Consider the following 71070-nt stretch of genomic DNA (forward strand, 5'->3'; position numbering starts at 1 on the left):
ATATGGTTTTTCCCCTTTTGTAATGGCTTGGCAGGCGAAGAACGATGGTCTGGAGGGTTGCCCAGAGCAATGCCAGAGGTCAAGATTTATTCTAAACCTTCCAGCCATCAACTCTTTTGTTTTGCTATTGTCACCCCGAGTGGGAAGGGTATGCCCAGACGTGGGTCCCTTGCCTGCTGGGCCTAGAGACCCAAGCTACTCCTCACTGATGACGCCCAACAAGGCTGAAACATGTCTGGGGATGCTTGTGGTCTCGTGCAAAAGGGATGTGACCTAGCAGTTCCGGTTGGACTACCCCTTTGGGGGTGGGACCAAGCCTGATTTGCATATGGTTTTTCCCCTTTTGTAATGGCTTGGCAGGCGAAGAACGATGGTCTGGAGGGTTGCCCAGAGCAATGCCAGAGGTCAAGATTTATTCTAAACCTTCCAGCCATCAACTCTTTTGTTTTGCTATTGTCACCCCGAGTGGGAAGGGTATGCCCAGACGTGGGTCCCTTGCCTGCTGGGCCTAGAGACCCAAGCTACTCCTCACTGATGATGCCCAACAAGGCTGAAACATGTCTGGGGATGCTTGTGGTCTCGTGCAAAAGGGATGTGACCTAGCAGTTCGGGTTGGACTACCCCTTTGGGGGTGGAACCAAGCCTGATTTTCATATGGTTTTTCCCCTTTTGTAATGGCTTGGCAGGCGAAGAACGATGGTCTGGAGGGTTGCCCAGAGCAATGCCAGAGGTCAAGATTTATTCTAAACCTTCCAGCCATCAACTCTTTTGTTTTGCTATTGTCACCCCGAGTGGGAGGGTATGCCCAGACGTGGGTCCCTTGCCTGCTGGGCCTAGAGACCGAAGCTACTCCTCACTGATGACGCCCAACAAGGCTGAAACATGTCTGGGGTTGCTTGTGGTCTTGTGCAAAAGGGATGTGGCCTAGCAGTTCGGGCTGGACTACCCCTTTGGGGGTGGGACCAAGCCTGATTTGCATATCGTTTTTCCCCTTTTGTAATGGCTTGGCAGGCGAAGAACGATGGTCTGGAGGGTTGCCCAGAGCAATGCCAGAGGTCAAGATTTATTCTAAACCTTCCAGCCATCAACTCTTTTGTTTTGCTATTGTCACCCCGAGTGGGAAGGGTATGCCCAGACGTGGGTCCCATGCCTGCTGGGCCTAGAGACCCAAGCTACTCCTCACTGATGACGCCCAACAAGGCTGAAACATGTCTGGGGATGCTTGTGGTCTCGTGCAAAAGGGATGTGACCTAGCACTTCGGGCTGGACTACCCGTTTGGGGGTGGGACCAAGCCTGATTTGCATATGGTTTTTCCCCTTTTGTAATGGCTTGGCAGGTGAAGAACGATGGTCTGGAGGGTTGCCCAGAGCAATGCCAGAGGTCAAGATTTATTCTAAACCTTCCAGCCATCAACTCTTTTGTTTTGCTATTGTCACCCCGAGTGGGAAGGGTATTCCCAGACGTGGGTCCCTTGCCTGCTGGGCCTAGAGACCCAAGCTACTCCTCACTGATGACGCCCAACAAGGCTGAAACATGTCTGGGGATGCTTGTGGTCTCGTGCAAAAGGGATGTGACCTAGCAGTTCGGGTTGGACTACCCTTTTGGGGGTGGAACCAAGCCTGATTTGCATATGGTTTTCCCCTTTTGTAATGGCTTGGCAGGCGAAGAACGATGGTCTGGAGGGTTGCCCAGAGCAATGCCAGAGGTCAAGATTTATTCTAAACCTTCCAGCCATCAACTCTTTTGTTTTGCTATTGTCACCCCGAGTGGGAAGGGTATGCCCAGACGTGGGTCCCTTGCCTGCTGGGCCTAGAGACCCAAGCTACTCCTCACTGATGACGCCCAACAAGGCTGAAACATGTCTGGGGATGCTTGTGGTCTCGTGCAAAAGGGATGTGACCTAGCACTTCGGGCTGGACTACCCCTTTGGGGGTGGGACCAAGCCTGATTTGCATATGGTTTTTCCCCTTTTGTAATGGCTTGGCAGGCGAAGAACGATGGGCTGGAGGGTTGCCCAGAGCAATGCCAGAGGTCAAGATTTATTCTAAACCTTCCAGCCATCAACTCTTTTGTTTTGCTATTGTCACCCCGAGTGGGAAGGGTGTGCCCAGACGTGGGTCCCTTGCCTGCTGGGCCTAGAGACCCAAGCTACTCCTCACTGATGAGGCCCAACAAGGCTGAAACATGTCTGGAGATGCTTGTGGTCTCGTCCAAAAGGGATGTGACCTAGCAGTTCTGGCTGGACTACCCCTTTGGGGGTGGGACCAAGCCTGATTTGCATATGGTTTTTCCCCTTTTGTAATGGCTTGGCAGGCGAAGAACGATGGTCTGGAGGGTTGCCCAGAGCAATGCCAGAGGTCAAGATTTATTCTAAACCTTCCAGCCATCAACTCTTTTGTTTTGCTATTGTCACCCCGAGTGGGAAGAGTATGCCCAGACGTGGGTCCCTTGCCTGCTGGGCCTAGAGACCCAAGCTACTCCTCACTGATGACGCCCAACAAGGCTGAAACATTTCTGGGGATGCTTGTGGTCTCGTGCAAAAGGGATGTGACCTAGCAGTTCGGGCTGGACTACCCCTTTGGGGGTGGGACCAAGCCTGATTTGCATATGGATTTTCTCCTTTTGTAATGGTTTGGCAGGCGAAGAACGATGGTCTGGAGGGTTGCCCAGAGCAATGCCAAAGGTCAAGATTTATTCTAAACCTTCCAGCCATCAACTCTTTTGTTTTGCTATTGTAACCCTGAGTGGGAAGGGTATGCCCAGACGTGGGTCCCTTGCCTGCTGGGCCTAGAGACCCAAGCTACTCCTCACTGATGACGCCCAACAAGGCTAAAACATGTCTGGGGATGCTTGTGGTCTCGTGCAAAAGGGATGTGACCTAGCAGTTCGGGCTGGACTACCCCTTTGGGGGTGGGACCAAGCCTGATTTGCCTATGGTTTTTCCCCTTTTGTAATGGCTTGGCAGGCGAAGAACGATGGTCTGGAGGGTTGCCCAGAGCAATGCCAGAGGTCAAGATTTATTCTAAACCTTCCAGCCATCAACTCTTTTGTTTTGCTATTGTCACCCCGAGTGGGAAGGGTATGCCCAGACGTGGGTCCCTTGCCTGCTGGGCCTAGAGACCCAAGCTACTCCTCACTGATGATGCCCAACAAGGCTGAAACATGTCTGGGGATGCTTGTGATCTCGTGCAAAAGGGATGTGACCTAGCAGTTCGGGCTGGACTACCCCTTTGGGGGTGGGACCAAGCCTGATTTGCATATGGTTTTTCCCCTTTTGTAATGGCTTGGTAGGCGAAGAACGATGGTCTGGAGGGTTGCCCAGAGCAATGCCAGAGGTCAAGATTTATTCTAAACCTTCCAGCCATCAACGCTTTTGTTTTGCTATTGTCACCCCGAGTGGGAAGGGTATGCCCAGACGTGGGTCCCTTGCCTGCTGGGCCTAGAGATCCAAGCTACTCCTCACTGATGACGCCCAACAAGGCTGAAACATGTCTGGGGATGCTTGTGGTCTCGTGCAAAAAGGATGTGACCTAGCAGTTCGGGCTGGACTACCCCTTTGGGGGTGGGACCAAGCCTGATTTGCATATGGGTTTTCCCCTTTTGTAATGGCTTGGCAGGCGAAGAACGATGGTCTGGAGGGTTGCCCAGAGCAATGCCAGAGGTCAAGATGTATTCTAAACCTTCCAGCCATCAACTCTTTTGTTTTGCTATTGTCACCCCAGTGTGAAGGGCATGCCCAGACGTGGGTTCCTTGCCTGCTGGGCCTAGAGACCCAAGCTACTCCTCACTGATGACGCCCAACAAGGCTGAAACATGTCTGGGGATGCTTGTGGTCTCGTCCAAAAGGGATGTGACCTAGCAGTTCTGGCTGGACTACCCCTTTGGGGGTGGGACCAAGCCTGATTTGCATATGGTTTTTCCCCTTTTGTAATGGCTTGGCAGGCGAAGACCGATGGTCTTGAGGGTTGCTCAGGGCAATGCCAGAGGTCAAGATTTATTCTAAACCTTCCAGCCATCAACTCTTTTGTTTTGCTATTGTCACCAAGAGTGGGAAGGGTATGCCCAGACGTGGGCCCCTTGCCTGCTGGGCCTAGAGACCCAAGCTACTCCTCACTGATGACGCCCAACAAGGCTGAAACATGTCTGGGGATGCTTGTGGTCTCGTGCAAAAGGGATGTGACCTAGCAGTTCGGGTTGGACTACCCTTTTGGGGGTGGAACCAAGCCTGATTTGCATATGGTTTTTCCCTTTTGTAATGGCTTGGCAGGCGAAGAACGATGGTCTGGAGGGTTGCCCAGAGCAATGCCAGAGGTCAAGATTTATTCTAAACCTTCCAGCCATCAACTCTTTTGTTTTGCTATTGTCACCCCGAGTGGGAAGGGTATGCCCAGACGTGAGTCCCTTGCCTGCTGGGCCTAGAGATCCAAGCTACTCCTCACTGATGACGCACAACAAGGCTGAAACATCTCTGGGGATGCTTGTGGTCTCGTGCAAAAAGGATGTGACCTAGCAGTTCGGGCTGGACTACCCCTTTGGGGGTGGGACCAAGCCTGATTTGCATATGGGTTTTCCCCTTTTGTAATGGCTTGGCAGGCGAAGAACGATGGTCTGGAGGGTTGCCCAGAGCAATGCCAGAGGTCAAGATGTATTCTAAACCTTCCAGCCATCAACTCTTTTGTTTTGCTATTGTCACCCCAGTGTGAAGGGCATGCCCAGACGTGGGTCCCTTGCCTGCTGGGCCTAGAGACCCAAGCTACTCCTCACTGATGACGCCCAACAAGGCTGAAACATGTCTGGGGATGCTTATGGTCTCGTGCAAAAGGGATGTGACCTAGCAGTTCGGGCTGGACTACCCCTTTGGGAGTGGAACCAAGCCTGATTTGCATATGGTTTTTCCCCTTTTGTAATGGCTTGGCAGGCGAAGACCGATGGTCTGGAGGGTTGCTCAGGGCAATGCCAGAGGTCAAGATTTATTCTAAACCTTCCAGCCATCAACTCTTTTGTTTTGCTATTCTCACCAAGAGTGGGAAGGGTATGCCCAGACGTGGGCCCCTTGCCTGCTGGGCCTAGAGACCCAAGCTACTCCTCACTGATGACGCCCAACAAGGCTGAAACATGTCTGGGGATGCTTGTGGTCTCGTCCAAAAGGGATGTGACCTAGCAGTTCTGGCTGGACTACCCCTTTGGGGGTGGGACCAAGCCTGATTTGCATATGGTTTTTCCCCTTTTGTAATGGCTTGGCAGGCGAAGAACGATGGTCTGGAGGGTTGCCCAGAGCAATGCCAGAGGTCAAGATTTATTCTAAACCTTCCAGCCATCAACTCTTTTGTTTTGCTATTGTCACCCCGAGTGGGAAGAGTATGCCCAGACGTGGGTCCCTTGCCTGCTGGGCCTAGAGACCCAAGCTACTCCTCACTGATGACGCCCAACAAGGCTGAAACATTTCTGGGGATGCTTGTGGTCTCGTGCAAAAGGGATGTGACCTAGCAGTTCGGGCTGGACTACCCCTTTGGGGGTGGGACCAAGCCTGATTTGCATATGGATTTTCTCCTTTTGTAATGGTTTGGCAGGCGAAGAACGATGGTCTGGAGGGTTGCCCAGAGCAATGCCAAAGGTCAAGATTTATTCTAAACCTTCCAGCCATCAACTCTTTTGTTTTGCTATTGTCACCGTGAGTGGGAAGGGTATGCCCAGACGTGGGTCCCTTGCCTGCTGGGCCTAGAGACCCAAGCTACTCCTCACTGATGACGCCCAACAAGGCTAAAACATGTCTGGGGATGCTTGTGGTCTCGTGCAAAAGGGATGTGACCTAGCAGTTCGGGCTGGACTACCCCTTTGGGGGTGGGACCAAGCCTGATTTGCCTATGGTTTTTCCCCTTTTGTAATGGCTTGGCAGGCGAAGAACGATGGTCTGGAGGGTTGCCCAGAGCAATGCCAGAGGTCAAGATTTATTCTAAACCTTCCAGCCATCAACTCTTTTGTTTTGCTATTGTCACCCCGAGTGGGAAGGGTATGCCCAGACGTGGGTCCCTTGCCTGCTGGGCCTAGAGACCCAAGCTACTCCTCACTGATGATGCCCAACAAGGCTGAAACATGTCTGGGGATGCTTGTGATCTCGTGCAAAAGGGATGTGACCTAGCAGTTCGGGCTGGACTACCCCTTTGGGGGTGGGACCAAGCCTGATTTGCATATGGTTTTTCCCCTTTTGTAATGGCTTGGTAGGCGAAGAACGATGGTCTGGAGGGTTGCCCAGAGCAATGCCAGAGGTCAAGATTTATTCTAAACCTTCCAGCCATCAACGCTTTTGTTTTGCTATTGTCACCCCGAGTGGGAAGGGTATGCCCAGACGTGGGTCCCTTGCCTGCTGGGCCTAGAGATCCAAGCTACTCCTCACTGATGACGCCCAACAAGGCTGAAACATGTCTGGGGATGCTTGTGGTCTCGTGCAAAAAGGATGTGACCTAGCAGTTTGGGCTGGACTACCCCTTTGGGGGTGGGACCAAGCCTGATTTGCATATGGGTTTTCCCCTTTTGTAATGGCTTGGCAGGCGAAGAACGATGGTCTGGAGGGTTGCCCAGAGCAATGCCAGAGGTCAAGATGTATTCTAAACCTTCCAGCCATCAACTCTTTTGTTTTGCTATTGTCACCCCAGTGTGAAGGGCATGCCCAGACGTGGGTCCCTTGCCTGCTGGGCCTAGAGACCCAAGCTACTCCTCACTGATGACGCCCAACAAGGCTGAAACATGTCTGGGGATGCTTGTGGTCTCGTCCAAAAGGGATGTGACCTAGCAGTTCTGGCTGGACTACCCCTTTGGGGGTGGGACCAAGCCTGATTTGCATATGGTTTTTCCCCTTTTGTAATGGCTTGGCAGGCGAAGACCGATGGTCTTGAGGGTTGCTCAGGGCAATGCCAGAGGTCAAGATTTATTCTAAACCTTCCAGCCATCAACTCTTTTGTTTTGCTATTGTCACCAAGAGTGGGAAGGGTATGCCCAGACGTGGGCCCCTTGCCTGCTGGGCCTAGAGACCCAAGCTACTCCTCACTGATGACGCCCAACAAGGCTGAAACATGTCTGGGGATGCTTGTGGTCTCGTCCAAAAGGGATGTGACCTAGCAGTTCTGGCTGGACTACCCCTTTGGGGGTGGGACCAAGCCTGATTTGCATATGGTTTTTCCCCTTTTGTAATGGCTTGGCAGGCGAAGAACGATGGTCTGGAGGGTTGCCCAGAGCAATGCCAGAGGTCAAGATTTATTCTAAACCTTCCAGCCATCAACTCTTTTGTTTTGCTATTGTCACCCCGAGTGGGAAGGGTATGCCCAGACGTGGGTCCCTTGCCTGCTGGGCCTAGAGACCCAAGCTACTCCTCACTGATGACGCCCAACAAGGCTGAAACATGTCTGGGGATGCTTGTGGTCTCGTGCAAAAGGGATGTGACCTAGCAGTTCGGACTGGACTACCCCTTTGGGGGTGGGACCAAGCCTGATTTGCATATGGTTTTTCCCCTTTTGTAATGGCTTGGTAGGCGAAGAACGATGGTCTGGAGGGTTGCCCAGAGCAATGCCAGAGGTCAAGATTTATTCTAAACCTTCCAGCCATCAACGCTTTTGTTTTGCTATTGTCACCCCGAGTGGGAAGGGTATGCCCAGACGTGGGTCCCTTGCCTGCTGGGCCTAGAGACCCAAGCTACTCCTCACTGATGACGCCCAACAAGGCTGAAACATGTCTGGGGATGCTTGTGGGTGCAAAAGGGATGTGACCTAGCAGTTCGAGCTGGACTACCCCTTTGGGGGTGGGACCAAGCCTGATTTGCATATGGTTTTTCCCCTTTTGTAATGGCTTGGCAGGCGAAGAACGATGGTCTGGAGGGTTGCCCAGAGCAATGCCAGAGGTCAAGATTTATTCTAAACCTTCCAGCCATCAACTCTATTGTTTTGCTATTGTCACCCCGAGTGTGAATGGTATGCCCAGACGTGCGTCCTTTGCCTGCTGGGCCTAGAGACCCAAGCTACTCCTCACTGATGACGCCCAACAAGGCTGAAACATGTCTGGGGATGCTTGTGGTCTCGTGCAAAAGGGATGTGACCTAGCAATTCGGGCTGAACTACCCCTTTGGGGGTGGGACCAAGCCTGATTTGCATATGGTTTTTCCCCTTTTGTAATGGCTTGGCAGGCGAAGAACGATGGTCTGGAGGGTTGCCCAGAGCAATGCCAGAGGTCAAGATTTATTCTAAACCTTCCAGCCATCAACTCTTTTGTTTTGCTATTGTCACCCCGAGTGGGAAGGGTATGCCCAGACGTGGGTCCCTTGCCTGCTGGGCCTAGAGACCCAAGCTACTCCTCACTGATGACGCCCAACAAGGCTGAAACATGTCTGGGGATGCTTGTGGTCTCGTGCAAAAGGGATGTGACCTAGCAGTTCGGGTTGGACTACCCCTTTGGGGGTGGAACCAAGCCTGATTTGCATATGTTTTTTCCCCTTTTGTAATGGCTTGGCAGGCGAAGAACGATGGTCTGGAGGGTTGCCCAGAGAAATGCCAGAGGTCAAGATTTATTCTAAACCTTCCAGCCATCAACTCTTTTGTTTTGCTATTGTCACCCCGAGTGGGAAGGGTATGGCCAGACGTGGGTCCCTTGCCTGCTGGGCCTAGAGACCCAAGCTACTCCTCACTGATGACGCCCAACAAGGCTGAAACATGTCTGGGGATGCTTGTGGTCTCGTGCAAAAGGGATGTGACCTAGCACTTCGGGCTGGACTACCCCTTTGGGGGTGGGACCAAGCCTGATTTGCATATGGTTTTTCCCCTTTTGTAATGGCTTGGCAGGCGAAGAACGATGGGCTGGAGGGTTGCCCAGAGCAATGCCAGAGGTCAAGATTTATTCTAAACCTTCCAGCCATCAACTCTTTTGTTTTGCTATTGTAACCCCGAGTGGGAAGGGTGTGCCCAGACGTGGGTCCCTTGCCTGCTGGGCCTAGAGACCCAAGCTACTCCTCACTGATGAGGCCCAACAAGGCTGAAACATGTCTGGAGATGCTTGTGGTCTCGTGCAAAAGGGATGTGACCTAGCAGTTCCGGTTGGACTACCCCTTTGGGGGTGGGACCAAGCCTGATTTGCATATGGTTTTTCCCCTTTTGTAATGGCTTGGCAGGCGAAGAACGATGGTCTGGAGGGTTGCCCAGAGCAATGCCAGAGGTCAAGATTTATTCTAAACCTTCCAGCCATCAACTCTTTTGTTTTGCTATTGTCACCCCGAGTGGGAAGGGTATGCCCAGATGTGAGTCCCTTGCCTGCTGGGCCTAGAGATCCAAGCTACTCCTCACTGATGACGCCCAACAAGGCTGAAACATGTCTGGGGATGCTTGTGGTCTCGTGCAAAAAGGATGTGACCTAGCAGTTCGGGCTGGACTACCCCTTTGGGGGTGGGACCAAGCCTGATTTGCATATGGGTTTTCCCCTTTTGTAATGGCTTGGCAGGCGAAGAACGATGGTCTGGAGGGTTGCCCAGAGCAATGCCAGAGGTCAAGATGTATTCTAAACCTTCCAGCCATCAACTCTTTTGTTTTGCTATTGTCACCCCAGTGTGAAGGGCATGCCCAGACGTGGGTCCCTTGCCTGCTGGGCCTAGAGACCCAAGCTACTCCTCACTGATGACGCCCAACAAGGCTGAAACATGTCTGGGGATGCTTGTGGTCTCGTGCAAAAGGGATGTGACCTAGCAGTTCGGGCTGGACTACCCCTTTGGGAGTGGAACCAAGCCTGATTTGCATATGGTTTTTCCCCTTTTGTAATGGCTTGGCAGGCGAAGACCGATGGTCTGGAGGGTTGCTCAGGGCAATGCCAGAGGTCAAGATTTATTCTAAACCTTCCAGCCATCAACTCTTTTGTTTTGCTATTCTCACCAAGAGTGGGAAGGGTATGCCCAGACGTGGGCCCCTTGCCTGCTGGGCCTAGAGACCCAAGCTACTCCTCACTGATGACGCCCAACAAGGCTGAAACATGTCTGGGGATGCTTGTGGTCTCGTCCAAAAGGGATGTGACCTAGCAGTTCTGGCTGGACTACCCCTTTGGGGGTGGGACCAAGCCTGATTTGCATATGGTTTTTCCCCTTTTGTAATGGCTTGGCAGGCGAAAAACGATGGTCTGGAGGGTTGCCCAGAGCAATGCCAGAGGTCAAGATTTATTCTAAACCTTCCAGCCATCAACTCTTTTGTTTTGCTATTGTCACCCCGAGTGGGAAGAGTATGCCCAGACGTGGGTCCCTTGCCTGCTGGGCCTAGAGACCCAAGCTACTCCTCACTGATGACGCCCAACAAGGCTGAAACATTTCTGGGGATGCTTGTGGTCTCGTGCAAAAGGGATGTGACCTAGCAGTTCGGGCTGGACTACCCCTTTGGGGGTGGGACCAAGCCTGATTTGCATATGGATTTTCTCCTTTTGTAATGGTTTGGCAGGCGAAGAACGATGGTCTGGAGGGTTGCCCAGAGCAATGCCAGAGGTCAAGATTTATTCTAAACCTTCCAGCCATCAACTCTTTTGTTTTGCTATTGTCACCCCGAGTGGGAAGGGTATGCCCAGACGTGGGTCCCTTGCCTGCTGGGCCTAGAGACCCAAGCTACTCCTCACTGATGACGCCCAACAAGGCTGAAACATGTCTGGGGATGCTTGTGGTCTCGTGCAAAAGGGATGTGACCTAGCAGTTCGGGCTGGACTACCCCTTTGGGGGTGCGACCAAGCCTGATTTGCCTATGGTTTTTCCCCTTTTGTAATGGCTTGGCAGGCGAAGAACGATGGTCTGGAGGGTTGCCCAGAGCAATGCCAGAGGTCAAGATTTATTCTAAACCTTCCAGCCATCAACTCTTTTGTTTTGCTATTGTCACCCCGAGTGGGAAGAGTATGCCCAGACGTGGGTCCCTTGCCTGCTGGGCCTAGAGACCCAAGCTACTCCTCACTGATGACGCCCAACAAGGCTGAAACATGTCTGGGGATGCTTGTGGTCTCGTGCAAAAGGGATGTGACCTAGCAGTTCGGGCTGGACTACCCCTTTGGGGGTGGGACCAAGCCTGATTTGCCTATGGTTTTTCCCCTTTTGTAATGGCTTGGCAGGCGAAGAACGATGGTCTGGAGGGTTGCCCAGAGCAATGCCAGAGGTCAAGATTTATTCTAAACCTTCCAGCCATCAACTCTTTTGTTTTGCTATTGTCACCCCGAGTGGGAAGGGTATGCCCAGACGTGAGTCCCTTGCCTGCTGGGCCTAGAGATCCAAGCTACTCCTCACTGATGACGCCCAACAAGGCTGAAACATGTCTGGGGATGCTTGTGGTCTCGTGCAAAAGGGATGTGACCTAGCAGTTCGGGTTGGACTACCCCTTTGGGGGTGGAACCAAGCCTGATTTGCATATGTTTTTTCCCCTTTTGTAATGGCTTGGCAGGCGAAGAACGATGGTCTGGAGGGTTGCCCAGAGCAATGCCAGAGGTCAAGATTTATTCTAAACCTTCCAGCCATCAACTCTTTTGTTTTGCTATTGTCACCCCGAGTGGGAAGGGTATGCCCAGACGTGGGTCCCTTGCCTGCTGGGCCTAGAGACCCAAGCTACTCCTCACTGATGATGCCCAACAAGGCTGAAACATGTCTGGGGATGCTTGTGGTCTCGTGCAAAAGGGATGTGACCTAGCACTTCGGGCTGGACTACCCCTTTGGGGGTGGGACCAAGCCTGATTTGCATATGGTTTTTCCCCTTTTGTAATGGCTTGGCAGGCGAAGAACGATGGGCTGGAGGGTTGCCCAGAGCAATGCCAGAGGTCAAGATTTATTCTAAACCTTCCAGCCATCAACTCTTTTGTTTTGCTATTGTAACCCCGAGTGGGAAGGGTGTGCCCAGACGTGGGTCCCTTGCCTGCTGGGCCTAGAGACCCAAGCTACTCCTCACTGATGAGGCCCAACAAGGCTGAAACATGTCTGGAGATGCTTGTGGTCTCGTGCAAAAGGGATGTGACCTAGCAGTTCCGGTTGGACTACCCCTTTGGGGGTGGGACCAAGCCTGATTTGCATATGGTTTTTCCCCTTTTGTAATGGCTTGGCAGGCGAAGAACGATGGTCTGGAGGGTTGCCCAGAGCAATGCCAGAGGTCAAGATTTATTCTAAACCTTCCAGCCATCAACTCTTTTGTTTTGCTATTGTCACCCCGAGTGGGAAGGGTATGCCCAGACGTGAGTCCCTTGCCTGCTGGGCCTAGAGATCCAAGCTACTCCTCACTGATGACGCCCAACAAGGCTGAAACATGTCTGGGGATGCTTGTGGTCTCGTGCAAAAAGGATGTGACCTAGCAGTTCGGGCTGGACTACCCCTTTGGGGGTGGGACCAAGCCTGATTTGCATATGGGTTTTCCCCTTTTGTAATGGCTTGGCAGGCGAAGAACGATGGTCTGGAGGGTTGCCCAGAGCAATGCCAGAGGTCAAGATGTATTCTAAACCTTCCAGCCATCAACTCTTTTGTTTTGCTATTGTCACCCCAGTGTGAAGGGCATGCCCAGACGTGGGTCCCTTGCCTGCTGGGCCTAGAGACCCAAGCTACTCCTCACTGATGACGCCCAACAAGGCTGAAACATGTCTGGGGATGCTTGTGGTCTCGTGCAAAAGGGATGTGACCTAGCAGTTCGGGCTGGACTACCCCTTTGGGAGTGGAACCAAGCCTGATTTGCATATGGTTTTTCCCCTTTTGTAATGGCTTGGCAGGCGAAGACCGATGGTCTGGAGGGTTGCTCAGGGCAATGCCAGAGGTCAAGATTTATTCTAAACCTTCCAGCCATCAACTCTTTTGTTTTGCTATTCTCACCAAGAGTGGGAAGGGTATGCCCAGACGTGGGCCCCTTGCCTGCTGGGCCTAGAGACCCAAGCTACTCCTCACTGATGACGCCCAACAAGGCTGAAACATGTGTGGGGATGCTTGTGGTCTCGTCCAAAAGGGATGTGACCTAGCAGTTCTGGCTGGACTACCCCTTTGGGGGTGGGACCAAGCCTGATTTGCATATGGTTTTTCCCCTTTTGTAATGGCTTGGCAGGCGAAGAACGATGGTCTGGAGGGTTGCCCAGAGCAATGCCAGAGGTCAAGATTTATTCTAAACCTTCCAGCCATCAACTCTTTTGTTTTGCTATTGTCACCCCGAGTGGGAAGAGTATGCCCAGACGTGGGTCCCTTGCCTGCTGGGCCTAGAGACCCAAGCTACTCCTCACTGATGACGCCCAACAAGGCTGAAACATGTCTGGGGATGCTTGTGGTCTCGTGCAAAAGGGATGTGACCTAGCAGTTCGGGCTGGACTACCCCTTTGGGGGTGGGACCAAGCCTGATTTGCCTATGGTTTTTCCCCTTTTGTAATGGCTTGGCAGGCGAAGAACGATGGTCTGGAGGGTTGCCCAGAGCAATGCCAGAGGTCAAGATTTATTCTAAACCTTCCAGCCATCAACTCTTTTGTTTTGCTATTGTCACCCCGAGTGGGAAGGGTATGCCCAGACGTGAGTCCCTTGCCTGCTGGGCCTAGAGATCCAAGCTACTCCTCACTGATGACGCCCAACAAGGCTGAAACATGTCTGGGGATGCTTGTGGTCTCGTGCAAAAAGGATGTGACCTAGCAGTTCGGGCTGGACTACCCCTTTGGGGGTGGGACCAAGCCTGATTTGCATATGGGTTTTCCCCTTTTGTAATGGCTTGGCAGGCGAAGAACGATGGTCTGGAGGGTTGCCCAGAGCAATGCCAGAGGTCAAGATGTATTCTAAACCTTCCAGCCATCAACTCTTTTGTTTTGCTATTGTCACCCCAGTGTGAAGGGCATGCCCAGACGTGGGTCCCTTGCCTGCTGGGCCTAGAGACCCAAGCTACTCCTCACTGATGACGCCCAACAAGGCTGAAACATGTCTGGGGATGCTTGTGGTCTCGTGCAAAAGGGATGTGACCTAGCAGTTCGGGCTGGACTACCCCTTTGGGAGTGGAACCAAGCCTGATTTGCATATGGTTTTTCCCCTTTTGTAATGGCTTGGCAGACGAAGACCGATGGTCTGGAGGGTTGCTCAGGGCAATGCCAGAGGTCAAGATTTATTCTAAACCTTCCAGCCATCAACTCTTTTGTTTTGCTATTCTCACCAAGAGTGGGAAGGGTATGCCCAGACGTGGGCCCCTTGCCTGCTGGGCCTAGAGACCCAAGCTACTCCTCACTGATGACGCCCAACAAGGCTGAAACATGTCTGGGGATGCTTGTGGTCTCGTCCAAAAGGGATGTGACCTAGCAGTTCTGGCTGGACTACCCCTTTGGGGGTGGGACCAAGCCTGATTTGCATATGGTTTTTCCCCTTTTGTAATGGCTTGGCAGGCGAAGAACGATGGTCTGGAGGGTTGCCCAGAGCAATGCCAGAGGTCAAGATTTATTCTAAACCTTCCAGCCATCAACTCTTTTGTTTTGCTATTGTCACCCCGAGTGGGAAGAGTATGCCCAGACGTGGGTCCCTTGCCTGCTGGGCCTAGAGACCCAAGCTACTCCTCACTGATGACGCCCAACAAGGCTGAAACATTTCTGGGGATGCTTGTGGTCTCGTGCAAAAGGGATGTGACCTAGCAGTTCGGGCTGGACTACCCCTTTGGGGGTGGGACCAAGCCTGATTTGCATATGGATTTTCTCCTTTTGTAATGGTTTGGCAGGCGAAGAACGATGGTCTGGAGGGTTGCCCAGAGCAATGCCAGAGGTCAAGATTTATTCTAAACCTTCCAGCCATCAACTCTTTTGTTTTGCTATTGTTACCCCGAGTGAGAAGGGTATGCCCAGACGTGGGTCCCTTGCCTGCTGGGCCTAGAGACCCAAGCTACTCCTCACTGATGACGCCCAACAAGGCTGAAACATGTCTGCGGATGCTTGTGGTCTCGTGCAAAAGGGATGTGACCTAGCAGTTCGGGCTGGACTACCCCTTTGGGGGTGGGACCAAGCCTGATTTGCCTATGGTTTTTCCCCTTTTGTAATGGCTTGGCAGGCGAAGAACGATGGTCTGGAGGGTTGCCCAAAGCAATGCCAGAGGTCAAGATTTATTCTAAACCTTCCAGCCATCAACTCTTTTGTTTTGCTATTGTCACCCCGAGTGGGAAGGGTATGCCCAGACGTGGGTCCCTTGCCTGCTGGGCCTAGAGACCCAAGCTACTCCTCACTGATGATGCCCAACAAGGCTGAAACATGTCTGGGGATGCTTGTGATCTCGTGCAAAAGGGATGTGACCTAGCAGTTCGGGCTGGACTACCCCTTTGGGGGTGGGACCAAGCCTGATTTGCATATGGTTTTTCCCCTTTTGTAATGGCTTGGTAGGCGAAGAACGATGGTCTGGAGGGTTGCCCAGAGCAATGCCAGAGGTCAAGATTTATTCTAAACCTTCCAGCCATCAACGCTTTTGTTTTGCTATTGTCACCCCGAGTGGGAAGGTTATGCCCAGACGTGGGTCCGTTGCCTGCTGGGCCTAGAGATCCAAGCTACTCCTCACTGATGACGCCCAACAAGGCTGAAGCATGTCTGGGGATGCTTGTGGTCTCGTCCAAAAGGGATGTGACCTAGCAGTTCTGGCTGGACTACCCCTTTGGGGGTGGGACCAAGCCTGATTTGCATATGGTTTTTCCCCTTTTGTAATGGCTTGGCAGGCGAAAAACGATGGTCTGGAGGGTTGCCCAGAGCAATGCCAGAGGTCAAGATTTATTCTAAACCTTCCAGCCATCAACTCTTTTGTTTTGCTATTGTCACCCCGAGTGGGAAGAGTATGCCCAGACGTGGGTCCCTTGCCTGCTGGGCCTAGAGACCCAAGCTACTCCTCACTGATGACGCCCAACAAGGCTGAAACATTTCTGGGGATGCTTGTGGTCTCGTGCAAAAGGGATGTGACCTAGCAGTTCGGGCTGGACTACCCCTTTGGGGGTGGGACCAAGCCTGATTTGCATATGGATTTTCTCCTTTTGTAATGGTTTGGCAGGCGAAGAACGATGGTCTGGAGGGTTGCCCAGAGCAATGCCAGAGGTCAAGATTTATTCTAAACCTTCCAGCCATCAACTCTTTTGTTTTGCTATTGTCACCCCGAGTGGGAAGGGTATGCCCAGACGTGGGTCCCTTGCCTGCTGGGCCTAGAGACCCAAGCTACTCCTCACTGATGACGCCCAACAAGGCTGAAACATGTCTGGGGATGCTTGTGGTCTCGTGCAAAAGGGATGTGACCTAGCAGTTCGGGCTGGACTACCCCTTTGGGGGTGGGACCAAGCCTGATTTGCCTATGGTTTTTCCCCTTTTGTAATGGCTTGGCAGGCGAAGAACGATGGTCTGGAGGGTTGCCCAGAGCAATGCCAGAGGTCAAGATTTATTCTAAACCTTCCAGCCATCAACTCTTTTGTTTTGCTATTGTCACCCCGAGTGGGAAGGGTATGCCCAGACGTGAGTCCCTTGCCTGCTGGGCCTAGAGATCCAAGCTACTCCTCACTGATGACGCCCAACAAGGCTGAAACATGTCTGGGGATGCTTGTGGTCTCGTGCAAAAGGGATGTGACCTAGCAGTTCGGGTTGGACTACCCCTTTGGGGGTGGAACCAAGCCTGATTTGCATATGTTTTTTCCCCTTTTGTAATGGCTTGGCAGGCGAAGAACGATGGTCTGGAGGGTTGCCCAGAGCAATGCCAGAGGTCAAGATTTATTCTAAACCTTCCAGCCATCAACTCTTTTGTTTTGCTATTGTCACCCCGAGTGGGAAGGGTATGCCCAGACGTGGGTCCCTTGCCTGCTGGGCCTAGAGACCCAAGCTACTCCTCACTGATGACGCCCAACAAGGCTGAAACATGTCTGGGGATGCTTGTGGTCTCGTGCAAAAGGGATGTGACCTAGCACTTCGGGCTGGACTACCCCTTTGGGGGTGGGACCAAGCCTGATTTGCATATGGTTTTTCCCCTTTTGTAATGGCTTGGCAGGCGAAGAACGATGGGCTGGAGGGTTGCCCAGAGCAATGCCAGAGGTCAAGATTTATTCTAAACCTTCCAGCCATCAACTCTTTTGTTTTGCTATTGTAACCCCGAGTGGGAAGGGTGTGCCCAGACGTGGGTCCCTTGCCTGCTGGGCCTAGAGACCCAAGCTACTCCTCACTGATGAGGCCCAACAAGGCTGAAACATGTCTGGAGATGCTTGTGGTCTCGTGCAAAAGGGATGTGACCTAGCAGTTCCGGTTGGACTACCCCTTTGGGGGTGGGACCAAGCCTGATTTGCATATGGTTTTTCCCCTTTTGTAATGGCTTGGCAGGCGAAGAACGATGGTCTGGAGGGTTGCCCAGAGCAATGCCAGAGGTCAAGATTTATTCTAAACCTTCCAGCCATCAACTCTTTTGTTTTGCTATTGTCACCCCGAGTGGGAAGGGTATGCCCAGACGTGAGTCCCTTGCCTGCTGGGCCTAGAGATCCAAGCTACTCCTCACTGATGACGCCCAACAAGGCTGAAACATGTCTGGGGATGCTTGTGGTCTCGTGCAAAAAGGATGTGACCTAGCAGTTCGGGCTGGACTACCCCTTTGGGGGTGGGACCAAGCCTGATTTGCATATGTTTTTTCCCCTTTTGTAATGGCTTGGCAGGCGAAGAACGATGGTCTGGAGGGTTGCCCAGAGCAATGCCAGAGGTCAAGATTTATTCTAAACCTTCCAGCCATCAACTCTTTTGTTTTGCTATTGTCACCCCGAGTGGGAAGGGTATGCCCAGACGTGGGTCCCTTGCCTGCTGGGCCTAGAGACCCAAGCTACTCCTCACTGATGACGCCCAACAAGGCTGAAACATGTCTGGGGATGCTTGTGGTCTCGTGCAAAAGGGATGTGACCTAGCACTTCGGGCTGGACTACCCCTTTGGGGGTGGGACCAAGCCTGATTTGCATATGGTTTTTCCCCTTTTGTAATGGCTTGGCAGGCGAAGAACGATGGGCTGGAGGGTTGCCCAGAGCAATGCCAGAGGTCAAGATTTATTCTAAACCTTCCAGCCATCAACTCTTTTGTTTTGCTATTGTCACCCCGAGTGGGAAGGGTATGCCCAGACGTGGGTCCCTTGCCTGCTGGGCCTAGAGACCCAAGCTACTACTCACTGATGACGCCCAACAAGGCTGAAACATGTCTGGGGATGCTTGTGGTCTCGTGCAAAAGGGATGTGACCTAGCACTTCTGGCTGGACTACCCCTTTGGGGGTGGGACCAAGCCTGATTTGCATATGGTTTTTCCCCTTTTGTAATGGCTTGGCAGGCGAAGAATGATGGGCTGGAGGGTTGCCCAGAGCAATGCCAGAGGTCAAGATTTATTCTAAACCTTCCAGCCATCAACTCTTTTGTTTTGCTATTGTCATCCCGAGTGGGAAGGGTATGCCCAGATGTGGGTCCCTTGCCTGCTGGGCCTAGAGACCCAAGCTACTCCTCACTGATGACGCCCAACAAGGCTGAAACATGTCTGGAGATGCTTGTGGTATCGTGCAAAAGGGATGTGACCTAGCAGTTCCGGTTGGACTACCCCTTTGGGGGTGGGACCAAGCCTGATTTGCATATGGTTTTTCCCCTTTTGTAATGGCTTGGCAGGCGAAGAACGATGGTCTGCAGGGTTGCCCAGAGCAATGCCAGAGGTCAAGATTTATTCTAAACCTTCCAGCCATCAACTCTTTTGTTTTGCTATTGTCACCCCGAGTGGGAAGGGTATGCCCAGACGTGGGTCCCTTGCCTGCTGGGCCTAGAGACCCAAGCTACTCCTCACTGATGACGCCCAACAAGGCTGAAACATGTCTGGGGATGCTTGTGGTCTCGTGCAAAAGGGATGTGACCTAGCAGTTCGGGTTGGACAACCCCTTTGGGGGTGGAACCAAGCCTGATTTGCATATGGTTTTTCCCCTTTTGTAATGGCTTGGCAGGCGAAGAACGATGGTCTGGAGGGTTGCCCAGAGCAATGCCAGAGGTCAAGATTTATTCTAAACCTTCCAGCCATCAACTCTTTTATTTTGCTATTGTCACCCTGAGTGGGAAGAGTATGCCCAGACGTGGGTCCCTTGCCTGCTGGGCCTAGAGACCCAAGCTACTCCTCACTGATGACGCCCAACAAGGCTGAAACATGTCTGGGGATGCTTGTGGTCTCGTGCAAAAGGGATGTGACCTAGCAGTTCGGGCTGGACAACCCCTTTGGGGGTGGGACCTAGCCTGATTTGCATATGGTTTTTCCCCTTTTGTAATGGCTTGGCAGGCGAAGAACGATAGTCTGGAGGGTTGCCCAGAGCAATGCCAGAGGTCAAGATTTATTCTAAACCTTCCAGCCATCAACTCTTTTGTTTTGCTATTGTCACCCCGAGTGGGAAGGGTATGCCCAGACGTGGGTCCCTTGCCTGCTGGGCCTAGAGACCCAAGCTACTCCTCACTGATGACGCCCAACAAGGCTGAAACATGTCTGGGGATGCTTGTGGTCTCGTGCAAAAGGGATGTGACCTAGCAGTTTGGGCTGGACTACCCCTTTGGGGGTGGGACCAAGCCTGATTTGCATATGGTTTTTCCCCTTTTGTAATGGCTTGGCAGGCGAAGAACGATGGTCTGGAGGGTTGCCCAGAGCAATGCCAGAGGTCAAGATTTATTCTAAACCTTCCAGCCATCAACTCTTTTGTTTTGCTATTGTCACCCCGAGTGGGAAGGGTATGCCCAGACGTGGGTCCCTTGCCTGCTGGGCCTAGAGACCCAAGCTACTCCTCACTGATGACGCCCAACAAGGCTGAAACATGTCTGGGGATGCTTGTGGTCTCGTGCAAAAGGGATGTGACCTAGCATTCGGGTTGGACTACCCCTTTGGGGGTGGAATCAAGCCTGATTTGCATATGGTTTTTCCCCTTTTGTAATGGCTTGGCAGGCGAAGAACGATGGTCTGGAGGGTTGCCCAGAGCAATGCCAGAGGTCAAGATTTATTCTAAACCTTCCAGCCATCAACTCTTTTGTTTTGCTATTGTCACCCCGAGTGGGAAGGGTATGCCCAGACGTGGGTCCCTTGCCTGCTGGGCCTAGAGACCCAAGCTACTCCTCACTGATGACGCCCAACAAGGCTGAAACATGTCTGGGGATGCTTGTGGTCTCGTGCAAAAGGGATGTGACCTAGCAGTTCGGGTTGGACTACCCCTTTGGGGGTGGAACCAAGCCTGATTTTCATATGGTTTTTCCCCTTTTGTAATGGCTTGGCAGGCGAAGAACGATGGTCTGGAGGGTTGCCCAGAGCAATGCCAGAGGTCAAGATTTATTCTAAACCTTCCAGCCATCAACTCTTTTGTTTTGCTATTGTCACCCCGAGTGGGAGGGTATGCCCAGACGTGGGTCCCTTGCCTGCTGGGCCTAGAGACCGAAGCTACTCCTCACTGATGACGCCCAACAAGGCTGAAACATGTCTGGGGTTGCTTGTGGTCTTGTGCAAAAGGGATGTGACCTAGCAGTTCGGGCTGGACTACCCCTTTGGGGGTGGGACCAAGCCTGATTTGCATATCGTTTTTCCCCCTTTGTAATGGCTTGGCAGGCGAAGAACGATGGTCTGGAGGGTTGCCCAGAGCAATGCCAGAGGTCAAGATTTATTCTAAACCTTCCAGCCATCAACTCTTTTGTTTTGCTATTGTCAACCCGAGTGGGAAGGGTATGCCCAGACGTGGGTCCCATGCCTGCTGGGCCTAGAGACCCAAGCTACTCCTCACTGATGACGCCCAACAAGGCTGAAACATGTCTGGGGATGCTTGTGGTCTCGTGCAAAAGGGATGTGACCTAGCACTTCGGGCTGGACTACCCGTTTGGGGGTGGGACCAAGCCTGATTTGCATATGGTTTTTCCCCTTTTGTAATGGCTTGGCAGGCGAAGAATGATGGTCTGGAGGGTTGCCCAGAGCAATGCCAGAGGTCAAGATTTATTCTAAACCTTCCAGCCATCAACTCTTTTGTTTTGCTATTGTCACCCCGAGTGGGAAGGGTATTCCCAGACGTGGGTCCCTTGCCTGCTGGGCCTAGAGACCCAAGCTACTCCTCACTGATGACGCCCAACAAGGCTGAAACATGTCTGGGGATGCTTGTGGTCTCGTGCAAAAGGGATGTGACCTAGCAGTTCGGGTTGGACTACCCTTTTGGGGGTGGAACCAAGCCTGATTTGCATATGGTTTTCCCCTTTTGTAATGGCTTGGCAGGTGAAGAACGATGGTCTGGAGGGTTGCCCAGAGCAATGCCAGAGGTCAAGATTTATTCTAAACCTTCCAGCCATCAACTCTTTTGTTTTGCTATTGTCACCCCGAGTGGGAAGGGTATGCCCAGACGTGGGTCCCTTGCCTGCTGGGCCTAGAGACCCAAGCTACTCCTCACTGATGACGCCCAACAAGGCTGAAACATGTCTGGGGATGCTTGTGGTCTCGTGCAAAAGGGATGTGACCTAGCACTTCGGGCTGGACTACCCCTTTGGGGGTGGGACCAAGCCTGATTTGCATATGGTTTTTCCCCTTTTGTAATGGCTTGGCAGGCGAAGAACGATGGGCTGGAGGGTTGCCCAGAGCAATGCCAGAGGTCAAGATTTATTCTAAACCTTCCAGCCATCAACTCTTTTGTTTTGCTATTGTCACCCCGAGTGGGAAGGGTGTGCCCAGACGTGGGTCCCTTGCCTGCTGGGCCTAGAGACCCAAGCTACTCCTCACTGATGAGGCCCAACAAGGCTGAAACATGTCTGGAGATGCTTGTGGTCTCGTGCAAAAGGGATGTGACCTAGCAGTTCCGGTTGGACTACCCCTTTGGGGGTGGGACCAAGCCTGATTTGCATATGGTTTTTCCCCTTTTGTGATGGCTTGGCAGGCGAAGAACGATGGTCTGGAGGGTTGCCCAGAGCAATGCCAGAGGTCAAGATTTATTCTAAACCTTCCAGCCATAAACTCTTTTGTTTTGCTATTGTCACCCCGAGTGGGAAGGGTATGCCCAGACGTGAGTCCCTTGCCTGCTGGGCCTAGAGATCCAAGCTACTCCTCACTGATGACGCACAACAAGGCTGAAACATCTCTGGGGATGCTTGTGGTCTCGTGCAAAAAGGATGTGACCTAGCAGTTCGGGCTGGACTACCCCTTTGGGGGTGGGACCAAGCCTGATTTGCATATGGGTTTTCCCCTTTTGTAATGGCTTGGCAGGCGAAGAACGATGGTCTGGAGGGTTGCCCAGAGCAATGCCAGAGGTCAAGATGTATTCTAAACCTTCCAGCCATCAACTCTTTTGTTTTGCTATTGTCACCCCAGTGTGAAGGGCATGCCCAGACGTGGGTCCCTTGCCTGCTGGGCCTAGAGACCCAAGCTACTCCTCACTGATGACGCCCAACAAGGCTGAAACATGTCTGGGGATGCTTGTGTTCTCGTGCAAAAGGGATGTGATCTAGCAGTTCGGGCTGGACTACCCCTTTGGGAGTGGAACCAAGCCTGATTTGCATATGGTTTTTCCCCTTTTGTAATGGCTTGGCAGGCGAAGACCGATGGTCTGGAGGGTTGCTCAGGGCAATGCCAGAGGTCAAGATTTATTCTAAACCTTCCAGCCATCAACTCTTTTGTTTTGCTATTCTCACCAAGAGTGGGAAGGGTATGCCCAGACGTGGGCCCCTTGCCTGCTGGGCCTAGAGACCCAAGCTACTCCTCACTGATGACGCCCAACAAGGCTGAAACATGTCTGGGGATGCTTGTGGTCTCGTCCAAAAGGGATGTGACCTAGCAGTTCTGGCTGGACTACCCCTTTGGCGGTGGGACCAAGCCTGATTTGCATATGGTTTTTCCCCTTTTGTAATGGCTTGGCAGGCGAAGAACGATGGTCTGGAGGGTTGCCCAGAGCAATGCCAGAGGTCAAGATTTATTCTAAACCTTCCAGCCATCAACTCTTTTGTTTTGCTATTGTCACCCCGAGTGGGAAGAGTATGCCCAGACGTGGGTCCCTTGCCTGCTGGGCCTAGAGACCCAAGCTACTCCTCACTGATGACGCCCAACAAGGCTGAAACATTTCTGGGGATGCTTGTGGTCTCGTGCAAAAGGGATGTGACCTAGCAGTTCGGGCTGGACTACCCCTTTGGGGGTGGGACCAAGCCTGATTTGCATATGGATTTTCTCCTTTTGTAATGGTTTGGCAGGCGAAGAACGATGGTCTGGAGGGTTGCCCAGAGCAATGCCAAAGGTCAAGATTTATTCTAAACCTTCCAGCCATCAACTCTTTTGTTTTGCTATTGTCACCCTGAGTGGGAAGGGTATGCCCAGACGTGGGTCCCTTGCCTACTGGGCCTAGAGACCCAAGCTACTCCTCACTGATGACGCCCAACAAGGCTAAAACATGTCTGGGGATGCTTGTGGTCTCGTGCAAAAGGGATGTGACCTAGCAGTTCGGGCTGGACTACCCCTTTGGGGGTGGGACCAAGCCTGATTTGCCTATGGTTTTTCCCCTTTTGTAATGGCTTGGCAGGCGAAGAACGATGGTCTGGAGGGTTGCCCAGAGCAATGCCAGAGGTCAAGATTTATTCTAAACCTTCCAGCCATCAACTCTTTTGTTTTGCTATTGTCACCCCGAGTGGGAAGGGTATGCCCAGACGTGGGTCCCTTGCCTGCTGGGCCTAGAGACCCAAGCTACTCCTCACTGATGATGCCCAACAAGGCTGAAACATGTCTGGGGATGCTTGTGATCTCGTGCAAAAGGGATGTGACCTAGCAGTTCGGGCTGGACTACCCCTTTGGGGGTGGGACCAAGCCTGATTTGCATATGGTTTTTCCCCTTTTGTAATGGCTTGGTAGGCGAAGAACGATGGTCTGGAGGGTTGCCCAGAGCAATGCCAGAGGTCAAGATTTATTCTAAACCTTCCAGCCATCAACGCTTTTGTTTTGCTATTGTCACCCCGAGTGGGAAGGGTATGCCCAGACGTGGGTCCCTTGCCTGCTGGGCCTAGAGATCCAAGCTACTCCTCACTGATGACGCCCAACAAGGCTGAAACATGTCTGGGGATGCTTGTGGTCTCGTGCAAAAAGGATGTGACCTAGCAGTTCGGGCTGGACTACCCCTTTGGGGGTGGGACCAAGCCTGATTTGCATATGGGTTTTCCCCTTTTGTAATGGCTTGGCAGGCGAAGAACGATGGTCTGGAGGGTTGCCCAGAGCAATGCCAGAGGTCAAGATGTATTCTAAACCTTCCAGCCATCAACTCTTTTGTTTTGCTATTGTCACCCCAGTGTGAAGGGCATGCCCAGACGTGGGTCCCTTGCCTGCTGGGCCTAGAGACCCAAGCTACTCCTCACTGATGACGCCCAACAAGGCTGAAACATGTCTGGGGATGCTTGTGGTCTCGTCCAAAAGGGATGTGACCTAGCAGTTCTGGCTGGACTACCCCTTTGGGGGTGGGACCAAGCCTGATTTGCATATGGTTTTTCCCCTTTTGTAAGGGCTTGGCAGGCGAAGAACGATGGTCTGGAGGGTTGCCCAGAGCAATGCCAGAGGTCAAGATTTATTCTAAACCTTCCAGCCATCAACTCTATTGTTTTGCTATTGTCACCCCGAGTGTGAATGGTATGCCCAGACGTGCGTCCCTTGCCTGCTGGGCCTAGAGACCCAAGCTACTCCTCACTGATGATGCCCAACAAGGCTGAAACATGTCTGGGGATGCTTGTGGTCTCGTGCAAAAGGGATGTGACCTAGCAATTCGGGCTGAACTACCCCTTTGGGGGTGGGACCAAGCCTGATTTGCATATGGTTTTTCCCCTTTTGTAATGGCTTGGCAGGCGAAGAACGATGGTGTGGAGGGTTGCCCAGAGCAATGCCAGAGGTCAAGATTTATTCTAAACCTTCCAGCCATCAACTCTTTTGTTTTGCTATTGTCACCCCGAGTGCGAAGGGTATGCCCAGACGTGGGTCCCTTGCCTGCTGGGCCTAGAGACCCAAGCTACTCCTCACTGATGATGCCCAACAAGGCTGAAACATGCCTGGGGATGCTTGTGGTCTCGTGCAAAAGGGATGTGACCTAGCAGTTCGGGCTGGACTACCCCTTTGGGGGTGGGACCAAGCCTGATTTGCATATGGTTTTTCCCCTTTTGTAATGGCTTGGCAGGCGAAGAACGATGGTCTGGAGGGTTGCCCAGAGCAATGCCAGAGGTCAAGATTTATTCTAAACCTTCCAGCCATCAACTCTTTTGTTTTGCTATTGTCACCCCGAGTGGGAAGGGTATGCCCAGACATGGGTCCCTTGCCTGCTGGGCCTAGAGACCCAAGCTACTCCTCACTGATGACGCCCAACAAGGCTGAAACATGTCTGGGGATGCTTGTGGTCTCGTGCAAAAGGGGTGTGACCTAGCAGTTCGGGCTGGACTACCCCTTTGGGGGTGGGACCAAGCCTGATTTGCATATGGTTTTTCCCCTTTTGTAATGGCTTGGCAGGCGAAGAACGATGGTCTGGAGGGTTGCCCAGAGCAATGCCAGAGGTCGAGATGTATTCTAAACCTTCCAGCCATCAACTCTTTTGTGTTGCTATTGTCACCCTAGTGTGAAGGGCATGCCCAGACGTGGGTCCCTTGCCTGCTGGGCCTAGAGACCCAAGCTACTCCTCACTGATGACGCCCAACAAGGCTGAAACATGTCTGGGGATGCTTGTGGTCTTGTGCAAAAGGGATGTGACCTAGCAGTTCGGGCTGGACTACCCCTTTGGGAGTGGAACCAAGCCTGATTTGCATATGGTTTTTCCCCTTTTGTAATGGCTTGGCAGGCGAAGAACGATGGTCTGCAGGGTTGCCCAGAGCAATGCCAGAGGTCAAGATTTATTCTAAACCTTCCAGCCATCAACTCTTTTGTTTTGCTATTGTCACCCCGAGTGGGAAGGGTATGCCCAGACGTGGGTCCCTTGCCTGCTGGGCCTAGAGACCCAAGCTACTCCTCACTGATGACGCCCAACAAGGCTGAAACATGTCTGGGGATGCTTGTGGTCTCGTGCAAAAGGGATGTGACCTAGCAGTTCGGGTTGGACAACCCCTTTGGGGGTGGAACCAAGCCTGATTTGCATATGGTTTTTCCCCTTTTGTAATGGCTTGGCAGGCGAAGAACGATGGTCTGGAGGGTTGCCCAGAGCAATGCCAGAGGTCAAGATTTATTCTAAACCTTCCAGCCATCAACTCTTTTATTTTGCTATTGTCACCCTGAGTGGGAAGAGTATGCCCAGACGTGGGTCCCTTGCCTGCTGGGCCTAGAGACCCAAGCTACTCCTCACTGATGACGCCCAACAAGGCTGAAACATGTCTGGGGATGCTTGTGGTCTCGTGCAAAAGGGATGTGACCTAGCAGTTCGGGCTGGACTACCCCTTTGGGGGTGGGACCTAGCCTGATTTGCATATGGTTTTTCCCCTTTTGTAATGGCTTGGCAGGCGAAGAACGATAGTCTGGAGGGTTGCCCAGAGCAATGCCAGAGGTCAAGATTTATTCTAAACCTTCCAGCCATCAACTCTTTTGTTTTGCTATTGTCACCCCGAGTGGGAAGGGTATGCCCAGACGTGGGTCCCTTGCCTGCTGGGCCTAGAGACCCAAGCTACTCCTCACTGATGACGCCCAACAAGGCTGAAACATGTCTGGGGATGCTTGTGGTCTCGTGCAAAAGGGATGTGACCTAGCAGTTTGGGCTGGACTACCCCTTTGGGGGTGGGACCAAGCCTGATTTGCATATGGTTTTTCCCCTTTTGTAATGGCTTGGCAGACGAAGAACGATGGTCTGGAGGGTTGCCCAGAGCAATGCCAGAGGTCAAGATTTATTCTAAACCTTCCAGCCATCAACTCTTTTGTTTTGCTATTGTCACCCCGAGTGGGAAGGGTATGCCCAGACGTGGGTCCCTTGCCTGCTGGGCCTAGAGACCCAAGCTACTCCTCACTGATGACGCCCAACAAGGCTGAAACATGTCTGGGGATGCTTGTGGTCTCGTGCAAAAGGGATGTGACCTAGCATTCGGGTTGGACTACCCCTTTGGGGGTGGAATCAAGCCTGATTTGCATATGGTTTTTCCCCTTTTGTAATGGCTTGGCAGGCGAAGAACGATGGTCTGGAGGGTTGCCCAGAGCAATGCCAGAGGTCAAGATTTATTCTAAACCTTCCAGCCATCAACTCTTTTGTTTTGCTATTGTCACCCCGAGTGGGAAGGGTATGCCCAGACGTGGGTCCCTTGCCTGCTGGGCCTAGAGACCCAAGCTACTCCTCACTGATGACGCCCAACAAGGCTGAAACATGTCTGGGGATGCTTGTGGTCTAGTGCAAAAGGGATGTGACCTAGCAGTTTGGGCTGGACTACCCCTTTGGGGGTGGGACCAAGCCTGATTTGCATATGGTTTTTCCCCTTTTGTAATGGCTTGGCAGGCGAAGAACGATGGTCTGGAGGGTTGCCCAGAGCAATGCCAGAGGTCAAGATTTATTCTAAACCTTCCAGCCATCAACTCTTTTGTTTTGCTATTGTCACCCCGAGTGGGAAGGGTATGCCCAGACGTGGGTCCCTTGCCTGCTGGGCCTAGAGACCCAAGCTACTCCTCACTGATGACGCCCAAAAAGGCTGAAACATGTCTGGGGATGCTTGTGGTCTCGTGCAAAAGGGATGTGACCTAGCATTCGGGTTGGACTACCCCTTTGGGGGTGGAATCAAGCCTGATTTGCATATGGTTTTTCCCCTTTTGTAATGGCTTGGCAGGCGAAGAACGATGGTCTGGAGGGTTGCCCAGAGCAATGCCAGAGGTCAAGATTTATTCTAAACCTTCCAGCCATCAACTCTTTTGTTTTGCTATTGTCACCCCGAGTGGGAAGGGTATGCCCAGACGTGGGTCCCTTGCCTGCTGGGCCTAGAGACCCAAGCTATTCCTCACTGATGACGCCCAACAAGGCTGAAACATGTCTGGGGATGCTTGTGGTCTCGTGCAAAAGGGATGTGACCTAGCAGTTCCGGTTGGACTACCCCTTTGGGGGTGGGACCAAGCCTGATTTGCATATGGTTTTTCCCCTTTTGTAATGGCTTGGCAGGCGAAGAACGATGGTCTGGAGGGTTGCCCAGAGCAATGCCAGAGGTCAAGATTTATTCTAAACCTTCCAGCCATCAACTCTTTTGTTTTGCTATTGTCACCCTGAGTGGGAAGGGTATGCCCAGACGTGGGTCCCTTGCCTGCTGGGCCTAGAGACCCAAGCTACTCCTCACTGATGACGCCCAACAAGGCTGAAACATGTCTGGGGATGCTTGTGGTCTCGTGCAAAAGGGATGTGACCTAGCAGTTCGGGTTGGACTACCCCTTTGGGGGTGGAACCAAGCCTGATTTTCATATGGTTTTTCCCCTTTTGTAATGGCTTGGCAGGCGAAGAACGATGGTCTGGAGGGTTGCCCAGAGCAATGCCAGAGGTCAAGATTTATTCTAAACCTTCCAGCCATCAACTCTTTTGTTTTGCTATTGTCACCCCGAGTGGGAGGGTATGCCCAGACGTGGGTCCCTTGCCTGCTGGGCCTAGAGACCGAAGCTACTCCTCACTGATGACGCCCAACAAGGCTGAAACATGTCTGGGGTTGCTTGTGGTCTTGTGCAAAAGGGATGTGACCTAGCAGTTCGGGCTGGACTACCCCTTTGGGGGTGGGACCAAGCCTGATTTGCATATCGTTTTTCCCCCTTTGTAATGGCTTGGCAGGCGAAGAACGATGGTCTGGAGGGTTGCCCAGAGCAATGCCAGAGGTCAAGATTTATTCTAAACCTTCCAGCCATCAACTCTTTTGTTTTGCTATTGTCAACCCGAGTGGGAAGGGTATGCCCAGACGTGGGTCCCATGCCTGCTGGGCCTAGAGACCCAAGCTACTCCTCACTGATGACGCCCAACAAGGCTGAAACATGTCTGGGGATGCTTGTGGTCTTGTGCAAAAGGGATGTGACCTAGCAGTTCGGGCTGGACTACCCCTTTGGGAGTGGAACCAAGCCTGATTTGCATATGGTTTTTCCCCTTTTGTAATGGCTTGGCAGGCGAAGAACGATGGTCTGCAGGGTTGCCCAGAGCAATGCCAGAGGTCAAGATTTATTCTAAACCTTCCAGCCATCAACTCCTATGTTTTGCTATTGTCACCCCGAGTGGGAAGGGTATGCCCAGACGTGGGTCCCTTGCCTGCTGGGCCTAGAGACCCAAGCTACTCCTCACTGATGACGCCCAACAAGGCTGAAACATGTCTGGGGATGCTTGTGGTCTCGTGCAAAAGGGATGTGACCTAGCAGTTCGGGTTGGACAACCCCTTTGGGGGTGGAACCAAGCCTGATTTGCATATGGTTTTTCCCCTTTTGTAATGGCTTGGCAGGCGAAGAACGATGGTCTGGAGGGTTGCCCAGAGCAATGCCAGAGGTCAAGATTTATTCTAAACCTTCCAGCCATCAACTCTTTTATTTTGCTATTGTCACCCTGAGTGGGAAGAGTATGCCCAGACGTGGGTCCCTTGCCTGCTGGGCCTAGAGACCCAAGCTACTCCTCACTGATGACGCCCAACAAGGCTGAAACATGTCTGGGGATGCTTGTGGTCTCGTGCAAAAGGGATGTGACCTAGCAGTTCGGGCTGGACTACCCCTTTGGGGGTGGGACCTAGCCTGATTTGCATATGGTTTTTCCCCTTTTGTAATGGCTTGGCAGGCGAAGAACGATAGTCTGGAGGGTTGCCCAGAGCAATGCCAGAGGTCAAGATTTATTCTAAACCTTCCAGCCATCAACTCTTTTGTTTTGCTATTGTCACCCCGAGTGGGAAGGGTATGCCCAGACGTGGGTCCCTTGCCTGCTGGGCCTAGAGACCCAAGCTACTCCTCACTGATGACGCCCAACAAGGCTGAAACATGTCTGGGGATGCTTGTGGTCTCGTGCAAAAGGGATGTGACCTAGCAGTTTGGGCTGGACTACCCCTTTGGGGGTGGGACCAAGCCTGATTTGCATATGGTTTTTCCCCTTTTGTAATGGCTTGGCAGGCGAAGAACGATGGTCTGGAGGGTTGCCCAGAGCAATGCCAGAGGTCAAGATTTATTCTAAACCTTCCAGCCATCAACTCTTTTGTTTTGCTATTGTCACCCCGAGTGGGAAGGGTATGCCCAGACGTGGGTCCCTTGCCTGCTGGGCCTAGAGACCCAAGCTACTCCTCACTGATGACGCCCAACAAGGCTGAAACATGTCTGGGGATGCTTGTGGTCTCGTGCAAAAGGGATGTGACCTAGCATTCGGGTTGGACTACCCCTTTGGGGGTGGAATCAAGCCTGATTTGCATATGGTTTTTCCCCTTTTGTAATGGCTTGGCAGGCGAAGAACGATGGTCTGGAGGGTTGCCCAGAGCAATGCCAGAGGTCAAGATTTATTCTAAACCTTCCAGCCATCAACTCTTTTGTTTTGCTATTGTCACCCCGAGTGGGAAGGGTATGCCCAGACGTGGGTCCCTTGCCTGCTGGGCCTAGAGACCCAAGCTACTCCTCACTGATGACGCCCAACAAGGCTGAAACATGTCTGGGGATGCTTGTGGTCTAGTGCAAAAGGGATGTGACCTAGCAGTTTGGGCTGGACTACCCCTTTGGGGGTGGGACCAAGCCTGATTTGCATATGGTTTTTCCCCTTTTGTAATGGCTTGGCAGGCGAAGAACGATGGTCTGGAGGGTTGCCCAGAGCAATGCCAGAGGTCAAGATTTATTCTAAACCTTCCAGCCATCAACTCTTTTGTTTTGCTATTGTCACCCCGAGTGGGAAGGGTATGCCCAGACGTGGGTCCCTTGCCTGCTGGGCCTAGAGACCCAAGCTACTCCTCACTGATGACGCCCAACAAGGCTGAAACATGTCTGGGGATGCTTGTGGTCTCGTGCAAAAGGGATGTGACCTAGCATTCGGGTTGGACTACCCCTTTGGGGGTGGAATCAAGCCTGATTTGCATATGGTTTTTCCCCTTTTGTAATGGCTTGGCAGGCGAAGAACGATGGTCTGGAGGGTTGCCCAGAGCAATGCCAGAGGTCAAGATTTATTCTAAACCTTCCAGCCATCAACTCTTTTGTTTTGCTATTGTCACCCCGAGTGGGAAGGGTATGCCCAGACGTGGGTCCCTTGCCTGCTGGGCCTAGAGACCCAAGCTACTCCTCACTGATGACGCCCAACAAGGCTGAAACATGTCTGGGGATGCTTGTGGTCTCGTGCAAAAGGGATGTGACCTAGCAGTTCCGGTTGGACTACCCCTTTGGGGGTGGGACCAAGCCTGATTTGCATATGGTTTTTCCCCTTTTGTAATGGCTTGGCAGGCGAAGAACGATGGTCTGGAGGGTTGCCCAGAGCAATGCCAGAGGTCAAGATTTATTCTAAACCTTCCAGCCATCAACTCTTTTGTTTTGCTATTGTCACCCTGAGTGGGAAGGGTATGCCCAGACGTGGGTCCCTTGCCTGCTGGGCCTAGAGACCCAAGCTACTCCTCACTGATGACGCCCAACAAGGCTGAAACATGTCTGGGGATGCTTGTGGTCTCGTGCAAAAGGGATGTGACCTAGCAGTTCGGGTTGGACTACCCCTTTGGGGGTGGAACCAAGCCTGATTTTCATATGGTTTTTCCCCTTTTGTAATGGCTTGGCAGGCGAAGAACGATGGTCTGGAGGGTTGCCCAGAGCAATGCCAGAGGTCAAGATTTATTCTAAACCTTCCAGCCATCAACTCTTTTGTTTTGCTATTGTCACCCCGAGTGGGAGGGTATGCCCAGACGTGGGTCCCTTGCCTGCTGGGCCTAGAGACCGAAGCTACTCCTCACTGATGACGCCCAACAAGGCTGAAACATGTCTGGGGTTGCTTGTGGTCTTGTGCAAAAGGGATGTGACCTAGCAGTTCGGGCTGGACTACCCCTTTGGGGGTGGGACCAAGCCTGATTTGCATATCGTTTTTCCCCCTTTGTAATGGCTTGGCAGGCGAAGAACGATGGTCTGGAGGGTTGCCCAGAGCAATGCCAGAGGTCAAGATTTATTCTAAACCTTCCAGCCATCAACTCTTTTGTTTTGCTATTGTCAACCCGAGTGGGAAGGGTATGCCCAGACGTGGGTCCCATGCCTGCTGGGCCTAGAGACCCAAGCTACTCCTCACTGATGACGCCCAACAAGGCTGAAACATGTCTGGGGATGCTTGTGGTCTCGTGCAAAAGGGATGTGACCTAGCACTTCGGGCTGGACTACCCGTTTGGGGGTGGGACCAAGCCTGATTTGCATATGGTTTTTCCCCTTTTGTAATGGCTTGGCAGGCGAAGAACGATGGTCTGGAGGGTTGCCCAGAGCAATGCCAGAGGTCAAGATTTATTCTAAACCTTCCAGCCATCAACTCTTTTGTTTTCCTATTGTCACCCCGAGTGGGAAGGGTATTCCCAGACGTGGGTCCCTTGCCTGCTGGGCCTAGAGACCCAAGCTACTCCTCACTGATGACGCCCAACAAGGCTGAAACATGTCTGGGGATGCTTGTGGTCTCGTGCAAAAGGGATGTGACCTAGCAGTTCGGGTTGGACTACCCTTTTGGGGGTGGAACCAAGCCTGATTTGCATATGGTTTTCCCCTTTTGTAATGGCTTGGCAGGCGAAGAACGATGGTCTGGAGGGTTGCCCAGAGCAATGCCAGAGGTCAAGATTTATTCTAAACCTTCCAGCCATCAACTCTTTTGTTTTGCTATTGTCACCCCGAGTGGGAAGGGTATGCCCAGACGTGGGTCCCTTGCCTGCTGGGCCTAGAGACCCAAGCTACTCCTCACTGATGACGCCCAACAAGGCTGAAACATGTCTGGGGATGCTTGTGGTCTCGTGCAAAAGGGATGTGACCTAGCACTTCGGGCTGGACTACCCCTTTGGGGGTGGGACCAAGCCTGATTTGCATATGGTTTTTCCCCTTTTGTAATGGCTTGGCAGGCGAAGAACGATGGGCTGGAGGGTTGCCCAGAGCAATGCCAGAGGTCAAGATTTATTCTAAACCTTCCAGCCATCAACTCTTTTGTTTTGCTATTGTCACCCCGAGTGGGAAGGGTGTGCCCAGACGTGGGTCCCTTGCCTGCTGGGCCTAGAGACCCAAGCTACTCCTCACTGATGAGGCCCAACAAGGCTGAAACATGTCTGGAGATGCTTGTGGTCTCGTGCAAAAGGGATGTGACCTAGCAGTTCCGGTTGGACTACCCCTTTGGGGGTGGGACCAAGCCTGATTTGCATATGGTTTTTCCCCTTTTGTGGTGGCTTGGCAGGCGAAGAACGATGGTCTGGAGGGTTGCCCAGAGCAATGCCAGAGGTCAAGATTTATTCTAAACCTTCCAGCCATCAACTCTTTTGTTTTGCTATTGTCACCCCGAGTGGGAAGGGTATGCCCAGACATGAGTCCCTTGCCTGCTGGGCCTAGAGATCCAAGCTACTCCTCACTGATGACGCACAACAAGGCTGAAACATCTCTGGGGATGCTTGTGGTCTCGTGCAAAAAGGATGTGACCTAGCAGTTCGGGCTGGACTACCCCTTTGGGGGTGGGACCAAGCCTGATTTGCATATGGGTTTTCCCCTTTTGTAATGGCTTGGCAGGCGAAGAACGATGGTCTGGAGGGTTGCCCAGAGCAATGCCAGAGGTCAAGATGTATTCTAAACCTTCCAGCCATCAACTCTTTTGTTTTGCTATTGTCACCCCAGTGTGAAGGGCATGCCCAGACGTGGGTCCCTTGCCTGCTGGGCCTAGAGACCCAAGCTACTCCTCACTGATGACGCCCAACAAGGCTGAAACATGTCTGGGGATGCTTGTGTTCTCATGCAAAAGGGATGTGATCTAGCAGTTCGGGCTGGACTACCCCTTTGGGAGTGGAACCAAGCCTGATTTGCATATGGTTTTTCCCCTTTTGTAATGGCTTGGCAGGCGAAGACCGATGGTCTGGAGGGTTGCTCAGGGCAATGCCAGAGGTCAAGATTTATTCTAAACCTTCCAGCCATCAACTCTTTTGTTTTGCTATTCTCACCAAGAGTGGGAAGGGTATGCCCAGACGTGGGCCCCTTGCCTGCTGGGCCTAGAGACCCAAGCTACTCCTCACTGATGACGCCCAACAAGGCTGAAACATGTCTGGGGATGCTTGTGGTCTCGTCCAAAAGGGATGTGACCTAGCAGTTCTGGCTGGACTACCCCTTTGGGGGTGGGACCAAGCCTGATTTGCATATGGTTTATCCCCTTTTGTAATGGCTTGGCAGGCGAAGAACGATGGTCTGGAGGGTTGCCCAGAGCAATGCCAGAGGTCAAGATTTATTCTAAACCTTCCAGCCATCAACTCTTTTGTTTTGCTATTGTCACCCCGAGTGGGAAGAGTATGCCCAGACGTGGGTCCCTTGCCTGCTGGGCCTAGAGACCCAAGCTACTCCTCACTGATGACGCCCAACAAGGCTGAAACATTTCTGGGGATGCTTGTGGTCTCGTGCAAAAGGGATGTGACATAGCAGTTCGGGCTGGACTACCCCTTTGGGGGTGGGACCAAGCCTGATTTGCATATGGATTTTCTCCTTTTGTAATGGCTTGGCAGGCGAAGAACGATGGTCTGGAGGGTTGCCCAGAGCAATGCCAGAGGTCAAGATTTATTCTAAACCTTCCAGCCATCAACTCTTTTGTTTTGCTATTGTCACCCCGAGTGGGAAGGGTATGCCCAGACGTGGGTCCCTTGCCTGCGGGGCCTAGAGACCCAAGCTACTCCTCACTGATGATGCCCAACAAGGCTGAAACATGTCTGGGGATGCTTGTGATCTCGTGCAAAAGGGATGTGACCTAGCAGTTCGGGCTGGACTACCCCTTTGGGGGTGGGACCAAGCCTGATTTGCATATGGTTTTTCCCCTTTTGTAATGGCTTGGTAGGCGAAGAACGATGGTCTGGAGGGTTGCCCAGAGCAATGCCAGAGGTCAAGATTTATTCTAAACCTTCCAGCCATCAACGCTTTTGTTTTGCTATTGTCACCCCGAGTGGGAAGGGTATGCCCAGACGTGGGTCCCTTGCCTGCTGGGCCTAGAGATCCAAGCTACTCCTCACTGATGACGCCCAACAAGGCTGAAACATGTCTGGGGATGCTTGTGGTCTCGTGCAAAAGGGATGTGACCTAGCAGTTCGGGCTGGACTACCCCTTTGGGGGTGGGACCAAGCCTGATTTGCATATGGGTTTTCCCCTTTTGTAATGGCTTGGCAGGCGAAGAACGATGGTCTGGAGGGTTGCCCAGAGCAATGCCAGAGGTCAAGATGTATTCTAAACCTTCCAGCCATCAACTCTTTTGTTTTGCTATTGTCACCCCAGTGTGAAGGGCATGCCCAGACGTGGGTCCCTTGCCTGCTGGGCCTAGAGACCCAAGCTACTCCTCACTGATGACGCCCAACAAGGCTGAAACATGTCTGGGGATGCTTGTGGTCTCGTCCAAAAGGGATGTGACCTAGCAGTTCTGGCTGGACTACCCCTTTGGGGGTGGGACCAAGCCTGATTTGCATATGGTTTTTCCCCTTTTGTAAGGGCTTGGCAGGCGAAGAACGATGGTCTGGAGGGTTGCCCAGAGCAATGCCAGAGGTCAAGATTTATTCTAAACCTTCCAGCCATCAACTCTATTGTTTTGCTATTGTCACCCCGAGTGTGAATGGTATGCCCAGACGTGCGTCCCTTGCCTGCTGGGCCTAGAGACCCAAGCTACTCCTCACTGATGATGCCCAACAAGGCTGAAACATGTCTGGGGATGCTTGTGGTCTCGTGCAAAAGGGATGTGACCTAGCAATTCGGGCTGAACTACCCCTTTGGGGGTGGGACCAAGCCTGATTTGCATATGGTTTTTCCCCTTTTGTAATGGCTTGGCAGGCGAAGAACGATGGTGTGGAGGGTTGCCCAGAGCAATGCCAGAGGTCAAGATTTATTCTAAACCTTCCAGCCATCAACTCTTTTGTTTTGCTATTGTCACCCCGAGTGCGAAGGGTATGCCCAGACGTGGGTCCCTTGCCTGCTGGGCCTAGAGACCCAAGCTACTCCTCACTGATGATGCCCAACAAGGCTGAAACATGTCTGGGGATGCTTGTGGTCTCGTGCAAAAGGGATGTGACCTAGCAGTTCGGGCTGGACTACCCCTTTGGGGGTGGGACCAAGCCTGATTTGCATATGGTTTTTCCCCTTTTGTAATGGCTTGGCAGGCGAAGAACGATGGTCTGGAGGGTTGCCCAGAGCAATGCCAGAGGTCAAGATTTATTCTAAACCTTCCAGCCATCAACTCTTTTGTTTTGCTATTGTCACCCCGAGTGGGAAGGGTATGCCCAGACATGGGTCCCTTGCCTGCTGGGCCTAGAGACCCAAGCTACTCCTCACTGATGACGCCCAACAAGGCTGAAACATGTCTGGGGATGCTTGTGGTCTCGTGCAAAAGGGGTGTGACCTAGCAGTTCGGGCTGGACTACCCCTTTGGGGGTGGGACCAAGCCTGATTTGCATATGGTTTTTCCCCTTTTGTAATGGCTTGGCAGGCGAAGAACGATGGTCTGGAGGGTTGCCCAGAGCAATGCCAGAGGTCGAGATGTATTCTAAACCTTCCAGCCATCAACTCTTTTGTGTTGCTATTGTCACCCTAGTGTGAAGGGCATGCCCAGACGTGGGTCCCTTGCCCGCTGGGCCTAGAGACCCAAGCTACTCCTCACTGATGACGCCCAACAAGGCTGAAACATGTCTGGGGATGCTTGTGGTCTTGTGCAAAAGGGATGTGACCTAGCAGTTCGGGCTGGACTACCCCTTTGGGAGTGGAACCAAGCCTGATTTGCATATGGTTTTTCCCCTTTTGTAATGGCTTGGCAGGCGAAGACCGATGGTCTGGAGGGTTGCTCAGAGCAATGCCAGAGGTCAAGATTTATTCTAAACCTTCCAGCCATCAACTCTTTTGTTTTGCTATTGTCGCCCGAGTGGGAAGGGTATGCCCAGACGTGGGCCCCTTGCCTGCTGGGCCTAGAGACCCAAGCTACTCCTCACTGATGACGCCCAACAAGGCTGAAACATGTCTGGGGATGCTTGTGGTCTCGTGCAAAAGGGATGTGACCTAGCAGTTCGGGCTGGACTACCCCTTTGGGGGTGGGACCAAGCCTGATTTGCATATGGTTTTTCCCCTTTTGTAATGGCTTGGCAGGCGAAGAACCATGGTCCGGAGGGTTGCCCAGAGCAATGCCAGAGGTCAAGATTTATTCTAAACCTTCCAGCCATCAACTCTTTTGTTTTGCTATTGTCACCCCGAGTGGGAAGGGTATGCCCAGACGTGGGTCCCTTGCCTGCTGGGCCTAGAGACCCAAGCTACTCCTCACTGTTGATGCCCAACAAGGCTGAAACATGTCTGGGGATGCTTGTGGTCTCGTGCAAAAGGGATGTGACCTAGCAGTTTGGGCTGGACTACCCCTTTGGGGGTGGGACCAAGCCTGATTTGCATATGGCTTTTCTCCTTTTGTAATGGTTTGGCAGGCGAAGAACGATGGTCTGGAGGGTTGCCCAGAGCAATGCCAGAGGTCAAGATTTATTCTAAACCTTCCAGCCATCAACTCTTTTGTTTTGCTATTGTCACCCCGAGTGGGAAGGGTATGCCCAGACGTGGGTCCCTTGCCTGCTGGGCCTAGAGACCCAAGCTACTCCTCACTGATGACGCCCAACAAGGCTGAAACATGTCTGGGGATGCTTGTGGTCTCGTGCAAAAGGGATGTGACCTAGCAGTTCGGGCTGGACTACCCCTTTGGGGGTGGGACCAAGCCTGATTTGCATATGGTTTTTCCCCTTTTGTAATGGCTTGGCAGGCGAAGAACGATGGTCTGGAGGGTTGCCCAGAGCAATGCCAGAGGTCAAGATTTATTCTAAACCTTCCAGCCATCAACTCTTTTGTTTTGCTATTGTCACCACGAGTGGGAAGGGTATGCCCAGACGTGGGTCCCTTGCCTGCTGGGCCTAGAGACCCAAGCTACTCCTCACTGATGACGCCCAACAAGGCTGAAACATGTCTGGGGATGCTTGTGGTCTCGTGCAAAAGGGATGTGACCTAGCAGTTCGGGCTGGACTACCCCTTTGGGGGTGGGACCAAGCCTGATTTGCATATCGTTTTTCCCCTTTTGTAATGGCTTGGCAGGCGAAGAACGATGGTCTGGAGGGTTGCCCAGAGCAATGCCAGAGGTCAAGATTTATTCTAAACCTTCCAGCCATCAACTCTATTGTTTTGCTATTGTCACCCCGAGTGGGAAGGGTATGCCCAGACGTGGGTCCCTTGGCTGCTGGGCCTAGAGACCCAAGCTACTCCTCACTGATGACGCCCAACAAGGCTGAAACATGTCTGGGGATGCTTGTGGTCTCGTGCAAAAGGGATGTGACCTAGCAGTTCGGGCTGGACTACCCCTTTGGGGGTGGGACCAAGCCTGATTTGCATATGGTTTTTCCCCTTTTGTAATGGCTTGGCAGGCGAAGAACGATGTTCTGGAGGGTTGCCCAGAGCAATGCCAGAGGTCAAGATTTATTCTAAACCTTCCAGCCATCAACTCTTTTGTTTTGCTATTGTCACCCCGAGTGGGAAGGGTATGCCCAGACGTGGGTCCCTTGCCTGCTGGGCCTAGAGACCCAAGCTACTCCTCAGTGATGATGCCCAACAAGGCTGAAACATGTCTGGGGTTGCTTGTGGTCTTGTGCAAAAGGGATGTGACCTAGCAGTTCGGGCTGGACTACCCCTTTGGAGGTGGGACCAAGCCTGATTTGCATATCATTTTTCCCCTTTTGTAATGGCTTGGCAGGCGAATAACGATGGTCTGGAGGGTTTGAACGATGGTCTGGAGGGTTGCCCAGAGCAATGCCAGAGTTCAAGATTTATTCTAAACCTTCCAGCCATCAACTCTTTTGTTTTGCTATTGTCACCCCGAGTGGGAAGGGTATGCCCAGACGTGGGTCCCTTGCCTGCTGGGCCTAGAGACCCAAGCTACTCCTCACTGATGACGCCCAACAAGGCTGAAACATGTCTGGGGATGCTTGTAGTCTCGTGCAAAAGGGATGTGACCTAGCAGTTCGGGCTGGACTACCCCTTTGGGGGTGGGACCAAGCCTGATTTGCATATGGTTTTTCCCCTTTTGTAATGGCTTGGTAGGCGAAGAACGATGGTCTGTAGGGTTGCCCAGAGCAATGCCAGATGTCAAGATTTATTCTAAACCTTCCAGCCATCAACTCTTTTGTTTTGCTATTGTCACCCCGAGTGGGAAGGGTATGCCCAGACGTGGGTCCCTTGCCTGCTGGGCCTAGAGACCCAAGCTACTCCTCACTGATGACACCCAACAAGGCTGAAACATGTCTCGGGATGCTTGTGGTCTCGTGCAAAAGGGATGTGACCTAGCAGTTCGGGTTGGACTACCCCTTTGGGGGTGAAACCAAGCCTGATTTGCATATGGTTTTTCCCCTTTTGTAATGGCTTGGCAGGCGAAGAACGATGGTCTGGAGGGTTGCCCAGAGCAATGCCAGAGGTCAAGATTTATTCTAAACCTTCCAGCCATCAACTCTTTTGTTTTGCTATTGTCACCCCGAGTGGGAAGGGTATGCCCAGACGTGGGTCCCTTGCCTGCTGGGCCTAGAGACCCAAGCTACTACTCACTGATGACGCCCAACAAGGCTGAAACATGTCTGGGGATGCTTGTGGTCTCGTGCAAAAGGGATGTGACCTAGCACTTCTGGCTGGACTACCCCTTTGGGGGTGGGACCAAGCCTGATTTGCATATGGTTTTTCCCCTTTTGTAATGGCTTGGCAGGCGAAGAATGATGGGCTGGAGGGTTGCCCAGAGCAATGCCAGAGGTCAAGATTTATTCTAAACCTTCCAGCCATCAACTCTTTTGTTTTGCTATTGTCATCCCGAGTGGGAAGGGTATGCCCAGACGTGGGTCCCTTGCCTGCTGGGCCTAGAGACCCAAGCTACTCCTCACTGATGACGCCCAACAAGGCTGAAACATGTCTGGAGATGCTTGTGGTATCGTGCAAAAGGGATGTGACCTAGCAGTTCCGGTTGGACTACCCCTTTGGGGGTGGGACCAAGCCTGATTTGCATATGGTTTTTCCCCTTTTGTAATGGCTTGGCAGGCGAAGAACGATGGTCTGCAGGGTTGCCCAGAGCAATGCCAGAGGTCAAGATTTATTCTAAACCTTCCAGCCATCAACTCTTTTGTTTTGCTATTGTCACCCCGAGTGGGAAGGGTATGCCCAGACGTGGGTCCCTTGCCTGCTGGGCCTAGAGACCCAAGCTACTCCTCACTGATGACGCCCAACAAGGCTGAAACATGTCTGGGGATGCTTGTGGTCTCGTGCAAAAGGGATGTGACCTAGCAGTTCGGGTTGGACAACCCCTTTGGGGGTGGAACCAAGCCTGATTTGCATATGGTTTTTCCCCTTTTGTAATGGCTTGGCAGGCGAAGAACGATGGTCTGGAGGGTTGCCCAGAGCAATGCCAGAGGTCAAGATTTATTCTAAACCTTCCAGCCATCAACTCTTTTGTTTTGCTATTGTCACCCTGAGTGGGAAGAGTATGCCCAGACGTGGGTCCCTTGCCTGCTGGGCCTAGAGACCCAAGCTACTCCTCACTGATGACGCCCAACAAGGCTGAAACATGTCTGGGGATGCTTGTGGTCTCGTGCAAAAGGGATGTGACCTAGCAGTTCGGGCTGGACTACCCCTTTGGGGGTGGGACCTAGCCTGATTTGCATATGGTTTTTCCCCTTTTGTAATGGCTTGGCAGGCGAAGAACGATAGTCTGGAGGGTTGCCCAGAGCAATGCCAGAGGTCAAGATTTATTCTAAACCTTCCAGCCATCAACTCTTTTGTTTTGCTATTGTCACCCCGAGTGGGAAGGGTATGCCCAGACGTGGGTCCCTTGCCTGCTGGGCCTAGAGACCCAAGCTACTCCTCACTGATGACGCCCAACAAGGCTGAAACATGTCTGGGGATTCTTGTGGTCTCGTGCAAAAGGGATGTGACCTAGCAGTTTGGGCTGGACTACCCCTTTGGGGGTGGGACCAAGCCTGATTTGCATATGGTTTTTCCCCTTTTGTAATGGCTTGGCAGGCGAAGAACGATGGTCTGGAGGGTTGCCCAGAGCAATGCCAGAGGTCAAGATTTATTCTAAACCTTCCAGCCATCAACTCTTTTGTTTTGCTATTGTCACCCCGAGTGGGAAGGGTATGCCCAGACGTGGGTCCCTTGCCTGCTGGGCCTAGAGACCCAAGCTACTCCTCACTGATGACGCCCAACAAGGCTGAAACATGTCTGGGGATGCTTGTGGTCTCGTGCAAAAGGGATGTGACCTAGCATTCGGGTTGGACTACCCCTTTGGGGGTGGAATCAAGCCTGATTTGCATATGGTTTTTCCCCTTTTGTAATGGCTTGGCAGGCGAAGAACGATGGTCTGGAGGGTTGCACAGAGCAATGCCAGAGGTCAAGATTTATTCTAAACCTTCCAGCCATCAACTCTTTTGTTTTGCTATTGTCACCCCGAGTGGGAAGGGTATGCCCAGACGTGGGTCCCTTGCCTGCTGGGCCTAGAGACCCAAGCTACTCCTCACTGATGACGCCCAACAAGGCTGAAACATGTCTGGGGATGCTTGTGGTCTCGTGCAAAAGGGATGTGACCTAGCAGTTCCGGTTGGACTACCCCTTTGGGGGTGGGACCAAGCCTGATTTGCATATGGTTTTTCCCCTTTTGTAATGGCTTGGCAGGCGAAGAACGATGGTCTGGAGGGTTGCCCAGAGCAATGCCAGAGGTCAAGATTTATTCTAAACCTTCCAGCCATCAACTCTTTTGTTTTGCTATTGTCACCCCGAGTGGGAAGGGTATGCCCAGACGTGGGTCCCTTGCCTGCTGGGCCTAGAGACCCAAGCTACTCCTCACTGATGATGCCCAACAAGGCTGAAACATGTCTGGGGATGCTTGTGGTCTCGTGCAAAAGGGATGTGACCTAGCAGTTCGGGTTGGACTACCCCTTTGGGGGTGGAACCAAGCCTGATTTTCATATGGTTTTTCCCCTTTTGTAATGGCTTGGCAGGCGAAGAACGATGGTCTGGAGGGTTGCCCAGAGCAATGCCAGAGGTCAAGATTTATTCTAAACCTTCCAGCCATCAACTCTTTTGTTTTGCTATTGTCACCCCGAGTGGGAGGGTATGCCCAGACGTGGGTCCCTTGCCTGCTGGGCCTAGAGACCGAAGCTACTCCTCACTGATGACGCCCAACAAGGCTGAAACATGTCTGGGGTTGCTTGTGGTCTTGTGCAAAAGGGATGTGGCCTAGCAGTTCGGGCTGGACTACCCCTTTGGGGGTGGGACCAAGCCTGATTTGCATATCGTTTTTCCCCTTTTGTAATGGCTTGGCAGGCGAAGAACGATGGTCTGGAGGGTTGCCCAGAGCAATGCCAGAGGTCAAGATTTATTCTAAACCTTCCAGCCATCAACTCTTTTGTTTTGCTATTGTCACCCCGAGTGGGAAGGGTATGCCCAGACGTGGGTCCCATGCCTGCTGGGCCTAGAGACCCAAGCTACTCCTCACTGATGACGCCCAACAAGGCTGAAACATGTCTGGGGATGCTTGTGGTCTCGTGCAAAAGGGATGTGACCTAGCACTTCGGGCTGGACTACCCGTTTGGGGGTGGGACCAAGCCTGATTTGCATATGGTTTTTCCCCTTTTGTAATGGCTTGGCAGGTGAAGAACGATGGTCTGGAGGGTTGCCCAGAGCAATGCCAGAGGTCAAGATTTATTCTAAACCTTCCAGCCATCAACTCTATTGTTTTGCTATTGTCACCCCGAGTGGGAAGGGTATGCCCAGACGTGGGTCCCTTGGCTGCTGGGCCTAGAGACCCAAGCTACTCCTCACTGATGACGCCCAACAAGGCTGAAACATGTCTGGGGATGCTTGTGGTCTCGTGCAAAAGGGATGTGACCTAGCAGTTCGGGCTGGACTACCCCTTTGGGGGTGGGACCAAGCCTGATTTGCATATGGTTTTTCCCCTTTTGTAATGGCTTGGCAGGCGAAGAACGATGTTCTGGAGGGTTGCCCAGAGCAATGCCAGAGGTCAAGATTTATTCTAAACCTTCCAGCCATCAACTCTTTTGTTTTGCTATTGTCACCCCGAGTGGGAAGGGTATGCCCAGACGTGGGTCCCTTGCCTGCTGGGCCTAGAGACCCAAGCTACTCCTCAGTGATGATGCCCAACAAGGCTGAAACATGTCTGGGGTTGCTTGTGGTCTTGTGCAAAAGGGATGTGACCTAGCAGTTCGGGCTGGACTACCCCTTTGGAGGTGGGACCAAGCCTGATTTGCATATCATTTTTCCCCTTTTGTAATGGCTTGGCAGGCGAATAACGATGGTCTGGAGGGTTTGAACGATGGTCTGGAGGGTTGCCCAGAGCAATGCCAGAGTTCAAGATTTATTCTAAACCTTCCAGCCATCAACTCTTTTGTTTTGCTATTGTCACCCCGAGTGGGAAGGGTATGCCCAGACGTGGGTCCCTTGCCTGCTGGGCCTAGAGACCCAAGCTACTCCTCACTGATGACGCCCAACAAGGCTGAAACATGTCTGGGGATGCTTGTAGTCTCGTGCAAAAGGGATGTGACCTAGCAGTTCGGGCTGGACTACCCCTTTGGGGGTGGGACCAAGCCTGATTTGCATATGGTTTTTCCCCTTTTGTAATGGCTTGGTAGGCGAAGAACGATGGTCTGTAGGGTTGCCCAGAGCAATGCCAGATGTCAAGATTTATTCTAAACCTTCCAGCCATCAACTCTTTTGTTTTGCTATTGTCACCCCGAGTGGGAAGGGTATGCCCAGACGTGGGTCCCTTGCCTGCTGGGCCTAGAGACCCAAGCTACTCCTCACTGATGACACCCAACAAGGCTGAAACATGTCTCGGGATGCTTGTGGTCTCGTGCAAAAGGGATGTGACCTAGCAGTTCGGGTTGGACTACCCCTTTGGGGGTGAAACCAAGCCTGATTTGCATATGGTTTTTCCCCTTTTGTAATGGCTTGGCAGGCGAAGAACGATGGTCTGGAGGGTTGCCCAGAGCAATGCCAGAGGTCAAGATTTATTCTAAACCTTCCAGCCATCAACTCTTTTGTTTTGCTATTGTCACCCCGAGTGGGAAGGGTATGCCCAGACGTGGGTCCCTTGCCTGCTGGGCCTAGAGACCCAAGCTACTACTCACTGATGACGCCCAACAAGGCTGAAACATGTCTGGGGATGCTTGTGGTCTCGTGCAAAAGGGATGTGACCTAGCACTTCTGGCTGGACTACCCCTTTGGGGGTGGGACCAAGCCTGATTTGCATATGGTTTTTCCCCTTTTGTAATGGCTTGGCAGGCGAAGAATGATGGGCTGGAGGGTTGCCCAGAGCAATGCCAGAGGTCAAGATTTATTCTAAACCTTCCAGCCATCAACTCTTTTGTTTTGCTATTGTCATCCCGAGTGGGAAGGGTATGCCCAGACGTGGGTCCCTTGCCTGCTGGGCCTAGAGACCCAAGCTACTCCTCACTGATGACGCCCAACAAGGCTGAAACATGTCTGGAGATGCTTGTGGTATCGTGCAAAAGGGATGTGACCTAGCAGTTCCGGTTGGACTACCCCTTTGGGGGTGGGACCAAGCCTGATTTGCATATGGTTTTTCCCCTTTTGTAATGGCTTGGCAGGCGAAGAACGATGGTCTGCAGGGTTGCCCAGAGCAATGCCAGAGGTCAAGATTTATTCTAAACCTTCCAGCCATCAACTCTTTTGTTTTGCTATTGTCACCCCGAGTGGGAAGGGTATGCCCAGACGTGGGTCCCTTGCCTGCTGGGCCTAGAGACCCAAGCTACTCCTCACTGATGACGCCCAACAAGGCTGAAACATGTCTGGGGATGCTTGTGGTCTCGTGCAAAAGGGATGTGACCTAGCAGTTCGGGTTGGACAACCCCTTTGGGGGTGGAACCAAGCCTGATTTGCATATGGTTTTTCCCCTTTTGTAATGGCTTGGCAGGCGAAGAACGATGGTCTGGAGGGTTGCCCAGAGCAATGCCAGAGGTCAAGATTTATTCTAAACCTTCCAGCCATCAACTCTTTTGTTTTGCTATTGTCACCCCGAGTGGGAAGGGTATGCCCAGACGTGGGTCCCTTGCCTGCTGGGCCTAGAGACCCAAGCTACTACTCACTGATGACGCCCAACAAGGCTGAAACATGTCTGGGGATGCTTGTGGTCTCGTGCAAAAGGGATGTGACCTAGCACTTCTGGCTGGACTACCCCTTTGGGGGTGGGACCAAGCCTGATTTGCATATGGTTTTTCCCCTTTTGTAATGGCTTGGCAGGCGAAGAATGATGGGCTGGAGGGTTGCCCAGAGCAATGCCAGAGGTCAAGATTTATTCTAAACCTTCCAGCCATCAACTCTTTTGTTTTGCTATTGTCATCCCGAGTGGGAAGGGTACGCCCAGACGTGGGTCCCTTGCCTGCTGGGCCTAGAGACCCAAGCTACTCCTCACTGATGACGCCCAACAAGGCTGAAACATGTCTGGAGATGCTTGTGGTATCGTGCAAAAGGGATGTGACCTAGCAGTTCCGGTTGGACTACCCCTTTGGGGGTGGGACCAAGCCTGATTTGCATATGGTTTTTCCCCTTTTGTAATGGCTTGGCAGGCGAAGAACGATGGTCTGCAGGGTTGCCCAGAGCAATGCCAGAGGTCAAGATTTATTCTAAACCTTCCAGCCATCAACTCTTTTGTTTTGCTATTGTCACCCCGAGTGGGAAGGGTATGCCCAGACGTGGGTCCCTTGCCTGCTGGGCCTAGAGACCCAAGCTACTCCTCACTGATGACGCCCAACAAGGCTGAAACATGTCTGGGGATGCTTGTGGTCTCGTGCAAAAGGGATGTGACCTAGCAGTTCGGGTTGGACAACCCCTTTGGGGGTGGAACCAAGCCTGATTTGCATATGGTTTTTCCCCTTTTGTAATGGCTTGGCAGGCGAAGAACGATGGTCTGGAGGGTTGCCCAGAGCAATGCCAGAGGTCAAGATTTATTCTAAACCTTCCAGCCATCAACTCTTTTGTTTTGCTATTGTCACCCTGAGTGGGAAGAGTATGCCCAGACGTGGGTCCCTTGCCTGCTGGGCCTAGAGACCCAAGCTACTCCTCACTGATGACGCCCAACAAGGCTGAAACATGTCTGGGGATGCTTGTGGTCTCGTGCAAAAGGGATGTGACCTAGCAGTTCGGGCTGGACTACCCCTTTGGGGGTGGGACCTAGCCTGATTTGCATATGGTTTTTCCCCTTTTGTAATGGCTTGGCAGGCGAAGAACGATAGTCTGGAGGGTTGCCCAGAGCAATGCCAGAGGTCAAGATTTATTCTAAACCTTCCAGCCATCAACTCTTTTGTTTTGCTATTGTCACCCCGAGTGGGAAGGGTATGCCCAGACGTGGGTCCCTTGCCTGCTGGGCCTAGAGACCCAAGCTACTCCTCACTGATGACGCCCAACAAGGCTGAAACATGTCTGGGGATTCTTGTGGTCTCGTGCAAAAGGGATGTGACCTAGCAGTTTGGGCTGGACTACCCCTTTGGGGGTGGGACCAAGCCTGATTTGCATATGGTTTTTCCCCTTTTGTAATGGCTTGGCAGGCGAAGAACGATGGTCTGGAGGGTTGCCCAGAGCAATGCCAGAGGTCAAGATTTATTCTAAACCTTCCAGCCATCAACTCTTTTGTTTTGCTATTGTCACCCCGAGTGGGAAGGGTATGCCCAGACGTGGGTCCCTTGCCTGCTGGGCCTAGAGACCCAAGCTACTCCTCACTGATGACGCCCAACAAGGCTGAAACATGTCTGGGGATGCTTGTGGTCTCGTGCAAAAGGGATGTGACCTAGCATTCGGGTTGGACTACCCCTTTGGGGGTGGAATCAAGCCTGATTTGCATATGGTTTTTCCCCTTTTGTAATGGCTTGGCAGGCGAAGAACGATGGTCTGGAGGGTTGCCCAGAGCAATGCCAGAGGTCAAGATTTATTCTAAACCTTCCAGCCATCAACTCTTTTGTTTTGCTATTGTCACCCCGAGTGGGAAGGGTATGCCCAGACGTGGGTCCCTTGCCTGCTGGGCCTAGAGACCCAAGCTACTCCTCACTGATGACGCCCAACAAGGCTGAAACATGTCTGGGGATGCTTGTGGTCTCGTGCAAAAGGGATGTGACCTAGCAGTTCCGGTTGGACTACCCCTTTGGGGGTGGGACCAAGCCTGATTTGCATATGGTTTTTCCCCTTTTGTAATGGCTTGGCAGGCGAAGAACGATGGTCTGGAGGGTTGCCCAGAGCAATGCCAGAGGTCAAGATTTATTCTAAACCTTCCAGCCATCAACTCTTTTGTTTTGCTATTGTCACCCCGAGTGGGAAGGGTATGCCCAGACGTGGGTCCCTTGCCTGCTGGGCCTAGAGACCCAAGCTACTCCTCACTGATGATGCCCAACAAGGCTGAAACATGTCTGGGGATGCTTGTGGTCTCGTGCAAAAGGGATGTGACCTAGCAGTTCGGGTTGGACTACCCCTTTGGGGGTGGAACCAAGCCTGATTTTCATATGGTTTTTCCCCTTTTGTAATGGCTTGGCAGGCGAAGAACGATGGTCTGGAGGGTTGCCCAGAGCAATGCCAGAGGTCAAGATTTATTCTAAACCTTCCAGCCATCAACTCTTTTGTTTTGCTATTGTCACCCCGAGTGGGAGGGTATGCCCAGACGTGGGTCCCTTGCCTGCTGGGCCTAGAGACCGAAGCTACTCCTCACTGATGACGCCCAACAAGGCTGAAACATGTCTAGGGTTGCTTGTGGTCTTGTGCAAAAGGGATGTGGCCTAGCAGTTCGGGCTGGACTACCCCTTTGGGGGTGGGACCAAGCCTGATTTGCATATCGTTTTTCCCCTTTTGTAATGGCTTGGCAGGCGAAGAACGATGGTCTGGAGGGTTGCCCAGAGCAATGCCAGAGGTCAAGATTTATTCTAAACCTTCCAGCCATCAACTCTTTTGTTTTGCTATTGTCACCCCGAGTGGGAAGGGTATGCCCAGACGTGGGTCCCATGCCTGCTGGGCCTAGAGACCCAAGCTACTCCTCACTGATGACGCCCAACAAGGCTGAAACATGTCTGGGGATGCTTGTGGTCTCGTGCAAAAGGGATGTGACCTAGCACTTCGGGCTGGACTACCCGTTTGGGGGTGGGACCAAGCCTGATTTGCATATGGTTTTTCCCCTTTTGTAATGGCTTGGCAGGTGAAGAACGATGGTCTGGAGGGTTGCCCAGAGCAATGCCAGAGGTCAAGATTTATTCTAAACCTTCCAGCCATCAACTCTTTTGTTTTGCTATTGTCACCCCGAGTGGGAAGGGTATTCCCAGACGTGGGTCCCTTGCCTGCTGGGCCTAGAGACCCAAGCTACTCCTCACTGATGACGCCCAACAAGGCTGAAACATGTCTGGGGATGCTTGTGGTCTCGTGCAAAAGGGATGTGACCTAGCAGTTCGGGTTGGACTACCCTTTTGGGGGTGGAACCAAGCCTGATTTGCATATGGTTTTCCCCTTTTGTAATGGCTTGGCAGGCGAAGAACGATGGTCTGGAGGGTTGCCCAGAGCAATGCCAGAGGTCAAGATTTATTCTAAACCTTCCAGCCATCAACTCTTTTGTTTTGCTATTGTCACCCCGAGTGGGAAGGGTATGCCCAGACGTGGGTCCCTTGCCTGCTGGGCCTAGAGACCCAAGCTACTCCTCACTGATGACGCCCAACAAGGCTGAAACATGTCTGGGGATGCTTGTGGTCTCGTGCAAAAGGGATGTGACCTAGCACTTCGGGCTGGACTACCCCTTTGGGGGTGGGACCAAGCCTGATTTGCATATGGTTTTTCCCCTTTTGTAATGGCTTGGCAGGCGAAGAACGATGGGCTGGAGGGTTGCCCAGAGCAATGCCAGAGGTCAAGATTTATTCTAAACCTTCCAGCCATCAACTCTTTTGTTTTGCTATTGTCACCCCGAGTGGGAAGGGTGTGCCCAGACGTGGGTCCCTTGCCTGCTGGGCCTAGAGACCCAAGCTACTCCTCACTGATGAGGCCCAACAAGGCTGAAACATGTCTGGAGATGCTTGTGGTCTCGTGCAAAAGGGATGTGACCTAGCAGTTCCGGTTGGACTACCCCTTTGGGGGTGGGACCAAGCCTGATTTGCATATGGTTTTTCCCCTTTTGTGATGGCTTGGCAGGCGAAGAACGATGGTCTGGAGGGTTGCCCAGAGCAATGCCAGAGGTCAAGATTTATTCTAAACCTTCCAGCCATCAACTCTTTTGTTTTGCTATTGTCACCCCGAGTGGGAAGGGTATGCCCAGACGTGAGTCCCTTGCCTGCTGGGCCTAGAGATCCAAGCTACTCCTCACTGATGACGCACAACAAGGCTGAAACATCTCTGGGGATGCTTGTGGTCTCGTGCAAAAAGGATGTGACCTAGCAGTTCGGGCTGGACTACCCCTTTGGGGGTGGGACCAAGCCTGATTTGCATATGGGTTTTCCCCTTTTGTAATGGCTTGGCAGGCGAAGAACGATGGTCTGGAGGGTTGCCCAGAGCAATGCCAGAGGTCAAGATGTATTCTAAACCTTCCAGCCATCAACTCTTTTGTTTTGCTATTGTCACCCCAGTGTGAAGGGCATGCCCAGACGTGGGTCCCTTGCCTGCTGGGCCTAGAGACCCAAGCTACTCCTCACTGATGACGCCCAACAAGGCTGAAACATGTCTGGGGATGCTTGTGTTCTCGTGCAAAAGGGATGTGATCTAGCAGTTCGGGCTGGACTACCCCTTTGGGAGTGGAACCAAGCCTGATTTGCATATGGTTTTTCCCCTTTTGTAATGGCTTGGCAGGCGAAGACCGATGGTCTGGAGGGTTGCTCAGGGCAATGCCAGAGGTCAAGATTTATTCTAAACCTTCCAGCCATCAACTCTTTTGTTTTGCTATTCTCACCAAGAGTGGGAAGGGTATGCCCAGACGTGGGCCCCTTGCCTGCTGGGCCTAGAGACCCAAGCTACTCCTCACTGATGACGCCCAACAAGGCTGAAACATGTCTGGGGATGCTTGTGGTCTCGTCCAAAAGGGATGTGACCTAGCAGTTCTGGCTGGACTACCCCTTTGGGGGTGGGACCAAGCCTGATTTGCATATGGTTTTTCCCCTTTTGTAATGGCTTGGCAGGCGAAGAACGATGGTCTGGAGGGTTGCCCAGAGCAATGCCAGAGGTCAAGATTTATTCTAAACCTTCCAGCCATCAACTCTTTTGTTTTGCTATTGTCACCCCGAGTGGGAAGAGTATGCCCAGACGTGGGTCCCTTGCCTGCTGGGCCTAGAGACCCAAGCTACTCCTCACTGATGACGCCCAACAAGGCTGAAACATTTCTGGGGATGCTTGTGGTCTCGTGCAAAAGGGATGTGACCTAGCAGTTCGGGCTGGACTACCCCTTTGGGGGTGGGACCAAGCCTGATTTGCATATGGATTTTCTCCTTTTGTAATGGTTTGGCAGGCGAAGAACGATGGTCTGGAGGGTTGCCCAGAGCAATGCCAAAGGTCAAGATTTATTCTAAACCTTCCAGCCATCAACTCTTTTGTTTTGCTATTGTCACCCTGAGTGGGAAGGGTATGCCCAGACGTGGGTCCCTTGCCTGCTGGGCCTAGAGACCCAAGCTACTCCTCACTGATGACGCCCAACAAGGCTAAAACATGTCTGGGGATGCTTGTGGTCTCGTGCAAAAGGGATGTGACCTAGCAGTTCGGGCTGGACTACCCCTTTGGAGGTGGGACCAAGCCTGATTTGCCTATGGTTTTTCCCCTTTTGTAATGGCTTGGCAGGCGAAGAACGATGGTCTGGAGGGTTGCCCAGAGCAATGCCAGAGGTCAAGATTTATTCTAAACCTTCCAGCCATCAACTCTTTTGTTTTGCTATTGTCACCCCGAGTGGGAAGGGTATGCCCAGACGTGGGTCCCTTGCCTGCTGGGCCTAGAGACCCAAGCTACTCCTCACTGATGATGCCCAACAAGGCTGAAACATGTCTGGGGATGCTTGTGATCTCGTGCAAAAGGGATGTGACCTAGCAGTTCGGGCTGGACTACCCCTTTGGGGGTGGGACCAAGCCTGATTTGCATATGGTTTTTCCCCTTTTGTAATGGCTTGGTAGGCGAAGAACGATGGTCTGGAGGGTTGCCCAGAGCAATGCCAGAGGTCAAGATTTATTCTAAACCTTCCAGCCATCAACGCTTTTGTTTTGCTATTGTCACCCCGAGTGGGAAGGGTATGCCCAGACGTGGGTCCCTTGCCTGCTGGGCCTAGAGATCCAAGCTACTCCTCACTGATGACGCCCAACAAGGCTGAAACATGTCTGGGGATGCTTGTGGTCTCGTGCAAAAAGGATGTGACCTAGCAGTTCGGGCTGGACTACCCCTTTGGGGGTGGGACCAAGCCTGATTTGCATATGGGTTTTCCCCTTTTGTAATGGCTTGGCAGGCGAAGAACGATGGTCTGGAGGGTTGCCCAGAGCAATGCCAGAGGTCAAGATGTATTCTAAACCTTCCAGCCATCAACTCTTTTGTTTTGCTATTGTCACCCCAGTGTGAAGGGCATGCCCAGACGTGGGTCCCTTGCCTGCTGGGCCTAGAGACCCAAGCTACTCCTCACTGATGACGCCCAACAAGGCTGAAACATGTCTGGGGATGCTTGTGGTCTCGTCCAAAAGGGATGTGACCTAGCAGTTCTGGCTGGACTACCCCTTTGGGGGTGGGACCAAGCCTGATTTGCATATGGTTTTTCCCCTTTTGTAATGGCTTGGCAGGCGAAGACCGATGGTCTGGAGGGTTGCTCAGGGCAATGCCAGAGGTCAAGATTTATTCTAAACCTTCCAGCCATCAACTCTTTTGTTTTGCTATTCTCACCAAGAGTGGGAAGGGTATGCCCAGACGTGGGCCCCTTGCCTGCTGGGCCTAGAGACCCAAGCTACTCCTCACTGATGACGCCCAACAAGGCTGAAACATGTCTGGGGATGCTTGTGGTCTCGTCCAAAAGGGATGTGACCTAGCAGTTCTGGCTGGACTACCCCTTTGGGGGTGGGACCAAGCCTGATTTGCATATGGTTTTTCCCCTTTTGTAATGGCTTGGCAGGCGAAGAACGATGGTCTGGAGGGTTGCCCAGAGCAATTCCAGAGGTCAAGATTTATTCTAAACCTTCCAGCCATCAACTCTTTTGTTTTGCTATTGTCACCCCGAGTGGGAAGAGTATGCCCAGACGTGGGTCCCTTGCCTGCTGGGCCTAGAGACCCAAGCTACTCCTCACTGATGACGCCCAAAAAGGCTGAAACATTTCTGGGGATGCTTGTGGTCTCGTGCAAAAGGGATGTGACCTAGCAGTTTGGGCTGGACTACCCCTTTGGGGGTGGGACCAAGCCTGATTTGCATATGGATTTTCTCCTTTTGTAATGGTTTGGCAGGCGAAGAACGATGGTCTGGAGGGTTGCCCAGAGCAATGCCAAAGGTCAAGATTTATTCTAAACCTTCCAGCCATCAACTCTTTTGTTTTGCTATTGTCACCCTGAGTGGGAAGGGTATGCCCAGACGTGGGTCCCTTGCCTGCTGGGCCTAGAGACCCAAGCTACTCCTCACTGATGACGCCCAACAAGGCTAAAACATGTCTGGGGATGCTTGTGGTCTCGTGCAAAAGGGATGTGACCTAGCAGTTCGGGCTGGACTACCCCTTTGGGGGTGGGACCAAGCCTGATTTGCCTATGGTTTTTCCCCTTTTGTAATGGCTTGGCAGGCGAAGAACGATGGTCTGGAGGGTTGCCCAGAGCAATGCCAGAGGTCAAGATTTATTCTAAACCTTCCAGCCATCAACTCTTTTGTTTTGCTATTGTCACCCCGAGTGGGAAGGGTATGCCCAGACGTGGGTCCCTTGCCTGCTGGGCCTAGAGACCCAAGCTACTCCTCACTGATGATGCCCAACAAGGCTGAAACATGTCTGGGGATGCTTGTGATCTCGTGCAAAAGGGATGTGACCTAGCAGTTCGGGCTGGACTACCCCTTTGGGGGTGGGACCAAGCCTGATTTGCATATGGTTTTTCCCCTTTTGTAATGGCTTGGTAGGCGAAGAACGATGGTCTGGAGGGTTGCCCAGAGCAATGCCAGAGGTCAAGATTTATTCTAAACCTTCCAGCCATCAACGCTTTTGTTTTGCTATTGTCACCCCGAGTGGGAAGGGTATGCCCAGACGTGGGTCCCTTGCCTGCTAGGCCTAGAGATCCAAGCTACTCCTCACTGATGACGCCCAACAAGGCTGAAACATGTCTGGGGATGCTTGTGGTCTCGTGCAAAAAGGATGTGACCTAGCAGTTCGGGCTGGACTACCCCTTTGGGGGTGGGACCAAGCCTGATTTGCATATGGGTTTTCCCCTTTTGTAATGGCTTGGCAGGCGAAGAACGATGGTCTGGAGGGTTGCCCAGAGCAATGCCAGAGGTCAAAATGTATTCTAAACCTTCCAGCCATCAACTCTTTTGTTTTGCTATTGTCACCCCAGTGTGAAGGGCATGCCCAGACGTGGGTCCCTTGCCTGCTGGGCCTAGAGACCCAAGCTACTCCTCACTGATGACGCCCAACAAGGCTGAAACATGTCTGGGGATGCTTGTGGTCTCGTCCAAAAGGGATGTGACCTAGCAGTTCTGGCTGGACTACCCCTTTGGGGGTGGGACCAAGCCTGATTTGCATATGGTTTTTCCCCTTTTGTAATGGCTTGGCAGGCGAAGACCGATGGTCTTGAGGGTTGCTCAGGGCAATGCCAGAGGTCAAGATTTATTCTAAACCTTCCAGCCATCAACTCTTTTGTTTTGCTATTGTCACCAAGAGTGGGAAGGGTATGCCCAGACGTGGGCCCCTTGCCTGCTGGGCCTAGAGACCCAAGCTACTCCTCACTGATGACGCCCAACAAGGCTGAAACATGTCTGGGGATGCTTGTGGTCTCGTGCAAAAGGGATGTGACCTAGCAGTTCGGGTTGGACTACCCTTTTGGGGGTGGAACCAAGCCTGATTTGCATATGGTTTTTCCCTTTTGTAATGGCTTGGCAGGCGAAGAACGATGGTCTGGAGGGTTGCCCAGAGCAATGCCAGAGGTCAAGATTTATTCTAAACCTTCCAGCCATCAACTCTTTTGTTTTGCTATTGTCACCCCGAGTGGGAAGGGTATGCCCAGACGTGAGTCCCTTGCCTGCTGGGCCTAGATATCCAAGCTACTCCTCACTGATGACGCACAACAAGGCTGAAACATCTCTGGGGATGCTTGTGGTCTCGTGCAAAAAGGATGTGACCTAGCAGTTCGGGCTGGACTACCCCTTTGGGGGTGGGACCAAGCCTGATTTGCATATGGGTTTTCCCCTTTTGTAATGGCTTGGCAGGCGAAGAACGATGGTCTGGAGGGTTGCCCAGAGCAATGCCAGAGGTCAAGATGTATTCTAAACCTTCCAGCCATCAACTCTTTTGTTTTGCTATTGTCACCCCAGTGTGAAGGGCATGCCCAGACGTGGGTCCCTTGCCTGCTGGGCCTAGAGACCCAAGCTACTCCTCACTGATGACGCCCAACAAGGCTGAAACATGTCTGGGGATGCTTGTGGTCTCGTGCAAAAGGGATGTGACCTAGCAGTTCGGGCTGGACTACCCCTTTGGGAGTGGAACCAAGCCTGATTTGCATATGGTTTTTCCCCTTTTGTAATGGCTTGGCAGGCGAAGACCGATGGTCTGGAGGGTTGCTCAGGGCAATGCCAGAGGTCAAGATTTATTCTAAACCTTCCAGCCATCAACTCTTTTGTTTTGCTATTCTCACCAAGAGTGGGAAGGGTATGCCCAGACGTGGGCCCCTTGCCTGCTGGGCCTAGAGACCCAAGCTACTCCTCACTGATGACGCCCAACAAGGCTGAAACATGTCTGGGGATGCTTGTGGTCTCGTCCAAAAGGGATGTGACCTAGCAGTTCTGGCTGGACTACCCCTTTGGGGGTGGGACCAAGCCTGATTTGCATATGGTTTTTCCCCTTTTGTAATGGCTTGGCAGGCGAAGAACGATGGTCTGGAGGGTTGCCCAGAGCAATGCCAGAGGTCAAGATTTATTCTAAACCTTCCAGCCATCAACTCTTTTGTTTTGCTATTGTCACCCCGAGTGGGAAGAGTATGCCCAGACGTGGGTCCCTTGCCTGCTGGGCCTAGAGACCCAAGCTACTCCTCACTGATGACGCCCAACAAGGCTGAAACATTTCTGGGGATGCTTGTGGTCTCGTGCAAAAGGGATGTGACCTAGCAGTTCGGGCTGGACTACCCCTTTGGGGGTGGGACCAAGCCTGATTTGCATATGGATTTTCTCCTTTTGTAATGGTTTGGCAGGCGAAGAACGATGGTCTGGAGGGTTGCCCAGAGCAATGCCAAAGGTCAAGATTTATTCTAAACCTTCCAGCCATCAACTCTTTTGTTTTGCTATTGTCACCCTGAGTGGGAAGGGTATGCCCAGACGTGGGTCCCTTGCCTGCTGGGCCTAGAGACCCAAGCTACTCCTCACTGATGACGCCCAACAAGGCTAAAACATGTCTGGGGATGCTTGTGGTCTCGTGCAAAAGGGATGTGACCTAGCAGTTCGGGCTGGACTACCCCTTTGGGGGTGGGACCAAGCCTGATTTGCCTATGGTTTTTCCCCTTTTGTAATGGCTTGGCAGGCGAAGAACGATGGTCTGGAGGGTTGCCCAGAGCAATGCCAGAGGTCAAGATTTATTCTAAACCTTCCAGCCATCAACTCTTTTGTTTTGCTATTGTCACCCCGAGTGGGAAGGGTATGCCCAGACGTGGGTCCCTTGCCTGCTGGGCCTAGAGACCCAAGCTACTCCTCACTGATGATGCCCAACAAGGCTGAAACATGTCTGGGGATGCTTGTGATCTCGTGCAAAAGGGATGTGACCTAGCAGTTCGGGCTGGACTACCCCTTTGGGGGTGGGACCAAGCCTGATTTGCATATGGTTTTTCCCCTTTTGTAATGGCTTGGTAGGCGAAGAACGATGGTCTGGAGGGTTGCCCAGAGCAATGCCAGAGGTCAAGATTTATTCTAAACCTTCCAGCCATCAACGCTTTTGTTTTGCTATTGTCACCCCGAGTGGGAAGGGTATGCCCAGACGTGGGTCCCTTGCCTGCTGGGCCTAGAGATCCAAGCTACTCCTCACTGATGACGCCCAACAAGGCTGAAACATGTCTGGGGATGCTTGTGGTCTCGTGCAAAAAGGATGTGACCTAGCAGTTTGGGCTGGACTACCCCTTTGGGGGTGGGACCAAGCCTGATTTGCATATGGGTTTTCCCCTTTTGTAATGGCTTGGCAGGCGAAGAACGATGGTCTGGAGGGTTGCCCAGAGCAATGCCAGAGGTCAAGATGTATTCTAAACCTTCCAGCCATCAACTCTTTTGTTTTGCTATTGTCACCCCAGTGTGAAGGGCATGCCCAGACGTGGGTCCCTTGCCTGCTGGGCCTAGAGACCCAAGCTACTCCTCACTGATGACGCCCAACAAGGCTGAAACATGTCTGGGGATGCTTGTGGTCTCGTCCAAAAGGGATGTGACCTAGCAGTTCTGGCTGGACTACCCCTTTGGGGGTGGGACCAAGCCTGATTTGCATATGGTTTTTCCCCTTTTGTAATGGCTTGGCAGGCGAAGACCGATGGTCTTGAGGGTTGCTCAGGGCAATGCCAGAGGTCAAGATTTATTCTAAACCTTCCAGCCATCAACTCTTTTGTTTTGCTATTGTCACCAAGAGTGGGAAGGGTATGCCCAGACGTGGGCCCCTTGCCTGCTGGGCCTAGAGACCCAAGCTACTCCTCACTGATGACGCCCAACAAGGCTGAAACATGTCTGGGGATGCTTGTGGTCTCGTCCAAAAGGGATGTGACCTAGCAGTTCTGGCTGGACTACCCCTTTGGGGGTGGGACCAAGCCTGATTTGCATATGGTTTTTCCCCTTTTGTAATGGCTTGGCAGGCGAAGAACGATGGTCTGGAGGGTTGCCCAGAGCAATGCCAGAGGTCAAGATTTATTCTAAACCTTCCAGCCATCAACTCTTTTGTTTTGCTATTGTCACCCCGAGTGGGAAGGGTATGCCCAGACGTGGGTCCCTTGCCTGCTGGGCCTAGAGACCCAAGCTACTCCTCACTGATGACGCCCAACAAGGCTGAAACATGTCTGGGGATGCTTGTGGTCTCGTGCAAAAGGGATGTGACCTAGCAGTTCGGACTGGACTACCCCTTTGGGGGTGGGACCAAGCCTGATTTGCATATGGTTTTTCCCCTTTTGTAATGGCTTGGTAGGCGAAGAACGATGGTCTGGAGGGTTGCCCAGAGCAATGCCAGAGGTCAAGATTTATTCTAAACCTTCCAGCCATCAACGCTTTTGTTTTGCTATTGTCACCCCGAGTGGGAAGGGTATGCCCAGACGTGGGTCCCTTGCCTGCTGGGCCTAGAGACCCAAGCTACTCCTCACTGATGACGCCCAACAAGGCTGAAACATGTCTGGGGATGCTTGTCGGTGCAAAAGGGATGTGACCTAGCAGTTCGAGCTGGACTACCCCTTTGGGGGTGGGACCAAGCCTGATTTGCATATGGTTTTTCCCCTTTTGTAATGGCTTGGCAGGCGAAGAACGATGGTCTGGAGGGTTGCCCAGAGCAATGCCAGAGGTCAAGATTTATTCTAAACCTTCCAGCCATCAACTCTATTGTTTTGCTATTGTCACCCCGAGTGTGAATGGTATGCCCAGACGTGCGTCCCTTGCCTGCTGGGCCTAGAGACCCAAGCTACTCCTCACTGATGACGCCCAACAAGGCTGAAACATGTCTGGGGATGCTTGTGGTCTCGTGCAAAAGGGATGTGACCTAGCAATTCGGGCTGAACTACCCCTTTGGGGGTGGGACCAAGCCTGATTTGCATATGGTTTTTCCCCTTTTGTAATGGCTTGGCAGGCGAAGAACGATGGTCTGGAGGGTTGCCCAGAGCAATGCCAGAGGTCAAGATTTATTCTAAACCTTCCAGCCATCAACTCTTTTGTTTTGCTATTGTCACCCCGAGTGGGAAGGGTATGCCCAGACGTGGGTCCCTTGCCTGCTGGGCCTAGAGACCCAAGCTACTCCTCACTGATGACGCCCAACAAGGCTGAAACATGTCTGGGGATGCTTGTGGTCTCGTGCAAAAGGGATGTGACCTAGCAGTTCGGGTTGGACTACCCCTTTGGGGGTGGAACCAAGCCTGATTTGCATATGTTTTTTCCCCTTTTGTAATGGCTTGGCAGGCGAAGAACGATGGTCTGGAGGGTTGCCCAGAGCAATGCCAGAGGTCAAGATTTATTCTAAACCTTCCAGCCATCAACTCTTTTGTTTTGCTATTGTCACCCCGAGTGGGAAGGGTATGGCCAGACGTGGGTCCCTTGCCTGCTGGGCCTAGAGACCCAAGCTACTCCTCACTGATGACGCCCAACAAGGCTGAAACATGTCTGGGGATGCTTGTGGTCTCGTGCAAAAGGGATGTGACCTAGCACTTCGGGCTGGACTACCCCTTTGGGGGTGGGACCAAGCCTGATTTGCATATGGTTTTTCCCCTTTTGTAATGGCTTGGCAGGCGAAGAACGATGGGCTGGAGGGTTGCCCAGAGCAATGCCAGAGGTCAAGATTTATTCTAAACCTTCCAGCCATCAACTCTTTTGTTTTGCTATTGTAACCCCGAGTGGGAAGGGTGTGCCCAGACGTGGGTCCCTTGCCTGCTGGGCCTAGAGACCCAAGCTACTCCTCACTGATGAGGCCCAACAAGGCTGAAACATGTCTGGAGATGCTTGTGGTCTCGTGCAAAAGGGATGTGACCTAGCAGTTCCGGTTGGACTACCCCTTTGGGGGTGGGACCAAGCCTGATTTGCATATGGTTTTTCCCCTTTTGTAATGGCTTGGCAGGCGAAGACCGATGGTCTTGAGGGTTGCTCAGGGCAATGCCAGAGGTCAAGATTTATTCTAAACCTTCCAGCCATCAACTCTTTTGTTTTGCTATTGTCACCAAGAGTGGGAAGGGTATGCCCAGACGTGGGCCCCTTGCCTGCTGGGCCTAGAGACCCAAGCTACTCCTCACTGATGACGCCCAACAAGGCTGAAACATGTCTGGGGATGCTTGTGGTCTCGTCCAAAAGGGATGTGACCTAGCAGTTCTGGCTGGACTACCCCTTTGGGGGTGGGACCAAGCCTGATTTGCATATGGTTTTTCCCCTTTTGTAATGGCTTGGCAGGCGAAGAACGATGGTCTGGAGGGTTGCCCAGAGCAATGCCAGAGGTCAAGATTTATTCTAAACCTTCCAGCCATCAACTCTTTTGTTTTGCTATTGTCACCCCGAGTGGGAAGGGTATGCCCAGACGTGGGTCCCTTGCCTGCTGGGCCTAGAGACCCAAGCTACTCCTCACTGATGACGCCCAACAAGGCTGAAACATGTCTGGGGATGCTTGTGGTCTCGTGCAAAAGGGATGTGACCTAGCAGTTCGGACTGGACTACCCCTTTGGGGGTGGGACCAAGCCTGATTTGCATATGGTTTTTCCCCTTTTGTAATGGCTTGGTAGGCGAAGAACGATGGTCTGGAGGGTTGCCCAGAGCAATGCCAGAGGTCAAGATTTATTCTAAACCTTCCAGCCATCAACGCTTTTGTTTTGCTATTGTCACCCCGAGTGGGAAGGGTATGCCCAGACGTGGGTCCCTTGCCTGCTGGGCCTAGAGACCCAAGCTACTCCTCACTGATGACGCCCAACAAGGCTGAAACATGTCTGGGGATGCTTGTCGGTGCAAAAGGGATGTGACCTAGCAGTTCGAGCTGGACTACCCCTTTGGGGGTGGGACCAAGCCTGATTTGCATATGGTTTTTCCCCTTTTGTAATGGCTTGGCAGGCGAAGAACGATGGTCTGGAGGGTTGCCCAGAGCAATGCCAGAGGTCAAGATTTATTCTAAACCTTCCAGCCATCAACTCTATTGTTTTGCTATTGTCACCCCGAGTGTGAATGGTATGCCCAGACGTGCGTCCCTTGCCTGCTGGGCCTAGAGACCCAAGCTACTCCTCACTGATGACGCCCAACAAGGCTGAAACATGTCTGGGGATGCTTGTGGTCTCGTGCAAAAGGGATGTGACCTAGCAATTCGGGCTGAACTACCCCTTTGGGGGTGGGACCAAGCCTGATTTGCATATGGTTTTTCCCCTTTTGTAATGGCTTGGCAGGCGAAGAACGATGGTCTGGAGGGTTGCCCAGAGCAATGCCAGAGGTCAAGATTTATTCTAAACCTTCCAGCCATCAACTCTTTTGTTTTGCTATTGTCACCCCGAGTGGGAAGGGTATGCCCAGACGTGGGTCCCTTGCCTGCTGGGCCTAGAGACCCAAGCTACTCCTCACTGATGACGCCCAACAAGGCTGAAACATGTCTGGGGATGCTTGTGGTCTCGTGCAAAAGGGATGTGACCTAGCAGTTCGGGTTGGACTACCCCTTTGGGGGTGGAACCAAGCCTGATTTGCATATGTTTTTTCCCCTTTTGTAATGGCTTGGCAGGCGAAGAACGATGGTCTGGAGGGTTGCCCAGAGCAATGCCAGAGGTCAAGATTTATTCTAAACCTTCCAGCCATCAACTCTTTTGTTTTGCTATTGTCACCCCGAGTGGGAAGGGTATGGCCAGACGTGGGTCCCTTGCCTGCTGGGCCTAGAGACCCAAGCTACTCCTCACTGATGACGCCCAACAAGGCTGAAACATGTCTGGGGATGCTTGTGGTCTCGTGCAAAAGGGATGTGACCTAGCACTTCGGGCTGGACTACCCCTTTGGGGGTGGGACCAAGCCTGATTTGCATATGGTTTTTCCCCTTTTGTAATGGCTTGGCAGGCGAAGAACGATGGGCTGGAGGGTTGCCCAGAGCAATGCCAGAGGTCAAGATTTATTCTAAACCTTCCAGCCATCAACTCTTTTGTTTTGCTATTGTAACCCCGAGTGGGAAGGGTGTGCCCAGACGTGGGTCCCTTGCCTGCTGGGCCTAGAGACCCAAGCTACTCCTCACTGATGAGGCCCAACAAGGCTGAAACATGTCTGGAGATGCTTGTGGTCTCGTGCAAAAGGGATGTGACCTAGCAGTTCCGGTTGGACTACCCCTTTGGGGGTGGGACCAAGCCTGATTTGCATATGGTTTTTCCCCTTTTGTAATGGCTTGGCAGGCGAAGAACGATGGTCTGGAGGGTTGCCCAGAGCAATGCCAGAGGTCAAGATTTATTCTAAACCTTCCAGCCATCAACTCTTTTGTTTTGCTATTGTCACCCCGAGTGGGAAGGGTATGCCCAGATGTGAGTCCCTTGCCTGCTGGGCCTAGAGATCCAAGCTACTCCTCACTGATGACGCCCAACAAGGCTGAAACATGTCTGGGGATGCTTGTGGTCTCGTGCAAAAAGGATGTGACCTAGCAGTTCGGGCTGGACTACCCCTTTGGGGGTGGGACCAAGCCTGATTTGCATATGGGTTTTCCCCTTTTGTAATGGCTTGGCAGGCGAAGAACGATGGTCTGGAGGGTTGCCCAGAGCAATGCCAGAGGTCAAGATGTATTCTAAACCTTCCAGCCATCAACTCTTTTGTTTTGCTATTGTCACCCCAGTGTGAAGGGCATGCCCAGACGTGGGTCCCTTGCCTGCTGGGCCTAGAGACCCAAGCTACTCCTCACTGATGACGCCCAACAAGGCTGAAACATGTCTGGGGATGCTTGTGGTCTCGTGCAAAAGGGATGTGACCTAGCAGTTCGGGCTGGACTACCCCTTTGGGAGTGGAACCAAGCCTGATTTGCATATGGTTTTTCCCCTTTTGTAATGGCTTGGCAGGCGAAGACCGATGGTCTGGAGGGTTGCTCAGGGCAATGCCAGAGGTCAAGATTTATTCTAAACCTTCCAGCCATCAACTCTTTTGTTTTGCTATTCTCACCAAGAGTGGGAAGGGTATGCCCAGACGTGGGCCCCTTGCCTGCTGGGCCTAGAGACCCAAGCTACTCCTCACTGATGACGCCCAACAAGGCTGAAACATGTCTGGGGATGCTTGTGGTCTCGTCCAAAAGGGATGTGACCTAGCAGTTCTGGCTGGACTACCCCTTTGGGGGTGGGACCAAGCCTGATTTGCATATGGTTTTTCCCCTTTTGTAATGGCTTGGCAGGCGAAAAACGATGGTCTGGAGGGTTGCCCAGAGCAATGCCAGAGGTCAAGATTTATTCTAAACCTTCCAGCCATCAACTCTTTTGTTTTGCTATTGTCACCCCGAGTGGGAAGAGTATGCCCAGACGTAGGTCCCTTGCCTGCTGGGCCTAGAGACCCAAGCTACTCCTCACTGATGACGCCCAACAAGGCTGAAACATTTCTGGGGATGCTTGTGGTCTCGTGCAAAAGGGATGTGACCTAGCAGTTCGGGCTGGACTACCCCTTTGGGGGTGGGACCAAGCCTGATTTGCATATGGATTTTCTCCTTTTGTAATGGTTTGGCAGGCGAAGAACGATGGTCTGGAGGGTTGCCCAGAGCAATGCCAGAGGTCAAGATTTATTCTAAACCTTCCAGCCATCAACTCTTTTGTTTTGCTATTGTCACCCCGAGTGGGAAGGGTATGCCCAGACGTGTGTCCCTTGCCTGCTGGGCCTAGAGACCCAAGCTACTCCTCACTGATGACGCCCAACAAGGCTGAAACATGTCTGGGGATGCTTGTGGTCTCGTGCAAAAGGGATGTGACCTAGCAGTTCGGGCTGGACTACCCCTTTGGGGGTGGGACCAAGCCTGATTTGCCTATGGTTTTTCCCCTTTTGTAATGGCTTGGCAGGCGAAGAACGATGGTCTGGAGGGTTGCCCAGAGCAATGCCAGAGGTCAAGATTTATTCTAAACCTTCCAGCCATCAACTCTTTTGTTTTGCTATTGTCACCCCGAGTGGGAAGGGTATGCCCAGACGTGAGTCCCTTGCCTGCTGGGCCTAGAGATCCAAGCTACTCCTCACTGATGACGCCCAACAAGGCTGAAACATGTCTGGGGATGCTTGTGGTCTCGTGCAAAAGGGATGTGACCTAGCAGTTCGGGTTGGACTACCCCTTTGGGGGTGGAACCAAGCCTGATTTGCATATGTTTTTTCCCCTTTTGTAATGGCTTGGCAGGCGAAGAACGATGGTCTGGAGGGTTGCCCAGAGCAATGCCAGAGGTCAAGATTTATTCTAAACCTTCCAGCCATCAACTCTTTTGTTTTGCTATTGTCACCCCGAGTGGGAAGGGTATGCCCAGACGTGGGTCCCTTGCCTGCTGGGCCTAGAGACCCAAGCTACTCCTCACTGATGACGCCCAACAAGGCTGAAACATGTCTGGGGATGCTTGTGGTCTCGTGCAAAAGGGATGTGACCTAGCACTTCGGGCTGGACTACCCCTTTGGGGGTGGGACCAAGCCTGATTTGCATATGGTTTTTCCCCTTTTGTAATGGCTTGGCAGGCGAAGAACGATGGGCTGGAGGGTTGCCCAGAGCAATGCCAGAGGTCAAGATTTATTCTAAACCTTCCAGCCATCAACTCTTTTGTTTTGCTATTGTAACCCCGAGTGGGAAGGGTGTGCCCAGACGTGGGTCCCTTGCCTGCTGGGCCTAGAGACCCAAGCTACTCCTCACTGATGAGGCCCAACAAGGCTGAAACATGTCTGGAGATGCTTGTGGTCTCGTGCAAAAGGGATGTGACCTAGCAGTTCCGGTTGGACTACCCCTTTGGGGGTGGGACCAAGCCTGATTTGCATATGGTTTTTCCCCTTTTGTAATGGCTTGGCAGGCGAAGAACGATGGTCTGGAGGGTTGCCCAGAGCAATGCCAGAGGTCAAGATTTATTCTAAACCTTCCAGCCATCAACTCTTTTGTTTTGCTATTGTCACCCCGAGTGGGAAGGGTATGCCCAGACGTGAGTCCCTTGCCTGCTGGGCCTAGAGATCCAAGCTACTCCTCACTGATGACGGCCAACAAGGCTGAAACATGTCTGGGGATGCTTGTGGTCTCGTGCAAAAAGGATGTGACCTAGCAGTTCGGGCTGGACTACCCCTTTGGGGGTGGGACCAAGCCTGATTTGCATATGGGTTTTCCCCTTTTGTAATGGCTTGGCAGGCGAAGAACGATGGTCTGGAGGGTTGCCCAGAGCAATGCCAGAGGTCAAGATGTATTCTAAACCTTCCAGCCATCAACTCTTTTGTTTTGCTATTGTCACCCCAGTGTGAAGGGCATGCCCAGACGTGGGTCCCTTGCCTGCTGGGCCTAGAGACCCAAGCTACTCCTCACTGATGACGCCCAACAAGGCTGAAACATGTCTGGGGATGCTTGTGGTCTCGTGCAAAAGGGATGTGACCTAGCAGTTCGGGCTGGACTACCCCTTTGGGAGTGGAACCAAGCCTGATTTGCATATGGTTTTTCCCCTTTTGTAATGGCTTGGCAGGCGAAGACCGATGGTCTGGAGGGTTGCTCAGGGCAATGCCAGAGGTCAAGATTTATTCTAAACCTTCCAGCCATCAACTCTTTTGTTTTGCTATTCTCACCAAGAGTGGGAAGGGTATGCCCAGACGTGGGCCCCTTGCCTGCTGGGCCTAGAGACCCAAGCTACTCCTCACTGATGACGCCCAACAAGGCTGAAACATGTGTGGGGATGCTTGTGGTCTCGTCCAAAAGGGATGTGACCTAGCAGTTCTGGCTGGACTACCCCTTTGGGGGTGGGACCAAGCCTGATTTGCATATGGTTTTTCCCCTTTTGTAATGGCTTGGCAGGCGAAGAACGATGGTCTGGAGGGTTGCCCAGAGCAATGCCAGAGGTCAAGATTTATTCTAAACCTTCCAGCCATCAACTCTTTTGTTTTGCTATTGTCACCCCGAGTGGGAAGAGTATGCCCAGACGTGGGTCCCTTGCCTGCTGGGCCTAGAGACCCAAGCTACTCCTCACTGATGACGCCCAACAAGGCTGAAACATTTCTGGGGATGCTTGTGGTCTCGTGCAAAAGGGATGTGACCTAGCAGTTCGGGCTGGACTACCCCTTTGGGGGTGGGACCAAGCCTGATTTGCATATGGATTTTCTCCTTTTGTAATGGTTTGGCAGGCGAAGAACGATGGTCTGGAGGGTTGCCCAGAGCAATGCCAGAGGTCAAGATTTATTCTAAACCTTCCAGCCATCAACTCTTTTGTTTTGCTATTGTCACCTCGAGTGGGAAGGGTATGCCCAGACGTGGGTCCCTTGCCTGCTGGGCCTAGAGACCCAAGCTACTCCTCACTGATGACGCCCAACAAGGCTGAAACATGTCTGGGGATGCTTGTGGTCTCGTGCAAAAGGGATGTGACCTAGCAGTTCGGGCTGGACTACCCCTTTGGGGGTGGGACCAAGCCTGATTTGCCTATGGTTTTTCCCCTTTTGTAATGGCTTGGCAGGCGAAGAACGATGGTCTGGAGGGTTGCCCAGAGCAATGCCAGAGGTCAAGATTTATTCTAAACCTTCCAGCCATCAACTCTTTTGTTTTGCTATTGTCACCCGAGTGGGAAGGGTATGCCCAGACGTGAGTCCCTTGCCTGCTGGGCCTAGAGATCCAAGCTACTCCTCACTGATGACGCCCAACAAGGCTGAAACATGTCTGGGGATGCTTGTGGTCTCGTGCAAAAAGGATGTGACCTAGCAGTTCGGGCTGGACTACCCCTTTGGGGGTGGGACCAAGCCTGATTTGCATATGGGTTTTCCCCTTTTGTAATGGCTTGGCAGGCGAAGAACGATGGTCTGGAGGGTTGCCCAGAGCAATGCCAGAGGTCAAGATGTATTCTAAACCTTCCAGCCATCAACTCTTTTGTTTTGCTATTGTCACCCCAGTGTGAAGGGCATGCCCAGACGTGGGTCCCTTGCCTGCTGGGCCTAGAGACCCAAGCTACTCCTCACTGATGACGCCCAACAAGGCTGAAACATGTCTGGGGATGCTTGTGGTCTCGTGCAAAAGGGATGTGACCTAGCAGTTCGGGCTGGACTACCCCTTTGGGAGTGGAACCAAGCCTGATTTGCATATGGTTTTTCCCCTTTTGTAATGGCTTGGCAGACGAAGACCGATGGTCTGGAGGGTTGCTCAGGGCAATGCCAGAGGTCAAGATTTATTCTAAACCTTCCAGCCATCAACTCTTTTGTTTTGCTATTCTCACCAAGAGTGGGAAGGGTATGCCCAGACGTGGGCCCCTTGCCTGCTGGGCCTAGAGACCCAAGCTACTCCTCACTGATGACGCCCAACAAGGCTGAAACATGTCTGGGGATGCTTGTGGTCTCGTCCAAAAGGGATGTGACCTAGCAGTTCTGGCTGGACTACCCCTTTGGGGGTGGGACCAAGCCTGATTTGCATATGGTTTTTCCCCTTTTGTAATGGCTTGGCAGGCGAAGAACGATGGTCTGGAGGGTTGCCCAGAGCAATGCCAGAGGTCAAGATTTATTCTAAACCTTCCAGCCATCAACTCTTTTGTTTTGCTATTGTCACCCCGAGTGGGAAGAGTATGCCCAGACGTGGGTCCCTTGCCTGCTGGGCCTAGAGACCCAAGCTACTCCTCACTGATGACGCCCAACAAGGCTGAAACATTTCTGGGGATGCTTGTGGTCTCGTGCAAAAGGGATGTGACCTAGCAGTTCGGGCTGGACTACCCCTTTGGGGGTGGGACCAAGCCTGATTTGCATATGGATTTTCTCCTTTTGTAATGGTTTGGCAGGCGAAGAACGATGGTCTGGAGGGTTGCCCAGAGCAATGCCAGAGGTCAAGATTTATTCTAAACCTTCCAGCCATCAACTCTTTTGTTTTGCTATTGTCACCCCGAGTGGGAAGGGTATGCCCAGACGTGGGTCCCTTGCCTGCTGGGCCTAGAGACCCAAGCTACTCCTCACTGATGACGCCCAACAAGGCTGAAACATGTCTGCGGATGCTTGTGGTCTCGTGCAAAAGGGATGTGACCTAGCAGTTCTGGCTGGACTACCCCTTTGGGGGTGGGACCAAGCCTGATTTGCATATGGTTTTTCCCCTTTTGTAATGGCTTGGCAGGCGAAGAACGATGGTCTGGAGGGTTGCCCAGAGCAATGCCAGAGGTCAAGATTTATTCTAAACCTTCCAGCCATCAACTCTTTTGTTTTGCTATTGTCACCCCGAGTGGGAAGAGTATGCCCAGACGTGGGTCCCTTGCCTGCTGGGCCTAGAGACCCAAGCTACTCCTCACTGATGACGCCCAACAAGGCTGAAACATTTCTGGGGATGCTTGTGGTCTCGTGCAAAAGGGATGTGACCTAGCAGTTCGGGCTGGACTACCCCTTTGGGGGTGGGACCAAGCCTGATTTGCCTATGGTTTTTCCCCTTTTGTAATGGCTTGGCAGGCGAAGAACGATGGTCTGGAGGGTTGCCCAAAGCAATGCCAGAGGTCAAGATTTATTCTAAACCTTCCAGCCATCAACTCTTTTGTTTTGCTATTGTCACCCCGAGTGGGAAGGGTATGCCCAGACGTGGGTCCCTTGCCTGCTGGGCCTAGAGACCCAAGCTACTCCTCACTGATGATGCCCAACAAGGCTGAAACATGTCTGGGGATGCTTGTGATCTCGTGCAAAAGGGATGTGACCTAGCAGTTCGGGCTGGACTACCCCTTTGGGGGTGGGACCAAGCCTGATTTGCATATGGTTTTTCCCCTTTTGTAATGGCTTGGTAGGCGAAGAACGATGGTCTGGAGGGTTGCCCAGAGCAATGCCAGAGGTCAAGATTTATTCTAAACCTTCCAGCCATCAACGCTTTTGTTTTGCTATTGTCACCCCGAGTGGGAAGGTTATGCCCAGACGTGGGTCCGTTGCCTGCTGGGCCTAGAGATCCAAGCTACTCCTCACTGATGACGCCCAACAAGGCTGAAACATGTCTGGGGATGCTTGTGGTCTCGTCCAAAAGGGATGTGACCTAGCAGTTCTGGCTGGACTACCCCTTTGGGGGTGGGGCCAAGCCTGATTTGCATATGGTTTTTCCCCTTTTGTAATGGCTTGGCAGGCGAAAAACGATGGTCTGGAGGGTTGCCCAGAGCAATGCCAGAGGTCAAGATTTATTCTAAACCTTCCAGCCATCAACTCTTTTGTTTTGCTATTGTCACCCCGAGTGGGAAGAGTATGCCCAGACGTGGGTCCCTTGCCTGCTGGGCCTAGAGACCCAAGCTACTCCTCACTGATGACGCCCAACAAGGCTGAAACATTTCTGGGGATGCTTGTGGTCTCGTGCAAAAGGGATGTGACCTAGCAGTTCGGGCTGGACTACCCCTTTGGGGGTGGGACCAAGCCTGATTTGCATATGGATTTTCTCCTTTTGTAATGGTTTGGCAGGCGAAGAACGATGGTCTGGAGGGTTGCCCAGAGCAATGCCAGAGGTCAAGATTTATTCTAAACCTTCCAGCCATCAACTCTTTTGTTTTGCTATTGTCACCCCGAGTGGGAAGGGTATGCCCAGACGTGGGTCCCTTGCCTGCTGGGCCTAGAGACCCAAGCTACTCCTCACTGATGACGCCCAACAAGGCTGAAACATGTCTGGGGATGCTTGTGGTCTCGTGCAAAAGGGATGTGACCTAGCAGTTCGGGCTGGACTACCCCTTTGGGGGTGGGACCAAGCCTAATTTGCCTATGGTTTTTCCCCTTTTGTAATGGCTTGGCAGGCGAAGAACGATGGTCTGGAGGGTTGCCCAGAGCAATGCCAGAGGTCAAGATTTATTCTAAACCTTCCAGCCATCAACTCTTTTGTTTTGCTATTGTCACCCCGAGTGGGAAGGGTATGCCCAGACGTGAGTCCCTTGCCTGCTGGGCCTAGAGATCCAAGCTACTCCTCACTGATGACGCCCAACAAGGCTGAAACATGTCTGGGGATGCTTGTGGTCTCGTGCAAAAGGGATGTGACCTAGCAGTTCGGGTTGGACTACCCCTTTGGGGGTGGAACCAAGCCTGATTTGCATATGTTTTTTCCCCTTTTGTAATGGCTTGGCAGGCGAAGAACGATGGTCTGGAGGGTTGCCCAGAGCAATGCCAGAGGTCAAGATTTATTCTAAACCTTCCAGCCATCAACTCTTTTGTTTTGCTATTGTCACCCCGAGTGGGAAGGGTATGCCCAGACGTGGGTCCCTTGCCTGCTGGGCCTAGAGACCCAAGCTACTCCTCACTGATGACGCCCAACAAGGCTGAAACATGTCTGGGGATGCTTGTGGTCTCGTGCAAAAGGGATGTGACCTAGCACTTCGGGCTGGACTACCCCTTTGGGGGTGGGACCAAGCCTGATTTGCATATGGTTTTTCCCCTTTTGTAATGGCTTGGCAGGCGAAGAACGATGGGCTGGAGGGTTGCCCAGAGCAATGCCAGAGGTCAAGATTTATTCTAAACCTTCCAGCCATCAACTCTTTTGTTTTGCTATTGTAACCCCGAGTGGGAAGGGTGTGCCCAGACGTGGGTCCCTTGCCTGCTGGGCCTAGAGACCCAAGCTACTCCTCACTGATGAGGCCCAACAAGGCTGAAACATGTCTGGAGATGCTTGTGGTCTCGTGCAAAAGGGATGTGACCTAGCAGTTCCGGTTGGACTACCCCTTTGGGGGTGGGACCAAGCCTGATTTGCATATGGTTTTTCCCCTTTTGTAATGGCTTGGCAGGCGAAGAACGATGGTCTGGAGGGTTGCCCAGAGCAATGCCAGAGGTCAAGATTTATTCTAAACCTTCCAGCCATCAACTCTTTTGTTTTGCTATTGTCACCCCGAGTGGGAAGGGTATGCCCAGACGTGAGTCCCTTGCCTGCTGGGCCTAGAGATCCAAGCTACTCCTCACTGATGACGCCCAACAAGGCTGAAACATGTCTGGGGATGCTTGTGGTCTCGTGCAAAAAGGATGTGACCTAGCAGTTCGGGCTGGACTACCCCTTTGGGGGTGGGACCAAGCCTGATTTGCATATGGGTTTTCCCCTTTTGTAATGGCTTGGCAGGCGAAGAACGATGGTCTGGAGGGTTGCCCAGAGCAATGCCAGAGGTCAAGATGTATTCTAAACCTTCCAGCCATCAACTCTTTTGTTTTGCTATTGTCACCCCAGTGTGAAGGGCATGCCCAGACGTGGGTCCCTTGCCTGCTGGGCCTAGAGACCCAAGCTACTCCTCACTGATGACGCCCAACAAGGCTGAAACATGTCTGGGGATGCTTGTGGTCTCGTGCAAAAGGGATGTGACCTAGCAGTTCGGGCTGGACTACCCCTTTGGGAGTGGAACCAAGCCTGATTTGCATATGGTTTTTCCCCTTTTGTAATGGCTTGGCAGGCGAAGACCGATGGTCTGGAGGGTTGCTCAGGGCAATGCCAGAGGTCAAGATTTATTCTAAACCTTCCAGCCATCAACTCTTTTTTTTTGCTATTCTCACCAAGAGTGGGAAGGGTATGCCCAGACGTGGGCCCCTTGCCTGCTGGGCCTAGAGACCCAAGCTACTCCTCACTGATGACGCCCAACAAGGCTGAAACATGTGTGGGGATGCTTGTGGTCTCGTCCAAAAGGGATGTGACCTAGCAGTTCTGGCTGGACTACCCCTTTGGGGGTGGGACCAAGCCTGATTTGCATATGGTTTTTCCCCTTTTGTAATGGCTTGGCAGGCGAAGAACGATGGTCTGGAGGGTTGCCCAGAGCAATGCCAGAGGTCAAGATTTATTCTAAACCTTCCAGCCATCAACTCTTTTGTTTTGCTATTGTCACCCCGAGTGGGAAGAGTATGCCCAGACGTGGGTCCCTTGCCTGCTGGGCCTAGAGACCCAAGCTACTCCTCACTGATGACGCCCAACAAGGCTGAAACATTTCTGGGGATGCTTGTGGTCTCGTGCAAAAGGGATGTGACCTAGCAGTTCGGGCTGGACTACCCCTTTGGGGGTGGGACCAAGCCTGATTTGCATATGGATTTTCTC

This window comes from Ambystoma mexicanum, chromosome 12, assembly GCF_040938575.1.
Source record: "Ambystoma mexicanum isolate Mex_15411 chromosome 12, UKY_AmexF1_1, whole genome shotgun sequence".
Classification (NCBI taxonomy): Eukaryota; Metazoa; Chordata; class Amphibia; order Caudata; family Ambystomatidae; genus Ambystoma; species Ambystoma mexicanum.